This window comes from Cherax quadricarinatus, chromosome 85, assembly GCF_038502225.1.
Source record: "Cherax quadricarinatus isolate ZL_2023a chromosome 85, ASM3850222v1, whole genome shotgun sequence".
Classification (NCBI taxonomy): Eukaryota; Metazoa; Arthropoda; class Malacostraca; order Decapoda; family Parastacidae; genus Cherax; species Cherax quadricarinatus.
The window spans coordinates 5,652,849-5,724,937 of NC_091376.1; the positions used below are offsets into that span (position 1 = coordinate 5,652,849).

Genomic DNA, 72,089 nt, shown 5'->3' on the forward strand with positions numbered 1-72,089 from the left:
CTGGCTATCAAGGAAATTTTTTAACACAGTGAACATAACCATCAGGTTTAAAAAATTTTTAACCTTGTAAACTACACTTATATCTCACTATGACAGACATTCTCGTGAAACATAGCGTACCATCCATACCAAACTGTTACTACCTTCCTCTTACACACCACAAACTCCATAGGGAAACAAAAAAAAATCCCCATAAGGAGACCACCCCTTTGTCCATCCTCAGGGACCCCGACAAAGGGATCCCACAGTGAGGTTCCTATAACCTTCCGGGAAACTTTTTTCCCAGGACGCCCCATAAACCAGCATATTCCTACACTTCGTCCTATAGAATCTAGCCGCCAATGCTTTAATCCTCGTTTCACCCCTTAATCCCCTCATTCCCCATGAGATATCCAGATAATCTACTATGATATACATTATAGCCCTTCCCACATCCCTAGGCACTCCCTTTACATCTAGTAATAAAGCCCTTAAAAGCGGCAAACGACCCCCCCCAACAGTCTGATAACCCCACCCATCCACGATCTTACCCCCTCCAAGGAGGTACAAAAGAAGACCACATGAAACGCCGTTTCAACATCACCACAAAACTGACAAAAAGCCTCTTCCACAAACCCCATACAACGTAACACCTCCTTGGAGGCCAGAAACCCCATGATGAAACGGTATACTAATTCTCTTACTCTAGCTGGTATCCTAAGCTTACTAAAATCTTTCCAAATAACCCCCCAATCATACGTTGGATACACGGCTACCCCTTGCATAATTCCCTGACCTCTCACTACCCTCACCAACCTTTTCACCTTGATGTTATCCACCTGTTGCACTGTCAATAAAAATCTCAACATCTTCACAAACCCTCAATTCCTTCCCACTCCACCATGTACGTGCCTCCTCCATAACTCTTCCTACTTTTGCTCCCCTCACACCCCCTTCCCTAATAAACCTCCTCTTGATATATATAGCCATTACTCTCAGTCCTAAAGGCAACAAACCTAAACCCCCTCTTCGAACATCCGTCATACCCACCTCCTTACTTAACCATGCCCTCCCAAATCCCCACACAAACTTTAGTACCCTCCTCTGCATTTCCACAATGTCCTGTACCTCTAAGGGAAAAACCTCTGCCACCCCCCATACCTTGCTATAGACAAGTGAATTTACCACCACTACCCTCTGATGTAAAGCTAGGTCCCTCGCACTTAAACCTCCTAGTCTACCTAAAACCTTACCCGTGACAGACTCCGAGTTTACCCTTCTGCATGCCTGCACCTCCGCCATATACCATTTCCCACATACCCTGATTCTATCAACCACTGTCCATCCTAACCCCATCCCCAAGCCCCTCCTATCCAATTACCCACCTCTAGTAACCTTGATTTCACCGTATTAACCTGCATCCCTGTATTCATCCCAAACATCTGAATCACTCTACCCACCCTCCTTAACTCTTCCTTACCCTGTAGCAAAACAGTAGTATCATCCACATACCCTACGATGCCCCCTTTGCACCCCCCTCCATCTCCTGTTTGTTCATCACCCTCTCAACAGACTCATAAAAAGGATTCTGCACACACGCAAAGAGCAGCTGCGACAGCGGGCAACCCTGCCTCAAACCTCTCTCCATCGGTACACTTTCACCCAACCTCCCATTGACCTCTACTCTCACCTCCGCCTCAGCATACAGAGTGTTCACCCACCTCACTACCCCCTCCCGAAACCCCAACCTCTCTAAGCAAACCCCTAAGAAATCTCTATCCACACGATCATATGCGTTCTCCCAATCTAAACCTAGTATTCCCCCTCCCATACAACTCTCTAGAAAATCTTTAATAAAACCATGTCCATCCCTCGTCCTTCTCCCCGGAATTCCCAATTGCCCCCTGTGTAACACTAAACCCAACACTTTCCTCATTCTGTTGCCCAAAATCTTAGCAAAAATCTTGTAATCCGAGCACATTAACGTAATCGCACGATAATCATTCAAAACTCGGCATTCCTTCTTTTTGGGCACTAAAACCATGACACCCGTTCTTTGTGATTTCCCCATCCTCCCACTACTTAACATACAATTTAAAACCCCCACCATACAATGTCGTACACTCCCCCAATGACACCTATAAAAATCATTTGGTATGCCGTCTATGCCTGGGGTTTTACCCTGGCACAGCCCAAAAACTGCCTCCTCCACCTCTTCACTAATACTACTCTCGAGTCTGTCACTGTCCTGCTCACTTAATACCCTATTAAACCCTTCATCCCCAAAACGTCCCCCACCAACCCTCCTCCATTTCTCCTTAAACCAAAAATCGGCATACAAACTAATATTTTCCGTGGTGGATAGGCCTTGACCCTCCTCAAACCCCCATCCCTGTACCTGCCTCAATATACGCCAAGGTAGTTTTCGCCTGTGGTTCCTTAAACTTCCTTAATACAAAACCCGATGGCCTATTCCCCCTTAAAACATCCTCCAACCCCGCCCTAACTCTGCCTCAAACTTTTCATTGTGAATTTCCGCCAACCTATTTCGCAAACGTTCCATGTTCTCACTCCGCCCCACTCGTTCCTCTGCATAACAGTCATTTAACTGACCTTCAAGATAATTTTGTAGACCATAGTTCCACCTCGCCATCTCCTTACCCCGTACTTTAAAAAAAACCGCGATTCCAACTTTAGCCCTCATTTCCCACCAATCCAGCAAATCCATCTCCATATTCCTAGTCTCCCAAAAGGATCTCCACCAATCTTCAAATCCTGTAGTATCACCCTCGTCCTTAAGTAGCCTCACATTCAATTTCCAGTATCCTGCATAAACTCTCACTATACCATCTACCCTCAAATCTGCTATAACAGCATGATAATCAGAAAAACCCACATCTATAGTCCTCACCCTCTCCACACCTATTCCCTGCCTAACATAAATCCTATCTAACCATGTCTCATATCCCCTACGAATAAAAGTGTGCTCCACTCCATATCCCCTACTCCCCACCACATCTACCACTCCTACATCTCGCAAAACATCTCTCAGAACCCCCAAAACACAACCTGCCCCCCTCGGAACCACATCACCGTTCCTAATTACGCAATTCCAATCCCCACCAATCACCGTAAAAGCAGGTAAACCTCTAAGTGATATACCAAAACATCGCGTACAAAATCCACTTTCACTCTAGCGTTACTAGTTGCTGGCCTGTACACACCTACAAAACAAATCCTCCCGGCCCTCCAAAACCCATCCACCCTGACAACCCTCCCCCCCCTCCTCCCAACCCAGCCACAACCACACCTTTCAACCTCAAAGCATCACTTGTAAACAACCTATAACCTTTCAACAACAACTCACATCCTAACCTATGGTTATGTTCCTGCAAAAAACAGACATCAATACTAAATCTCCTCAAAACCCACTCTAACCATACCCTCCTGACCTCGGTTTTAAGACCGTTTACATTGAAAGTTACACACCTGAATTTTACTAGCAAGGCGGCTTACCCCTATGCCGCTGAGGCTTACTTGGTCCTCCTTTCATAGGTCTCGGTCCATCTCTATCAATCCCTCATTCCTGCCCTCCAACCCCTCCCTGTCCCTTCCCGCCGGTCTTCCCATTCCCCCCCCCCCTCCTCCCGGTCTCACCGTTTCCACCACAGTTGCCCAAATCTTTTTCCCAGGCCTCTGCGCTGGTGTAAGGACCTCGTCCATGTCTGATGCCCCCGCTGATCTCTTGCAGGAGCTACCCTCTACACACATCTCTTCTTCAACTACATCTTCTTGATGGACCTCCACCACCACATTGCTCTCCATTCGAACCTCACTCAAGTATTCCTTACCCCGTTTCTGGTCGTCCACCACCTTGACATCACCTAACCTTACATCACCTTCCACACCATGCTCCGACTCTTCCAAGAAATCCTTCAGCACAGTCTCCAGCATCCCTTCTTGGGCTGAATCTGTAGTATCTAACGGTCTTTCTGACAGCGATATTCCCACCCCCCGTTTCCACTGGTAGTGTAACACATGTCTCCAAAACCACCTCTGCTCTTTCGACCTCCTCACTCCACAGGCCCTTACCCCGGCTTTCCACTCCACCCGTCACAATGCCCAAGGCTTCTGTGTGTCTTCAGAAGCTTTCTCTTGACCCCTAGGACCCTGTCTCCTGGGGCATTGTGCCGCCATGTGCTCATAAGTCACATAAACGGCATGTCTTCCTCTGCCCCGCATAGTGTACAAAAACCTGAGTTCTATGGTTTTGCAATGTAACATATGATGGTATCGGCCTCCTCAGGGTCATTTTCAGTGTGAAGGATCCTTCCGGCATCCCCTCGTAGGGGCCGTCCCTCCACATTCCCATGCTCGCCGAGTGTACAGTCCCATAACCACTGAACACATCTTGTAGGCTGTATGCTGTTGCTTCAAAAGGTACATTCCTTACCTTTACCCAAGTAAAATACTTAGACACATCATGCAAGCATACTTCCACTGCTAAACTGATACTCATCCTCCTTTCTTGAAATTCGTCGACTATGGTAGAGTAGAAGTCAGCCCTCATGAACTTCACAAAGGCCCTTGGCATACCATTCAGTGCCACCCCATACAACTCTTCATTTGGGATTCCATAACCGTCCCTGATAATGCATGGCAAGGGAACGTTCATCGTGGCGCTGCTTAAAGATCCTCTAACCAGCCCAATGCAGACAGTATTTATGCGCCGGTACAGTCGGTCCGCCATCTTGGTGCTAATGCTATTTTCCTCACCAGGTGGCGTGCAAGAGAAACTGTAGAAGCGTCCTCTCTCCCCGCAGGTCGAGAGACGAATGCGTTCTATATGATAGTTACACAGTGGTAACACCAGCAGTGTGTTGCTACATTATTCTGTATGATAGTTACACAGTGGGAACACCAGCAGTGTGTTGCTACATTATTCTGTATGATAGTTACACAGTGGTAACACCAGCAGTGTGTTGCTACACTATTCTACATGATAGTTACACAGTGGTAACACCAACAGTGTGTTGCTACATTATTCTACATGATAATTACACAGTGGTAACACCAGCAGTGTGTTGCTACACTATTCTACATGATAGTTACACAGTGGTAACACCAGCAGTGTGTTGCTACACTATTCTACATGATAGTTACACAGTGGTAACACCAACAGTGTGTTGCTACACTATTCTACATGATAGTTACACAGTGGTAACACCAACAGTGTGTTGCTACACTATTCTACATGATAGTTACACAGTGGTAACACCAACAGTGTGTTGCTACACTATTCTACATGATAGTTACACAGTGGTAACACCAACAGTGTGTTGCTACACTATTCTACATGATAGTTACACAGTGGTAACACCAGCAGTGTGTTGCTACATTATTCTGTATGATAGTTACACAGTGGGAACACCAGCAGTGTGTTGCTACATTATTCTGTATGATAGTTACACAGTGGTAACACCAGCAGTGTGTTGCTACACTATTCTACATGATAGTTACACAGTGGTAACACCAACAGTGTGTTGCTACACTATTCTACATGATAATTACACAGTGGTAACACCAGCAGTGTGTTGCTACACTATTCTACATGATAGTTACACAGTGGTAACACCAGCAGTGTGTTGCTACACTATTCTACATGATAGTTACACAGTGGTAACACCAGCAGTGTGTTGCTACACTATTCTACATGATAGTTACACAGTGGTAACACCAGCAGTGTGTTGCTACACTATTCTACATGATAGTTACACAGTGGTAACACCAACAGTGTGTTGCTACACTATTCTACATGATAGTTACACAGTGGTAACACCAGCAGTGTGTTGCTACACTATTCTACATGATAGTTACACAGTGGTAACACCAACAGTGTGTTGCTACACTATTCTACATGATAGTTACACAGTGGTAACACCAACAGTGTGTTGCTACACTATTCTACATGATAGTTACACAGTGGTAACACTAGCAGTGTGTTGCTACACTATTCTACATGATAGTTACACAGTGGTAACACCAACAGTGTGTTGCTACACTATTCTACATGATAGTTACACAGTGGTAACACCAACAGTGTGTTGCTACACTATTCTACATGATAGTTACACAGTGGTAACACCAACAGTGTGTTGCTACACTATTCTACATGATAGTTACACAGTGGTAACACCAGCAGTGTGTTGCTACACTATTCTACATGATAGTTACACAGTGGTAACACCAACAGTGTGTTGCTACACTATTCTACATGATAGTTACACAGTGGTAACACCAACAGTGTGTTGCTACACTATTCTACATGATAGTTACACAGTGGTAACACCAACAGTGTGTTGCTACACTATTCTACATGATAGTTACACAGTGGGAACACCAACAGTGTGTTGCTACACTATTCTACATGATAGTTACACAGTGGTAACACCAACAGTGTGTTGCTACACTATTCTACATGATAGTTACACAGTGGTAACACCAACAGTGTGTTGCTACACTATTCTACATGATAGTTACACAGTGGGAACACCAACAGCGTGTTGCTACACTATTCTACATGATAGTTACACAGTGGGAACACCAACAGTGTGTTGCTACACTATTCTACATGATAGTTACACAGTGGTAACACCAACAGTGTGTTGCTACACTATTCTACATGATAGTTACACAGTGGTAACACCAGCAGTGTGTTGCTACACTATTCTACATGATAGTTACACAGTGGTAACACCAGCAGTGTGTTGCTACACTATTCTACATGATAGTTACACAGTGGTAACTCCAGCAGTGTGTTGCTACACTATTCTACATGATAGTTATACAGTGGTAACACCAACAGTGTGTTGCTACACTATTCTACATGATAGTTACACAGTGGTAACACCAACAGTGTGTTGCTACACTATTCTACATGATAGTTACACAGTGGTAACACCAAAAGTGTGTTGCTACACTATTCTACATGATAGTTACACAGTGGTAACACCAACAGTGTGTTGCTACACTATTCTACATGATAGTTACACAGTGGTAACACCAGCAGTGTGTTGCTACACTATTCTACATGATAGTTACACAGTGGTAACACCAACAGTGTGTTGCTACACTATTCTACATGATAGTTACACAGTGGTAACACCAACAGTGTGTTGCTACACTATTCTACATGATAGTTACACAGTGGTAACACCAACAGTGTGTTGCTACACTATTCTACATGATAGTTACACAGTGATAACACCAACAGTGTGTTGCTACACTATTCTACATGATAGTTACACAGTGGTAACACCAGCAGTGTGTTGCTACACTATTCTACATGATAGTTACACAGTGGTAACACCAACAGTGTGTTGCTACACTATTCTACATGATAGTTACACAGTGGTAACACCAACAGTGTGTTGCTACACTATTCTACATGATAGTTACACAGTGGTAACACCAACAGTGTGTTGCTACACTATTCTACATGATAGTTACACAGTGGTAACACCAGCAGTGTGTTGCTACACTATTCTATATGATAGTTACACAGTGGTAACACCAGCAGTGTGTTGCTACACTATTCTATATGATAGTTACACAGTGGTAACACCAGCAGTGTGTTGCTACACTATTCTATATGATAGTTACACAGTGGTAACACCAGCAGTGTGTTGCTACACTATTCTACATGATAGTTACACAGTGGTAACACCAGCAGTGTGTTGCTACACTATTCTACATGATAGTTACACAGTGGTAACACCAGCAGTGTGTTGCTACACTATTCTACATGATAGTTACACAGTGGTAACACCAGCAGTGTGTTGCTACACTATTCTACATGATAGTTACACAGTGGTAACACCAGCAGTGTGTTGCTACACTATTCTACATGATAGTTACACAGTGGTAACACCAGCAGTGTGTTGCTACACTATTCTACATGATAGTTACACAGTGGTAACACCAACAGTGTGTTGCTACACTATTCTACATGATAGTTACACAGTGGTAACACCAGCAGTGTGTTGCTACATTATTCTGTATGATAGTTACACAGTGGTAACACCAACAGTGTACATGGAATTTTATTAAAGTTATAAATACAGCAATGGTTCTCGTGAAGTCAGAATGTATCAGCCAGTTGTGCTGTACTAACACCTTCTTTAACATCTGACCCATAATCATTAAGTCAGGTATTTTATGTAAACAGACAAAACATATGTGAGGATGATTGATGACAACACATTACAACTTTTTGTTCACAGAAGAGTCAACAACTGCTAGTTGAAATATATTTTTCATTTCTTTTTTATATAAATCTTCAGCTAAATCCGTATCAGAAAATAAACTAGTAATACAAATACCTATTTTCTCTTTTAATAGAATAATAGTTAATATAAATTGTAGGCCACAAGTGGCCATAACTAGAATGGGTGGACACACACACCTGGTGATGTGTCTCACAAGTGGCCATAACTAGACTGGGTGGACACACACACCTGGTGATGTGTCTCACAAGTGGCCATAACTAGACTGGGTGGACACACACACCTGGTGATGTGTCTCACAACAAGTGGCTATCACAACACCAGGGAGCTACCACAACACCAGGGAGCTATCACAACACCAGGGAGCTATCACAACACCAGGGAGCTATCACAACACCAGGGAGCTATCACAACACCAGGGAGCTATCACAACACCAGGGAGCTATCACAACACCAGGGAGCTACCACAACACCAGGGAGCTACCACAACACCAGGGAGCTACCACAACACCAGGGAGCTATCACAACACCAGGGAGCTATCACAACACCAGGGAGCTACCACAACACCAGGGAGCTATCACAACACCAGGGAGCTACCACAACACCAGGGAGCTACCATAACTCCAGAGAGCTACCACAACACCAGGGAGCTATCACAACACCAGAGAGCTACCACAACACCAGAGAGCTACCACAACACCAGAGAGCTATCACAACACCAGAGAGCTACCACAACACCAGGGAGCTATCACAACACCAGAGAGCTACCACAACACCAGAGAGCTACCACAACACCAGGGAGCTATCACAACACCAGGGAGATATCACAACACCAGAGAGCTACCACAACACCAGGGAGCTATCACAACACCAGGGAGCTACCACAACACCAGGGAGCTATCACAACACCAGGGAGCTATCACAACACCAGAGAGCTACCACAACACCAGGGAGCTACCACAACACCAGGGAGCTACCACAACACCAGGGAGCTATCACAACACCAGGGAGCTACCACAACACCAGGGAGCTACCACAACACCAGGGAGCTACCACAACACCAGGGAGCTACCACAACACCAGGGAGCTATCACAACACCAGAGAGCTACCACAACACCAGGGAGCTACCACAGCACCAGGGAGCTACCACAACACCAGGGAGCTACCACAACACCAGGGAGCTATCACAACACCAGGGAGCTATCACAACACCAGGGAGCTACCACAACACCAGGGACCTACCACAACACCAGAGAGGTATAACATTAGGCAGCTACCACAACACCAGGGAGCTATAACAACACCAGGGTGATACCACAACACCAGGGAGCTATAACAACACAAGGGAGCTACCACAACACCAGGGAGCTACCACAACACCAGGGAGCTACCACAACACCAGGGAGCTATCACAACACCAGGGAGATACCACAACACCAGGGAGCTACCACAACACCAGGGAGCTACCACAACACCAGGGAGCTACCACAACACCAGGGAGCTATCACAACACCAGGGAGCTATCACAACACCAGAGAGCTACCAAAACACCAGGGAGCTACCACAGCACCAGGGAGCTACCACAACACCAGGGAGCTACCACAACACCAGGGAGCTATAACAACACCAGGGTGATACCACAACACCAAGGAGCTATAACAACACAAGGGAGCTACCACAACACCAGGGAGCTACCACAACACCAGGGAGCTATAACAACACCAGGGTGGTACCACAACACCAGGGAGCTATAACAACACAAGGGAGCTACCACAACACCAGGGAGCTACCAAAACACCAGGGAGCTATAACAACACTAGGGAGCTACCACAACACTAGGGAGCTATAACAACACCAGGGAGCTACCACAGCACCAGGGACCTATAACAACACCAGGGAGTTATAACAACACCAGGGAGCTACCACAACACCAGGGAGCTATAACAACACCAAGGAGCTACCACAACACCAGGGAGCTATAACAACACCATTTAACTATAACAATACCAGGGAGTTATCACAACGCTAGGGAGATATCACAACAACAGGGAGCTATAACAACACCAGGGAGCTGTAACAACACCAGTGAGCTGTAACAACGCTAGGGAGATATCACAACAACAGGGAGCTATAACAACACCAGGGAGCTGTAACAACACCAGTGAGCTGTAACAACACCAGGGAGCTACCACAACACCAGGGAGGTATAACAACACCAGGGACCTACCACAACACCGGGGAGCTATAACAATACCAGGGGGCTACCACAACACCAGGGAGCTATAACAACACCAGGGAGTTATAACAACACTAGGGAGCTATAACAAGACCAGGGACCTATAACAAGACCAGGGAGCTATAACAACACCAGGAAGCTACCACAACACCAGGGAGGTATAACAACACCAGGCAGCTACCACAACACCAGGGAGCTATAACAACACCAGGGAGCTATAACAACACCAGGGAGCTATAACAACAAGAGGGAGCTATAACAACACCAGGGAGCTACCACAACACCGGGGAGCTGCCACAACACCTGGGAGCTATAACAACACCAGGGAGCTACCACAACACCAGGGAGTTACAGCAACACCAGGGAGCTATAACAACACCAGGGAGCTATAACAACACCAGGGAGCTACAGCAACACCAGGGAGCTATAACAACACCTGGGAGCTATAACAACACCAGGGAGCTATAACAACACACGGGAGCTATAACAACAAGAGGGAGCTATAACAACACCAGGGAGCTACAACAACTCCAGGGAACTATAACAACACCAGGGAGCAACAGCAAGACCAGGAAGCTATCACAACACCAGGGAGCTACCACAACATCAGAGAGCTATAATAACGCCAGGGAGCAATACCAGCACCAGGGAACAACCACAACACCAGGGAACTATAAGAAAACCAGGGAGCTATCACAACACCAGGGAGGTATAGCAACACCAGGGAGCTACCACAACACCAGGGAGCTATAGGAACCCCAGGGAGCTACCACAGCACCAGGGCGCTACCACAACACCAGGGAGCTACAATAACACCAGGGAGGTATAACAACACCAGGGAGCTACCACAACACCAGGGAGCTATAGGAACCCCAGGGAGCTACCACAGCACCAGGGAGCTATCACAACACCAGGGAGCTATCGCAACACCAATGAACTTCTACAACTCCAGAGAGCTATAACAACACCAGTGAGCTGTAACAACGCTAGGGAGATATCACAACAACAGGGAGCTATAACAACACCAGGGAGCTGTAACAACACCAGTGAGCTGTAACAACACCAGGGAGCTACCACAACACCAGGGAGGTATAACAACACCAGGGACCTACCACAACACCGGGGAGCTATAACAATACCAGGGGGCTACCACAACACCAGGGAGCTATAACAACACCAGGGAGTTATAACAACACTAGGGAGCTATAACAAGACCAGGGACCTATAACAAGACCAGGGAGCTATAACAACACCAGGAAGCTACCACAACACCAGGGAGGTATAACAACACCAGGCAGCTACCACAACACCAGGGAGCTATAACAACACCAGGGAGCTATAACAACACCAGGGAGCTATAACAACAAGAGGGAGCTATAACAACACCAGGGAGCTACCACAACACCGGGGAGCTGCCACAACACCTGGGAGCTATAACAACACCAGGGAGCTACCACAACACCAGGGAGTTACAGCAACACCAGGGAGCTATAACAACACCAGGGAGCTATAACAACACCAGGGAGCTACAGCAACACCAGGGAGCTATAACAACACCTGGGAGCTATAACAACACCAGGGAGCTATAACAACACACGGGAGCTATAACAACAAGAGGGAGCTATAACAACACCAGGGAGCTACAACAACTCCAGGGAACTATAACAACACCAGGGAGCAACAGCAAGACCAGGAAGCTATCACAACACCAGGGAGCTACCACAACATCAGAGAGCTATAATAACGCCAGGGAGCAATACCAGCACCAGGGAACAACCACAACACCAGGGAACTATAAGAAAACCAGGGAGCTATCACAACACCAGGGAGGTATAGCAACACCAGGGAGCTACCACAACACCAGGGAGCTATAGGAACCCCAGGGAGCTACCACAGCACCAGGGCGCTACCACAACACCAGGGAGCTACAATAACACCAGGGAGGTATAACAACACCAGGGAGCTACCACAACACCAGGGAGCTATAGGAACCCCAGGGAGCTACCACAGCACCAGGGAGCTATCACAACACCAGGGAGCTATCGCAACACCAATGAACTTCTACAACTCCAGAGAGCTATAACAACACCAGGGAGCTATAACAACACCAGGGAGCTATAACAACAACAGGGAGCTATAACAACACCAGAGACCTACAACAACACCAGGGAGCTATCACAACGCCAGTGAGATATCACAGCACCAGGGAGCTGCCACAACACCAGGGAGCTATAACAACACCAGGGAGCTATAACAACACCAGGGAGCTATGACAACACCAGGGAGTTGCCACAACACCAGGGACTTATAACAACACCAGGGAGCTATAACAACACCAGGGAGCTATGACAACACCAGGGAGTTGCCACAACACCAGGGACTTATAACAACACCAGGGAGCTATGACAACACCAGGGAGCTATGACAACACCAGGGAGCTATAACAACACCAGGGAGTTGCCACAACACCAGGGACTTATAACAACACCAGGGAGCTATAACAACACCAGGGAGCTATGACAACACCAGGGATCTATAACAACACCAGGGAGCTATGACAACACCAGGGAGTTGCCACAACACCAGGGAGCTATAACAACACCAGGGAGCTATAACAACACCAGGGAGCTATAACAACACCAGGGAGCTATGACAACACCAGGGAGCTATAACAACACCAGGGAGCTATAACAACACCAGGGAGCTATGACAACACCAGGGAGCTATAACAACACCAGGGAGCTATGACAACACCAGGGAGCTATGACAACACCAGGGAGCTATGACAACACCAGGGAGCTATAACAACACCAGGGAGCTGTGACAACACCAGGGAGCTATGACAACACCAGGGAGCTATAACAACACCAGGGAGCTATGACAACACCAGGGAGCTATAACAACACAAGGGAGCTACCACAACAGCAGGAAGCTATAACAACACCAGGGAGCTATAACAACACCAGGGAGCTATAACAACACCAGGGAGCTATGACAACACCAGGGAGTTGCCACAACACCAGGGAGCTATAACAACACCAGGGAGCTATAACAACACCAGGGAGCTATAACAACACCAGGGAGCTATGACAACACCAGGGAGCTATAACAACACCAGGGAGCTATAACAACACCAGGGAGCTATGACAACACCAGGGAGCTATAACAACACCAGGGAGCTATGACAACACCAGGGAGCTATGACAACACCAGGGAGCTATGACAACACCAGGGAGCTATAACAACACCAGGGAGCTGTGACAACACCAGGGAGCTATGACAACACCAGGGAGCTATAACAACACCAGGGAGCTATGACAACACCAGGGAGCTATAACAACACAAGGGAGCTACCACAACAGCAGGAAGCTATAACAACACCAGGGAGCTATAACAACACCAGGGAGCTATAACAACACCAGGGAGCTATAACAACACCAGGGTGGTACCACAACACCAGGGAGCTATAACAACACCAGGGAGATATAGCAACACCAGGGAGCTATAACAACACCAGGGTGGTATCACAACACCAGGGAGCTATAACAACACCATGGAGATATAGCAACACCAGGGAGTTATAACAACACCAGGGTGGTACCACAACACCAGGGAGCTATAACAACACCAGGGAGCTATAATAACGCGAGGGAGCAATAACAACACCAATGAGCAACCACAACACCAGGGAGCTATAACAACACCAGGCAGCTACCACAACACCAGGGAGCTATAACAACACCAGGGTGGTACCACAACACCAGGGAGCTATCACAACACCAGGGAGCTACCACAACACCAATGAACTTCCACAACTCCAGAGAGCTATAACAACACCAGGGAGCTATAACAGCACCAGGGAGCTATAACAACACCAGGGAGCTATAACAACACCAGGGAGCTATAACAACACCAGAGAGCTATCACAACACCAGGGAGCTATAACAACACCAGGGAGCTATAACAACACCAGGGAGCTATAACAACACCAGGGAGCTATAACAACACCAGGGAGCTACCACAACACCAGGGAGCTATAACAACACCAGGGAGCTATAACAACACCAGGGAGCTTTAACAACACCAGGTAGCTATAACAACACCAGGGAGCTATAACAACACCAGGGAGCTATAACAACACCAGGGAGCTATAACAACACCAGGGAGCTATAACAACACCAGGGAGCTATAACAACACCAGGGAGCTATAACAACACCAGGGAGCTATAACAACACCAGGGAGCTATAACAACACCAGGGAGCTATAACAACACCAGGGAGCTATAACAACACCAGGGAGCTATAACAACACCAGGGAGCTATAACAACACCAGGGAGCTATAACAACACCAGGGAGATGTAACACCACCAGGGAGCTATAACGACACCAGGGAGCTATAACAACACCAGGGAGCTACCACAACACCAGGGAGCTATAACAACACCAGGAAGCTATAACAACACCAGGGAGCTATAACAACACCAGGGAGCTATAACAACACCAGGGAGCTATAACAACACCAGGGAGCTATAACAACACCAGGGAGCTATAACAACACCAGGGAGCTATAACAACACCAGGGAGCTATAACAACACCAGGGAGCTATAACAACACCAGGGAGCTATAACAACACCAGGGAGCTGTAACAACACCAGGGAGCTATAACAACACCAGGGAGCTGTAACAACACCAGGGAGCTATAACAACACCAGGGAGCTACCACAACACCAGGGAGCTATAACAACACCAGGGAGCTATAACAACACCAGGGAGCTATAACAACACCAGGGAGCTATAACAACACCAGGGAGCTATGACAACACCAGGGAGCTATAACAACACCAGGGAGCTATAACAACACCAGGGAGCTATAACAACACCAGGGAGCTATAACAACACCAGGGAGCTATAACAACACCAGGGAGCTATAACAACACCAGGGTGGTACCACAACACCAGGGAGCTATAACAACACCAGGGAGCTATAACAACACCAGGGAGCTATAACAACACCAGGGAGCTATAACAACACCAGGGAGCTATAACAACACCAGGGAGCTATAACAACACCAGGGAGCTATGACAACACCAGGGAGCTAAAACAACACCAGGGAGCTATAACAACACCAGGGAGCTATAACAACACCAGGGAGCTATAACAACACCAGGGAGCTATAACAACACCAGGGAGCTATAACAACACCAGGGAGCTATAACAACACCAGGGAGCTATAACAACACCAGGGAGCTATAACAACACCAGGGAGCTATAACAACACCAGGGAGCTATAACAACACCAGGGAGCTATAACAACACCAGGGAGCTATAACAACACCAGGGAGCTATAACAATACCAGGGAGCTATAACAACACCAGGGAGCTATAACAACACCAGGGAGCTATGACAACACCAGGGAGCTATGACAACACCAGGGAGCTATAACAACACCAGGGAGCTATAACAACACCAGGGAGCTATAACAACACCAGGGAGCTATAACAACACCAGGGAGCTATAACAACACCAGGGAGCTATAACAACACCAGGGAGCTATGACAACACCAGGGAGCTATGACAACACCAGGGAGCTATAACAACACCAGGGAGCTATAACAACACCAGGGAGCTATAACAACACCAGGGAGCTATAACAACACCAGGGAGCTATAACAACACCAGGGAGCTATAACAACACAAGGGAGCTATAACAACACCAGGGAGCTATAACAACACCAGGGAGCTATAACAACACCAGGGAGCTATAACAACACCAGGGAGCTATAACAACACCAGGGAGCTATAATGTCTGGTAAACCACTACTGATTAAGTCTTGTCTGTTCCATATTGTAAAATGTGTATCATTAATTTATGTTCCAGAAATTAATATAGAATGTTGATGGTTCCCACAAAAATGTTGATTGATCTTCCTTAAATGTCTTTAGAGTTTGCAAGTGTGTGTTGTCACCTAATTGTGGTTGCAGGGGTCCAGACTCAGCTCCTGGCCCCGCCTCTTCACTGATCGCTACTAGGTCCTCTCTCTCTGCTCCCTGAGCTTTGTCATTCCTTGTCTTAAAGCTATGTATGGTTCCTGCCTCCACTACATCACTTGCTAGACTATTCCACTTCCTGACGACTCTGTGACTGAAGAAATACTTCCTAACATCCCTGTGACTCGTCTGAGACTTCAACTTCCAATTGTGACCCCTTGTTTCTGTGTCATATTTCTGGAACATCCTGTCTCTGTCCACCATATCCATTCCACGCAGTATTTTGTATGTCGTTATCATGTCTCACCTGACCCTCCTGTCCTCCAGTGTCGTCAGGCCGATTTCCCTCAACCTTCATAGGACATTCCCCTGAGCTCCGGAACTAGCCTTGTTGCAAACCTTTGCACTTTCTCTAATTTCTTGACATGCTTGACCAGGTGTGGGTTCCAAACTGGTGTTGCATACTCCAGTATGCAACACTAAGGTATCGGAACGCTATTCTCAGGTTTGCCAGACGCCCGTATGTGTATGTGAGAGATAATAATTAAGAATAATACTGGGATAAGAATGAGTATTACCTTCTAATAATATTTACTACTTCAGACAACTTCATAAACACCTTTACAAATATTTATCAAAAAAATCTTTCCCATGAAATACGTTACAGTACAGAAGGATGGTTGGTTAATTGAGTTTAAAATTTATCTACTACACTAGGATCATTAAAGCTACACGTAACCTTTTGATAGCCACACAAGAATACTCCAATACTTCAAATATACATTAAACTATCAGTATACATACACTGAGAGACATACACCTCTCACTATGTATATCCTGTGGGTGCGCCGCCCGGGAATACAGAATATATACACAAATTATGCAGATATCGCGAACAAGCGATACAAGAAGCAGAACAACCACGGGGAGAGTTGATGCTAGCTCTACCTGACCAGCCGGGCTGTGGCTCGTACGTTGGATTGCGTGCAGCCAGCAGTAACAGCCTAGTTGATCAGGCTCTGATCCACCAGGAGGCCTGGTCACAGACCGGGCGGCGGGGGCGTTGACCCCCGGAACTCTCTCCAGGTAAACTCCAGGCCTTTGGTGTTGCACTCAACAAATTAAGAGGTTTTAATGTTGCAGAAAAGAGGAGTGAGAGGCTCAAGGACATACATCAGAGGGGACGCCCTCAAGGACATACATCAGAGGGGACGCCCTCAAGGACATACATCAGAGGGGACGCCCTCAAGGACATACATCAGAGGGGACGCCCTCAAAGACATACATCAGAGGGGACGCCCTCAAGGACATACATCAGAGGGGACGCCCTCAAGGACATACATCAGAGGGGACGCCCTCAAGGACATACATCAGAGGGGACGCCCTCAAGGACATACATCAGAGGGGACGCCTTTGCTGGAAATATTCCCTGTGATCGTACCTGCTACCACCGCCTCTTCTGCAACATTGCAAGCTCCTGATAATGAGTTGATTGCAACACGAAAGGCCTAGAGCTATCATTCAACTCCCCTGTGGTTGTTTTGCATATACACGAACTTATTAATACTATATGTAAATAATATACTGAAAAAAATATACTACATATAAAAAATATGCTAAATTATTCTACATACTAAATGTCACTAAATCTACAGTGCCGGTGAGAGGCTCTTGATCCAAGGAAGCGGACGTATCCTCTCCTCTAGATTAAACCCCCCTCAAGGAAGGTTCCTTGATGTTGGTGAGGGGCTCTTGATTTAGGGAATTGGATCTGTGCTCCAGTTCCCCAAATTAAGCCTGAATGCCTTCCACAAACCCCCCCAGGCGCTGTATAATCCTCCGGGTTTAGCGCTTCCCCCTTGATTGTAATAATAATAATCTAGATTAAACCTTATTACCTCCCATTCGTCCATGCGCTGTGTGACCTATATGGGTTTAGCGCTTCTTCCACAAAAACTACTCTCAACTTGAGGTCAATTTCTATTCACAATTTCTGATAGAAAAATCAGTAATTTTATTTTCAAATTAGTAATAAAATTAGTTTTTAGTTCTGATGAAAAAATTGTTGTGAGATATTTTTGGTTATGCTTAAAGATATTTATATACAAGACTGGTGAACTGTAGGAAAGTTTCTAGTGTTACTAGAACGTTACTAGAGTATCTAGATTATGCTAGAGACTTTAGAGTTATAGTCTCCTAGAACCATACTAGAGACGACAGCTGGATTAGAGTCCTTGAGCTAAAGTTAGATTCTCTAACAAAAGTTAGAGAAAAGATAGATCCTCTTACTGACAAGGAGAATGAAATGTGTTCCATTTTCAATAATTATTTTCTCTCAGTTTTCCCACAGGAAGACACTAATAATATCACAATTATTATTTTTATAGTGTCCCTGAAGAAGACAAATTAAGTAGTATGAGTCACTAAGGTAATGATTATGACACAAATAGACTGACTGAAACAAAATAAGTCGCCGGGTCCTGATGAGTTTTTTTCAAGGGTTCTAAAGGAATGCAAAATGGAACTCTGTGAACCATTAAGTAATATTTTTAATTTATCTCTTCAAACAGGTGTAGTGTCTGATATGTGGAAGATGGCTAATGTAATTCCTATTTTTTGAATCAGGGAACAAGTCGTTACCGTCAAATTACCGCCCAATAAGCCTGACCTCAATTGTAGGCAAATTGCTAGAGTCAATTATAGCTGATAATTATAAGAAGTCATCTTGATAACCATAATTTGATTAATGATACTCAACATGGATTCACGAGGGGCCGTTCCTGTCTAACTAATTAACTTTCTTCAATAAAGCTTTTGAGGCTGTTGATCATGATAAAGAATTCGATATTGTTTATTTGGATTTTATTAAGGCTTTTGATAGAGTACCGCACCAAAGACTATTAAAGAAAGTGGCGAAACTTCTCCTCAGTAAAGATACGCAAGTGTTGTACATGTGTCTAATTTATCAACTTGTTGGTTCTCTGAACCATTTATCAACATTACTGTCAGACACAGCAACATCTTAGGATCTTCATACAGGGAATTCTTCACTTGCCTAACCTATAGTCATGACCTTCCACATGTGGATTTGTCCACTGTGACACCGCCTACGACTGCTTCACCTCACCTGTCTACAGCATATAAGCTACTTCGTGCATATGCTGTATTCTTTTCAAGATTGATGGACTGATTACATCGACTCCAGGCTGAGGGACTGATTACCTCAAACTACTCCTGATCTTCACCATTCCTCGTATAGGACTGATAAAGCAACAGTGTGGCGAAACGTTACTCATGAAAGATACCCAAGTGCTACGCATGTGTCTGATTTATCTACTGGTCCATGCTAGGCACATTCAAGTCACACCCGCTGAAGAAGGAAGGAGCGCTGCAGCCGGCCTACTGGCTTAAGCTGGTCACCCACATCTACTTATAACCACAACAATTTTATTTCTTTGTGCAATATACAAAAAATATTTTACACATAATAAAATATTGTTAGGCACAAAATAAAGCAACTAACATGCTGGGCATTTCTGGCAGAGTAATCCTGATGCTTACACAATACTTAAGACTAGATATAATGTATATATTTGGTAGAATTACCGACAATATTTAAAGTGATGTAGATGTCCTCTGAACCAAGATGCCATGATGTTGCAGTGCCATGATGTTGCAGTGCCATGATGTTGCAGTGCCATGATGTTGCAGTGCCATGATGTTGCAGTGCCATGATGGTGCAGTGCCATGATGTTGCAGTGCCATGATGTTGCAGTGCCATGATGTTGCAGTGCCATGATGTTGCAGTGCCATGATGTTGTCAGGCACTGCAACATCATGGAATATTTAAAGTAAAAGGACAGAAGTGCAACTAATGTGATATTTATTGTGGCAACGTCCATGTACTGTTTGTAACGGCTTGACAAAGCTCCTGGAGATCGAAACGTTGCCGCAATAAAATGTCACATTAATTGCACTTGTGTCCTATTACTTTACATACAAGACTAGACAAGTATTTTATCTAACCTAGTTTTAAAACTACACAAAGTTTTAACTTCAATGACGTTACTCGGGGGTTTGTTCCACTCATCCACAACTCTGCTACCAAACCAGTGCTTTCCTATATCCTTTCTAAATCTATTTTTTCTAACTTGAACTCACTACTGCAAGTCCTGTCTTGGTTAGATATTTTAACATGTTATTTGCATCTGTATTTATTCCTGTTTTCCATTTATACACCTCAATCATATCCCCACTAATTCTACGCCTTTCTACAGAGCAGATTCAAGGCCTTAAGTCTATCCTTCTAAGATAGACTGAGTTTGTATATGGACTTCAGTAAGGTCTTTGACAAAGCTACACACAGGAGATTAATTAAGAAAGTAGAGGGCTGAGCTTGCTACCATCTGCAGCTCATAAGACTGCCATCCCCACGAGCCCCTTTGAGGCGGGGTAGATGGCAGACCAGAGGCCTAGCTTCTCCCTACGAGCCCCGTGAGGGCGGGGAATGTGGCTGGGCCTGGGGACACTTGGTCCCAAAGATGAGGAGGTACTGTACCTTCTCCCATGGGAGACTTAAGTCTCGAGACACTCCCCAGATAGGGAGCCAAGGCCGGGTCACCACTACTTGGAAAAGACCCGGGCCGGGAGAATACCGGCGAATAAAAAAAAAAAAAAAAAAGAAGAAAGTAGTTGCACATGACATAAGACGAGAAATTCTATCCTCGGTCGAGGCATGGATAAATAAAAATCAGCTTTCTGTAATCCAGGGAGGATGGGTTGGCTAAGATGATGTTCTGTAGTTCCTTATAGCGCAGACTGTATCTGCCAGGTAGCTGATGGAAGCCAGGATGCAGAAGCTGCCTAGGGTCACGCCATTTGCCTTTCCGCTTTTGGAGAGCTTGATTCCAGTCCAGAAGTGGATGGCCACGCTCCCCGCAGCCACCAAGAAGATGAACATCAGTAGGTTGAACACAATCTCCTGTTGAGTGAAGGCACACGTTACTAGCATCCACACAGTGTATTGTCAAACGTGAGGAAATATACAGGTTGCTGCATCACCAGCTTTTAGTTATATATGAATAGTATATAACTGTGAAGGAAAAGCCCTTAAAAAGTGGGAGTTATGGTTGTTTAGACATCCAGGAACCATTAGCGTGTTACTGCTCACACTACCATCTAGCGAGCTGAGGCTAAACTTCACCTCCAATCTTCTCCTGATCAGCTGTGCTGCTGGCCTGGTCAACCAGGGTAGACGCTACTTAATTGGAGTAAGATCCCTGTCTACAGGACATAGTGGGACATTACGACTCCTCACCTCTGAAATCTGAATTGTGGTGCTACGACCAACAATATGAACAACACACTTCTCATACCAACAATAACTAAACCAACCAGGCTCACTGAGATAAGTGCAACCATAATAGACCACATATGGACCAATATACTAGCCCCCTTTAAATCAGGGATAATCACAGATAGCACTACAGACCACTACCCTACCTTCCTCCTGACAAACATTAGTAAACCACCACTTGAATACAACAAAGTCTCATTTAGACTCCATGATGAGGCTTCAATAAGGAAGTTCACAGCTGACCTTGAGACTGTTGACTGGCCTACAGAATTCTCCAAGGCCAATGATATTGATGACTGGACAGACATTTTTCTTAACAAATTACTTAGACTATACAACAAACATTGTCCTATAAAAACGAAACAGATCACAAACAAACGGCTTGGTTGCCCATGGCTAACTAGCACCATTCTGAAATCCATTGACAAGAAACACCAATATGAAAAGCAATACAGACAGGGCTTAATACACAAAGATATTCTTAAACACTATTCATCAGTTCTCACCAAAGTAATAAAGAAGGCCAAACAACTATACTACTCCAGCAGATTCACAGACACTAGAGGAGATATGAAAAAGACCTGGAAAACACTCTCTCAGTACACACACTCTCAGATTCTAGGGACCCACAAACTGAAAAAAAAACAAGAATATTGTCCTAACTAAACCTAATGAAACACCACAACATCCCACTGACACAGCTAACAAGATAAACGACTTCTTCTCAACCATAGGATCTAATCTCGCCAATAAAATCCCACATACCAATGCCCATGCCGGGGACTACCTAGATGGGAATTTCCCAAATTCTTTCTATCTTGCACCAACTGAGCCCACGGAAGTCACCGAGAATATAAAGTCACTTAAAAATAACTCAGGGAATCTGTCTCATGTCCCACCATTACTGTACAAGCGAGCGGCCCATGTCCTTTTGCATCCTATTTCATTACCTTTTAACAAGTCACTAGAAACTAGCACCTTCCCGAAACTACTCAAGATGGCAAGGGTTACACCAATACGTAAAGGTGGTGACCCTACAGACTTAAACAACTATAGGCCAATATCAAACTTACCATTGCTATCCAAAATCTTTGAGAAACTCGTGCACAGGAGACTGTATTCATTTATAATGGCACAAAACATACTCAACCCCTGCCAATTTGGATTCAGGAAAAATAAAAGCACTAATGATGCAATCTTAAAAATGCTAGATCTGCTTTACACAGCACTGGAAAATAAGGAATATCCGCTAGGAATTTTTATTGACCTAAGAAAAGCTTTTGACACAGTAGACCATGACATCCTACTCCACAAACTTGACCATTGCGGTATAAGAGGCCATGCGCTTGCTTATTTCAAATCTTACCTTACTAATAGGTATCAGTATGTTACCATTAAAGACACAGCATCAACAACACGGCCACTTGATACTGGAGTTCCGCAGGGAAGTGTCCTTGGTCCCCTGCTCTTCCTCATATACATCAATGATCTTCCAAACGTATCCCAACACCTGAAACCCATTCTCTTTGCTGACGACACGACTTATGTCATCTCTCACCCTAATCTTGCCACCCTCAACAGCATTGTTAATGAGGAGCTGATCAAAATATCGACTTGGATAACAGCCAATAAACTTACGCTTAACACTGACAAAACCTAATATATTATGTTTGGTAGCAGAGCAGGAGATGCACAAATTAACATTAAGATCAACAACACTCTAATTACCAGACATAATGAGGGCAAATTCCTAGGCCTATACCTTGACAACAACCTGAATTTCAGCACCCATATCCAACACATAACCAAAAAAGTATCCAAAACGGTTGGGATCCTCTCCAAGATACGATACTACGTGTCACAAAATGCCCTTCTCACACTATACCACTCACTTATTTATCCATACCTCACCTATGCTATTTGTGCTTGGAGATCAACTGCAGCAACACACCTAAAGCCAATAATAACCCAACAAAAAGCTGCAGTAAGAATAATCACTAAATCCCATCCCTGGCAGCACACCCCCCCACTCTTCATAGATCTAAATTTACTCCCTGTTCAGTACATCCACACTTACTACTGTGCAGTCTACATCTACAGGACCTTAAACTCCAATATCTGTCAAGTGGGTTTTCGATAATGTGGATGGGGTAAGAATACTCACGTAGGCTGGTAGTACGTATAATATAACGGAAAGTATGGGAAAGCACCAACAGCCAACCTGCCTCTCTCTGCTGCCTATCTTCAACTGACTCACAAGTGTCTACAGGGTGAGGGTGTTTGAAATCCTGCTATGGTCAGCAGCAATATGAATACAGTCAATGATTCACACAGATGGTTGGTAGTGAGTCATCTACTGGTACACTGGTTACTGGTAACTGGTTACTAGGAACTGGTACTACTACTGAGAGCTCGGCGACGTTAACGTATGTCGTCCCGACATACAAATAATACAAACTAGAGACAGCAGGTGTACAGCTTGGGCTGATTCTATACAGTGTCAAAGTACACAACAATTGAACATTATAACATACATAAGTAGAATATTGGAATGGAAGCTTACGTAACTGAAACTGTAATGAAACTGTAATGCAATACAAGGTATAATATAGCACAACTCATTGAATGAAACTCAACATTGGGATTACACAATAGAAGTGATAAAAAAAAATTTGATCGATCGATCTGTATTCATGTGATCTACGGATTCTGAGGAAGGAATATATACAAAGAAAGTGTTTAACAGAAAGGCGGATTCGGTGCACTCAAATCTAGACTGTTAATTCTCAGAATTCGGAGAGAACGTGAACACCAAAAAAAAATTCTTGAATACTGATAAGTTGATACTGTAATTATTCATCTATACAGGTTATTTACATTTAACCCCAACTCTGCTAGGGTGAGATTGATATATGCAGAATGGGTGTCATCTCTGGGAGGATCAAACTCTGTTGCACTGGCTAACTCATGCTGTATTTGAGGCAAATCTGAATTGGAAGTAACAAATGATACTCGAGGATTTCTCAATACCTGTCGTGTACGTAGGGAATAACGACATTCAGGTTGATCGTCTGACTGAGTATCAGAGGTAGAGAGTACAGGATCAGGAGGATTGTCAGAGTCTGTCACATTAGTCTGGGTTGGAACATCATTATCATCACATACTAACTTCATATGATCTAAATGCGATTCTTTATACTGACCAGTACTAATTTCTCTAACCTTATACTTATTACCAGTGATATGTTCAACTACTCGATAAGGACCAACAAACTTTTGATCAAGCTTAGGCATTGCAGACGTTTTGTTAAAGTTAGTCAGTATAACTCTCGAACCTACTTTGATTTTGGATGGCTTTGCTCGAGTGTTTGCGACTCTTGTAAATTCTGCTGTTGATTTATGAAGTGTTTCACGGATTCTTCTAAAAACACTTTGAGCTAAGCTGGTACGAGTTGCTATGAAATCATCAGGGTTGTAATTTGGTTTCGGATTAGAATATAGCAACTCATAAGGCAAACGTTTATCTACACCATACAATACATAATGTGGAGTGTCACCTATAGAAACATTGTAAGCAGAATTTATAGCACACTGCACATCAGGTATAACTTCATCCCAAGTTTCACTGTTGGGATTGATAGTGGCTCTCAAGACAACAAGTACTTTCTTATTGGTACGTTCCGCTAACCCATTGCTGGCAGGATGATGAGGAACAATGGTGGATTTAGAGATCTTGTACAAGGTACACAAATTTTCAAGAATCTCATTACAGAATTCACCTCCATTATCTGTTACTAGGGACTTAGGGGTGGTATGCCTGCAGATAATGCGTTCTTTAAACGCTATAGCTACTGTCTCGGCAGTCTTATCTGCAATAGGAACTAACTCACAATATCTGGTGAAATGATCTACCATAACACATAGATGTTTGTTGCCCTGGAGGGAACATTGGAAATTAGTTAACAGATCTATCGCAACTCTTTCCCATGGTTCACTAGTGGTTGGATACACTTGGATTGGATTAGGACCATTAGCATTACATTTATGTTGCATGCAGACACTACATTTCTTAACATACTCAGAAATATCAGTTGCCATACGAGGCCAAAAGTATTTCAATCTGGCTTGTTTTACTGAACGATCCATATCAGGGTGCGCAACACCTGGTACATCGTGAACTAGCTGTAAGGCTACATTCACTAGTGACTGTGGAATTACTAACTGGTAAACTCTTCTGCTAGGAGTACCCAACTCGGCTGTTCGATACAGTAATTCTTGGTTCATGACAAAGTCACTGATGGGTGCTGGTGGCTTCACAGTCAGAATAAGATCTTCCTGGAGCAGGAATCGAATCACACCAGACCACATGGGATCTGTTCGTTGAGCATTCTTTACCTCTTCAGCACTAAATGGAGGGTCTGCAGTTACTATACTAACATGTCGCGATAAGGCATCTGCGACTACATTTGACTTGCCAGGTAAGTGTTCAAAGGTGGGATTGAACTCTTGGATAGTCAAGGTCCATCTGGCTAACCTTCCAGTAGGTTGTTTGTTCTGGAATAAAGGTATCAGTGGAGCGTGGTCTGTCAAGACATGAACAGAGTACTGATAAATAATGTCTCGGAAGTGCTTTAAAGACCATACTATTGCTAAAGCTTCTTGCTCAGTTACTGTATAATTACATTCAGCCTTCGTAAGGACTCGGCTAGCAAATGCAACTGCGTTGTACTTGCCATCAGTCTTCTGAGCTAGTACGGCACCTATGCCAATAGAACTAGCATGTTGATAAATTAGACACATGTGCAACTCTTGGGTATCTTTATTGAGGAAACGTTTCGCCACACAGTGGCTTCATCAGTCCATACGTAGGAGAAACTTGAAGAACAGGAAGAGAATGAGGTAATCAGTCCCTTAACCTTGAGTCGAGGTGTTCAGTCCATCAATCTTGAATAGAATACGGCATATGAGCGGAGAAGCAGCTTATAAACCGTATGGCAGGAGAGGTGCAGCAGTCATAGGTGGTGTCACATTTGTTCATTGTGGAAGTAGGTCGTGCCCAAGAATTAGGCAAGCGAAGAATTCCTAAGTATTAAGATCCCAAGAAGTTGCAGTGTCTGACAGGTTTGTAGATGAATGGTTCAGAGAACCGACATGTTGATAAATTAGACACATGTGCAACTCTTGGGTATCTTTATTGAGGAAACGTTTCGCCACACAGTGGCTTCATCAGTCCATACAAAGGAGAAACGTGAAGAACAGGGACTGTTCGTTATACCCATCTTCTCACCTGGTAAGGCAATGGCTTTACGACGTTTGTTCAACAGAGTCAACAAACGCTTGACTTCATCTGGGAAGTCAGTGGGAGCTAAGTCTTTCTCCTCAACTGGTAGAACAGATTGATCCAGTGAAGTGGATGAGGTCTCCCCGGTAGAAATAGCACCGACCCACTGGTCAGGTGACAACTCATCCTCTACCTGAACAGGGTAAGGATAGTGAACAAGGTCAACAAGATTGGTATTTGCTCTGAGACGAACACTGTGACCAGAAGTGTTAGCTAGGAAGAAATGGATCTTACTATCTCTTACAACATGTAAGGATGGTTCAACAAATAGACCTTTTACTTTGCAGGAATCACTGTCAACTAGGACGTTATCACCATCTGGAACACTAGGAACAACAACAGACACTCTAGTGAGGGCACTAGCCGCGACAGAAACGTCTTTCTGCAGACGGCATGTGACATCAACAAGAGATGGCATTACTAGTTGCAAGTAATCGTTTTCTGACAAGGCGTCCCCTGTGGAGAAACTACTACTTGAACTAGCAGACATTGCAGGGATAGGCTCAGCACTCAAGGTAGTCAGAGCGTCCTCGGACACTTGAGGTAACTGGACACTATCTTGCAAGCCTGAAGTTGCAGGAACACAGACAGGAGTGACAGGATCACCAGTGCCTGACCGCTTGGGTACGCTACTGGAAAATGCACTGGCCTGTAAGGACTTAATTCGAATGTCGTACTCTGCGGCAGTATGGCAGATCTCGGATCCAAGCTGGTAACCCCAAAATGGTACGATCAAGTCATCAATTTGGGCATGCCATCGATAAGGGTCGAGCACAATGCGTAAGTCTCGCATGGAAGCAAATCCCAGTAGAAGGTCACCAGGGAAAGTAATCTGGTCGACAACAAGGAAGGAAGCAGTGAAGTCTCTACCTTGGATAGAAAAAGTGAGGGAAGTCCGACCTCGGACACGCAGGTGAGAACCAGCTACTCCACTAAGGGAGGACACATGAGTCGGTTCTACGAGAAGGACATGTAACTGCTTATCCCTAAACAAACTAGACCTGATAATATTGACTTGCGCACCAGAGTCCATGAACAAATGAACGGGCGCATTATGAACAGATGCTTGCACTATAGGGCCTATGGTTGCATTGGAAGTTATGTGCAAACAAAAAGGTGGATTGTCATCAGCAAAGATTTGTTCCACTTCATCCCCAAAATCATCTACGTCAGAGACATGTGAAGCAACATCATCAGCAGGATTGTCATTATCGAGACTGCTAAAGGCTTCAAAGGAATTGTGAACGGGGATGGTGTACTCATTATCACCTACTGTCACCATGGGACGGTTTGACTGGGGCGCTCAAATTCCCCCGAATTGGAAGAATGAGCCTGGTTCTGGTTATTTTGAGAACCACGATGTCTGTTTCCTCCACGGGTTCTGCGGTTGGAACGGCCACGGAAAGACCTAGAGTACTGAAGGTTGTAGAGAGCATTGCACTCAGATGTGTCATGTCCATGTATTCTATGATAAGTACAGTAGGGAAGATCTGACTGGTACTCATCATCAGTACGACGCCTCTTAGGGTAACTATCAGGACAATTAATTGCAATATGACCACGGAAACCACAGTTGTAACAAGTCCGCTGACTATGGTTACTGAATGTACTATGAATACTACGAGGTTTATAATGACTCTGTACACTGGTCCTTGGTGATCGCTGCGATGGTTGACGACCACGATTTGTCTCTGTGGCGCAAACAAGAGGTGGTGCAGACTGAGGCATAGGTGTGAAATTACTTTTGATACATGGGAAAGTACCCTGGGGACACAAGGAACGTACATGATTTAGGGCTGTAAGGGGTTCCATCGTCACAGTTGGGGGATTAGCCTCATAAGCACACACGGAAGCAGGCGGCATGAGTTCTTTGATTGCTCCAAAAGCTGCTATTTTAGCAAAGGACGCTGTGGATGGTTTATCCTCGTCAGGGACAAAAGCTGAGGACTGGACAGCATTGATAAATGATGATAAAAGTTTGTCTAATCTAACAGCAAATGCACTCAACGATTCATTAGTCATGGGTGTAGCATTCACTAGTTCCCTAAGAACGACATATGGATCAGCTGTTTTTACTGGTACGAGGAAAGAACGAATCAGTTCCTCATATTGTGACCACTTAGTAAGATTCCTGAAGTCTCGCATATCAAGGAGATCAACAACGTGAACAGCAGCAGGGGATCGATGAAGAGCTTCTTTCGCAAGTCTGATAAGACTTTCCTCTGAAGGAGGACCTTCAACTAGAGCATTAACACGAGAACGAATGGCAGTAAACCATTCTTCAAGACTATGTACATGGCCATTGAATAAAGGTAACGCATCAAGGGAATCACGAGTAAAACTGTAGTGTCTCAGTGTCTGGGTCGGTCTGTCAGTCGCTAAGGAACTGTGAGGACTGATGACAGGGGCAACAGTAACCTGAGAGGTCTGAGTGTCGACATTCACTAAAGTATCACTTGACGGTATGTGAGACATAATGGCAAAGTAGCACGAGAACAAATAAGGCAAAAATAATGAACAATAAAAATGATATAAAATGCTAAAATTGAAATAAAAGAGATGCAACTAATTCTGCAGAAGTAATAAAAAAATGTCTAAGATAGACTGCAAGAGGAAGAACAACTCAATGTAAAGGACTGCTGGACAAGATAAAAAAAAGTACATTGGAATTTACAAGTAAAAACATTACTGGAGACTGAATTAAATGCAAAATGAGCTGTCTGTACTCTTGCTAATAAAGAAATTAACTAATAAAATTGTAAATCAATGTAAAAAGTATAAAATAAAATTACTAAATTGTATGCAACGAGAGAGACAACTGGGAAATTTAAATATTTTCTAAGAATGTATAAACAAAATTAAAATGTAATACAAAGACAACATCAGGAAAAATAATAAAATGAAAAACAGGACTCAATAATGAACTGAGAATAATAATGTATAAAAATATCAATAAAAGAAAATAATTCACTGCAGAACAAGTTCAACAAAATAATTCACTGCAGAACAAGTACAACAAAATAATTCACTGCAGAACAAGTTCAACAAAATAATTCACTGCAGAACAAGTACAACAAAATAATTCACTGCAGAACAAGTTCAACAAAATAATTCACTGCAGAACAAGTACAACAAAATAATTCACTGCAGAACAAGTTCAACAAAATAATTCACTGCAGAACAAGTACAACAAAATAATTCACTGCAGAACAAGTTCAACAAAATAATTCACTGCAGAACAAGTACAACAAAATAATTCACTGCAGAACAAGTGCAACAAAATAATTCACTGCAGAACAAGTACAACAAAATAATTCACTGCAGAACAAGTGCAACAAAATAATTCACTGCAGAACAAGTGCAACAAAATAATTCACTACAGAACACGTGCAACAAAATAATTCACTGCAGAACAAGTGCAACAAAATAATTCACTGCAGAACAAGTGCAACAAAATAATTCACTGCAGAACAAGTGCAACAAAATAATTCACTGCATAACAAGTGCAACAAAATAATTCACTACAGAACAAGTGCAACAAAATAATTCACTGCAGAACAAGTGCAACAAAATAATTCACTGCAGAACAAGTGCAACAAAATAATTCACTGCATAACAAGTGCAACAAAATAATTCACTGCAGCAATAAAGTGTCACTGGGAAAATGTTGGTTAAATAATAAAATAAAAATCTGAAGAAAAACTGACTGAACACTTTAACTCTTAATTGTAAATTAGACAAAACAATTTACTCAGAGTAAATAAAACATTTTACGTTAAAAAGAAATTGAAATTACACTAAGAGTGAATTTGTTCAAAGAAATATGAACAATATGAATAAAAATAAAACAAGAAACAAACGGGAAGTGTAACACTTACAAGTGGCGGGGCACACAACACTTATAAGTGGCGGGGCACACAACACTTATAAGTGGCGGGGCACACAACACTTACAAGTGGCAGGGCACACAACACTTACAAGTGGCGGGGCACACAACACTTATAAGTGGCGGGGCACACAACACTTACAAGTGGCAGGGCACACAACACTTACAAGTGGCGGGGCACACAACACTTATAAGTGGCGGGGCACACAACACTTACAAGTGGCAGGGCACACAACACTTACAAGTGGCGGGGCACACAACACTTATAAGTGGCGGGGCACACAACACTTACAAGTGGCGGGGCACACAACACTTACAAGTGGCGGGGCACACAACACTTATAAGTGGCGGGGCACACAACACTTACAAGTGGCGGGGCACACAACACTTACAAGTGGCGGGGCACACAACACTTACAAGTGGCGGGGCACACAACACTTATAAGTGGCGGGGCACACAACACTTACAACTGGCAGGGCACACAACACTTACAAGTGGCGGGGCACACAACACTTACAACTGGCAGGGCACACAACACTTACAAGTGGCGGGGCACACAACACTTATAAGTGGCGGGGCACACAACACTTACAAGTGGCAGGGCACACAACACTTACAAGTGGCGGGGCACACAACACTTACAAGTGGCGGGGCACACAACACTTATAAGTGGCGGGGCACACAACACTTACAAGTGGCAGGGCACACAACACTTACAAGTGGCGGGGCACACAACACGTACAAGTGGCGGTGCACACAACACTTACAAGTGGCGGGGCACACAACACTTACAAGTGGCGGGGCACACAACACTTACAAGTGGCGGGGCACACAACACTTACAAGTGGCGGGGCACACAACACTTACAAGTGGCGGGGCACACAACACTTACAAGTGGCGGAGCACACAACACTTACAAGTGGCGGGGCACACAACACTTACAAGTGGCGGGGCACACAACACTTACAAGTGGCGGTGCACACAACACTTACAAGTGGCGGTGCACACAACACTTACAAGTGGCGGGGCACACAACACTTACAAGTGGCGGGGCACACAACACTTACAAGTGGCGGGGCACACAACACTTACAAGTGGCGGGGCACACAACACTTACAAGTGGCGGGGCACACAACACTTACAAGTGGCGGGGCACACAACACGTACAAGTGGCGGTGCACACAACACTTACAAGTGGCGGGGCACACAACACTTACAAGTGGCGGGGCACACAACACTTACAAGTGGCGGGGCACACAACACTTACAAGTGGCGGAGCACACAACACTTACAAGTGGCGGGGCACACAACACTTACAAGTGGCGGGGCACACAACACTTACAAGTGGCGGGGCACACAACACTTACAAGTGGCGGTGCACACAACACTTACAAGTGGCGGGGCACACAACACTTACAAGTGGCGGGGCACACAACACTTACAAGTGGCAGAGCACACAACACTTACAAGTGGCGGGGCACACAACACTTACAAGTGGCGGGGCACACAACACTTACAAGTGGCAGAGCACACAACACTTACAAGTGGCGGGGCACACAACACTTACAAGTGGCGGGGCACACAACACTTACAAGTGGCGGGGCACACAACACTTACAAGTGGCGGGGCACACAACACTTACAAGTGGCGGGGCACACAACACTTACAAGTGGCGGGGCACACAACACATACAAGTGGTGGGGCACACAACACTTACAAGTGGCGGGGCACACAACACTTACAAGTGGCGGGGCACACAACACTTACAAGTGGCGGGGCACACAACACTTACAAGTGGCGGGGCACACAACACTTACAAGTGGCGGTGCACACAACACTTACAAGTGGCGGGGCACACAACACTTACAAGTGGCGGGGCACACAACACTTACAAGTGGCGGGGCACACAACACTTACAAGTGGCGGGGCACACAACACTTACAAGTGGCGGGGCACACAACACTTACAAGTGGCGGGGCACACAACACTTACAAGTGGCGGGGCACACAACACTTACAAGTGGCGGGGCACACAACACTTACAAGTGGCGGGGCACACAACACTTACAAGTGGCGGTGCACACAACACTTACAAGTGGCGGGGCACACAACACTTACAAGTGGCGGGGCACACAACACTTACAAGTGGTGGGGCACACAACACTTACAAGTGGCGGGGCACACAACACTTACAAGTGGCGGGGCACACAACACTTACAAGTGGCGGGGCACACAACACTTACAAGTGGCGGGGCACACAACACTTACAAGTGGCAGGGCACACAACACTTACAAGTGGCGGGGCACACAACACTTACAAGTGGCAGGGCACACAACACGTACAAGTGGCGGGGCACACAACACTTACAAGTGGCGGGGCACACAACACTTACAAGTCGCAGGGCACACAACACGTACAAGTGGCGGGGCACACAACACATACAAGTGGCAGGGCACACAACACGTACAAGTGGCGGGGCACACAACACTTACAAGTGGCAGGGCACACAACACTTACAAGTGGCAGGGCACACAACACGTACAAGTGGCGGGGCACACAACACTTACAAGTGGCGGGGCACACAACACTTACAAGTGGCGGGGCACACAACACTTACAAGTGGCGGGGCACACAACACTTACAAGTGGCGGGGCACACAACACTTACAAGTGGCGGGGCACACAACACTTACAAGTGGCGGGGCACACAACACTTACAAGTGGCGGGGCACACAACACTTACAAGTGGCGGTGCACACAACACTTACAAGTGGCGGGGCACACAACACTTACAAGTGGCGGGGCACACAACACAAGTGACGGGGCACACAACACTTACAAGTGGCGGGGCACACAACACTTACAAGTGGCGGGGCACACAACACTTACAAGTGGCGGGGCACACAACACTTACAAGTGGCGGGGCACACAACACTTACAAGTGGCGGGGCACACAACACTTACAAGTGGCGGTGCACACAACACTTACAAGTGGCGGAGCACACAACACTTACAAGTGGCGGGGCACACAACACAAGTGGCGGGGCACACAACACTTACAAGTGGCGGGGCACACAACACTTACAAGTGGCGGGGCACACAACACTTACAAGTGGCGGGGCACACAACACTTACAAGTGGCGGGGCACACAACACTTACAAGTGGCCGGGCACACAACACTTACAAGTGGCAGGGCACACAACACTTACAAGTGGCGGGGCACACAACACTTACAAGTGGCGGGGCACACAACACTTACAAGTGGCGGGGCACACAACACTTACAAGTGGCGGGGCACACAACACTTACAAGTGGCGGGGCACACAACACTTACAAGTGGCGGGGCACACAACACTTACAAGTGGCGGGGCACACAACACTTACAAGTGGCGGGGCACACAACACTTACAAGTGGCGGGGCACACAACACTTACAAGTGGCGGGGCACACAACACTTACAAGTGGCGGGGCACACAACACTTACAAGTGGCGGGGCACACAACACGTACAAGTGGCGGGGCACACAACACTTACAAGTGGCGGGGCACACAACACTTACAAGTGGCAGGGCACACAACACTTACAAGTGGCGGGGCACACAACACTTACAAGTGGCGGGGCACACAACACTTACAAGTGGCGGGGCACACAACACTTACAAGTGGCAGGGCACACAACACTTACAAGTGGCGGGGCACACAACACTTACAAGTGGCAGGGCACACAACACGTACAAGTGGCGGGGCACACAACACTTACAAGTGGCGGGGCACACAACACTTACAAGTGGCAGGGCACACAACACTTACAAGTGGCGGGGCACACAACACATACAAGTGGCAGGGCACACAACACTTACAAGTGGCGGGGCACACAACACTTACAAGTGGCGGGGCACACAACACTTACAAGTGGCGGGGCACACAACACTTACAAGTGGCAGGGCACACAACACTTACAAGTGGCGGGGCACACAACACTTACAAGTGGCGGGGCACACAACACTTACAAGTGGCAGGGCACACAACACTTACAAGTGGCGGGGCACACAACACTTACAAGTGGCTGGGCACACAACACTTACAAGTGGCGGGGCACACAACACTTACAAGTGGCAGGGCACACAACACTTACAAGTGGCGGGGCACACAACACTTACAAGTGGCGGGGCACACAACACTTACAAGTGGCAGGGCACACAACACTTACAAGTGGCGGGGCACACAACACTTACAAGTGGCGGGGCACACAACACTTACAAGTGGCGGGGCACACAACACTTACAAGTGGCGGGGCACACAACACTTACAAGTGGCGGTGCACACAACACTTACAAGTGGTGGGGCACACAACACTTACAAGTGGCGGGGCACACAACACTTACAAGTGGCGGGGCACACAACACTTACAAGTGGCGGGGCACACAACACTTACAAGTGGCGGGGCACACAACACTTACAAGTGGCGGGGCACACAACACTTACAAGTGGCGGGGCACACAACACTTACAAGTGGCGGGGCACACAACACTTACAAGTGGCGGGGCACACAACACTTACAAGTGGCGGGGCACACAACACTTACAAGTGGCGGGGCACACAACACTTACAAGTGGCGGGGCACACAACACTTACAAGTGGCGGGGCACACAACACTTACAAGTGGCGGGGCACACAACACTTACAAGTGGCGGGGCACACAACACTTACAAGTGGCGGGGCACACAACACTTACAAGTGGCGGGGCACACAACACTTACAAGTGGCGGGGCACACAACACTTACAAGTGGCGGGGCACACAACACTTACAAGTGGCGGGGCACACAACACTTACAAGTGGCGGGGCACACAACACTTACAAGTGGCAGGGCACACAACACTTACAAGTGGCGGGGCACACAACACTTACAAGTGGCGGGGCACACAACACTTACAAGTGGCGGGGCACACAACACTTACAAGTGGCGGGGCACACAACACTTACAAGTGGCGGGGCACACAACACTTACAAGTGGCGGGGCACACAACACTTACAAGTGGCGGGGCACACAACACTTACAAGTGGCGGGGCACACAACACTTACAAGTGGCGGGGCACACAACACTTACAAGTGGCGGGGCACACAACACTTACAAGTGGCGGGGCACACAACACTTACAAGTGGCAGGGCACACAACACTTACAAGTGGCGGGGCACACAACACTTACAAGTGGTGGGGCACACAACACTTACAAGTGGCGGGGCACACAACACTTACAAGTGGCGGGGCACACAACACTTACAAGTGGCGGGGCACACAACACTTACAAGTGGCGGGGCACACAACACTTACAAGTGGCGGGGCACACAACACTTACAAGTGGCGGGGCACACAACACTTACAAGTGGCGGGGCACACAACACTTACAAGTGGCGGGGCACACAACACTTACAAGTGGCGGGGCACACAACACTTACAAGTGGCGGTGCACACAACACTTACAAGTGGCGGGGCACACAACACTTACAAGTGGCGGGGCACACAACACTTACAAGTGGCGGGGCACACAACACTTACAAGTGGCGGGGCACACAACACTTACAAGTGGCGGGGCACACAACACTTACAAGTGGCGGGGCACACAACACTTACAAGTGGCGGGGCACAGAACACTTACAAGTGGCGGGGCACACAACACTTACAAGTGGCGGGGCACACAACACTTACAAGTGGCGGGGCACACAACACTTACAAGTGGCGGGGCACACAACACTTACAAGTGGCGGGGCACACAACACTTACAAGTGGCGGGGCACACAACACTTACAAGTGGCGGGGCACACAACACTTACAAGTGGCGGGGCACACAACACTTACAAGTGGCGGGGCACACAACACTTACAAGTGGCGGGGCACACAACACTTACAAGTGGCGGGGCACACAACACTTACAAGTGGCGGGGCACACAACACTTACAAGTGGCGGGGCACACAACACTTACAAGTGGCGGGGCACACAACACTTACAAGTGGCGGGGCACACAACACTTACAAGTGGCGGGGCACACAACACTTACAAGTGGCGGGGCACACAACACTTACAAGTGGCGGGGCACACAACACTTACAAGTGGCGGGGCACACAACACTTACAAGTGGCGGGGCACACAACACTTACAAGTGGCGGGGCACACAACACGTACAAGTGGCGGGGCACACAACACTTACAAGTGGTGGGGCACACAACACTTACAAGTGGCGGGGCACACAACACTTACAAGTGGCGGGGCACACAACACTTACAAGTGGCGGGGCACACAACACTTACAAGTGGCGGGGCACACAACACTTACAAGTGGCGGGGCACACAACACTTACAAGTGGCGGGGCACACAACACTTACAAGTGGCGGGGCACACAACACTTACAAGTGGCGGGGCACACAACACTTACAAGTGGCGGGGCACACAACACTTACAAGTGGCGGGGCACACAACACGTACAAGTGGCGGGGCACACAACACATACAAGTGGCGGGGCACACAACACTTACAAGTGGCGGGGCACACAACACTTACAAGTGGCGGGGCACACAACACTTACAAGTGGCGGGGCACACAACACTTACAAGTGGCGGGGCACACAACACTTACAAGTGGCGGGGCACACAACACTTACAAGTGGCGGGGCACACAACACTTACAAGTGGCGGGGCACACAACACTTACAAGTGGCGGGGCACACAACACTTACAAGTGGCGGGGCACACAACACTTACAAGTGGCGGGGCACACAACACTTACAAGTGGCGGGGCACACAACACTTACAAGTGGCGGGGCACACAACACTTACAAGTGGCGGGGCACACAACACTTACAAGTGGCGGGGCACACAACATGTACAAGTGGCGGGGCACACAACACATACAAGTGGCGGGGCACACAACACTTACAAGTGGCGGGGCACACAACACTTACAAGTGGCGGGGCACACAACACTTACAAGTGGCGGGGCACACAACACTTACAAGTGGCGGGGCACACAACACTTACAAGTGGCGGGGCACACAACACTTACAAGTGGCGGGGCACACAACACTTACAAGTGGCGGGGCACACAACACTTACAAGTGGCGGGGCACACAACACTTACAAGTGGCGGGGCACACAACACTTACAAGTGGCGGGGCACACAACACTTACAAGTGGCGGGGCACACAACACTTACAAGTGGCGGGGCACACAACACTTACAAGTGGCGGGGCACACAACACTTACAAGTGGCGGGGCACACAACACTTACAAGTGGCGGGGCACACAACACTTACAAGTGGCGGGGCACACAACACTTACAAGTGGCGGGGCACACAACACTTACAAGTGGCGGGGCACACACAACATATTCACTTATTCATTTTTTTAGTATATTCTTACAACAAAATCTTGCTGTGACTGATACGACAAAAATTGCTGGCAAAAATAATGGTACACAAGTCTGCGAAAAGATCAGGGAATGAGACACTGCTGGTGTACGGAAAAAAGACACATAGAAATAAATGGATAATTTGGTATACGACAAATACTGGAGAATACAATGCTGAAAGAATACAAGATAAAATAAAAAAAAAATTGAATTATTTCACACGGAGTGACTGACTGGTACACTACACAATAATACTTACTACAGACAGAGAGTAGCATAAAAAAAAACACAGATAAAAATTATAAAAACGAAACTCAAGAGATGAGCGACAACACTGAAAAATATTGCAAAAATAATGAGTCCAAGAAACACTGAGTCTACACTGAAAACACAAGGCTTAGAGTACACAAGAAATTCACTGTAAATGTCTCACACACACGCAAATGTCTTTAAATGCAGGAAAATGTCTCTAAACAGAAAATTATCACTGAAGTCTGGAGTAGTAGACGGAGTGACTAGTGATGAGGGGAAGGTTGTCCTGCGGGTGATTACGCCTCCTACACTCACACTGTTCTCGTAGAAATGCGCTTTCTAGGTGAACTCACATAACTGGCTTTATCGTTGGCACCAGCTACAATCTCTTGACCAATTATGTGAGCCAAAACAGTATTAGGACCAGGTACAAGGGTGGAAAAAAAACACAGGTAGATGAGTAGAGTGGGTGAGTGTGGCGGGTGGTGGTGGTGGGAGCATGTCTCACTCACTGGTGCTCACTCTTACCACTCACGAAGGTGGCTTGTAAGCCACTCTATGCCACAGGGATGGTGAAAATCACTCTTAGCAGCATCCAACTGGCGATATAGGAAACAATACTTCAGAGGAACTTGCGTGGCTTACTTCTCTCTCTCAGCTGGGTTAGGAAGCTGGGCTGGCTGACTGGCTTAACCCACGAGAATGGCTGACTGGAAGACGTGTAACGATGCACACAGCATGAAGGAGCAGGTGGATGACAGGAGACAGGCTGGATGGTAGGCTGAGGCAGGCTGACTAGCATTCACTTCCACAGTCTGGCTTATTGGCTGGCTTAATTGCAAAATCCGGGTCAACCCCTCGGAGATTGAAGCAATTAGCACACGAACTAAGCCAGGAAGCTTGAAAAGCGGCTGCAACAGGCTTGCAGGCTGGAGTACACAGGGTGGTGTGGTGAGGGTAAGCTGCTAGCTGGAGGTGGCTGAGACGGTTCACCTCTGACCTGCCGGGACCCCACAAACAGTCTTCTAACGTCTGAAATACCCTTAAATCCACGCCCACACCGGTGCCACCATTTGTCAAGTGGGTTTTCGATAACGTGGATGGGGTAAGAATACTCATGTAGGCTGGTAGTACGTATAATATAATGGAAAGTATGGGAAAGCACCAACAGCCGACCTGCCTCTCTCTGCTGCCTATCTTCGACTGACTCACAAGTGTCTACAGGGTGAGGGTGTTTGAAATCCTGCTATGGTCAGCAGCAATATGAATACAGTCAATGATTCACACAGATGGTTGGTAGTGAGTCATCTACTAGTACACTGGTTACTGGTAACTGGTTACTAGGAACTGGTACTACTACTGAGATATCAACCTTGACCTAAAACGTTTTCTTGATAGTTGTGACAGAACCCACAGGCATAACACCAGACACAAACATCTCTACGACATTCCTCGTGTCCGACTAAACCTTTACAAAAATTCAATGTATGTCAAAGGCCCTAAAATCTGGAACACCCTACCTGAGAACTCTAGAACTGCAGACACATTCATCACCTTCAAAACTACCATTAGAAAACATCTTATCTCCCTGATACACCCCGTCAACTAACTACACGAATACCACCTGGTGGTTCACACTTACACTCACTCACCCATTTGACCATAAACAGAAATATTAATCTTAATCTTAAAATAATGAATCCTGTGATACTCCAATACTGAAACTATGTATTGTGCCAAAACAAAAGCATTCACATTGCTAAACTCACAAACTAGTATTTAGTCACTTAGCCATAATACCAACTTACCTCATAATTTGTAATATTTTAAAATTAAGAATTAAACTAAGTCTGCCCGAAATGCCTAGCCATGCTAGGCGTTCTAGTGGTACACTCTGTAATCATTATTTTACTACATGTAAACCACACAACAACCAAATTCTGTAAACTCAGCATTGTAATCTTTATAGAGAATAAACTTTGAATTGAATTGAAGTAGTGACAGGAAATCCAGAACATCGGACGAACACCGCCACCCAGGATATTAACACCGTTTCTTCTAAAACATCATCAGAAGACCATCCCGGGCATAAGATAATCAAATCAAATCAACATCCTACTGGAACCACAGCGGCCAATTTTTATTTTATTTATTTTTAATTAAAATCCTTTGAAAATTATTTTCGTTATTATTCCTCAAGTCTTTCATTTATTTATTTTTCCATTCTTTTGTTCAGGCGGAAGGCATTTCCCTGACAATAATACCGACAAGATGAAGTTTTTGATATATGTGCAGCATCTGGGTATCTTGTAGACGTTTCGCCATCCAGTGGTTTTGTCAGTATAAATTCAAGGATATAGTTCTAAAGTCTTCCCATTATGTCCTTTCATCACCCTCCATCAAGGTTAAATTAGACCTCCTTAAGGATTATTACTAAGTTCTTTTAACTGACAGGGTGAAGAAAATTTCTGCCTTTGTGACTTCAGGAGGTCGTCACTAGTATACAGTGACCTTGTTTAGCATGAGAGACAAGTACAGTACCTGGAGGTTGTTCCGAGTGTCAACGCCCCCGCGACCCGGTCCTTGACCAGGCCTCGCGGTGGCTCAGCACCTGATCAAATTAGCCGCCGGCCAGGTTCCAAAAACTGATCCATCTCGTTATAAAAAGGATAGTAGACAATGAAAGTTTCCTGGATAATTTAGTGTTTCTAACACCTGGGACCACCATATTTTCCGACTCAAAGATCTTTCATTAGGTTTACAATATAAATTAACCTCAGTAATTCCTCCTCTGGCCAATCTTCAATCATTTTTTCAGGTCATGAAGTCGGGAAGGAAAGGTAGCACCTAAGACCACTAACATTTTGGCCATCCAAAAATTATCTAGCCCCTAGAATAAAAAAAAAATCCCTCTAAAGATTTTTATGGATGATAGGCTATTATAGGACGTTCTGCCATAACTTCCCTGATATTGTGGTCCCTTAACCTCCCTTACCACCAACAAAGACAAACTGAAACACTCTGTACAATCTTGACTCACGAAATCGTAACAGCACGCCTTGGGTTCAAGCTCCACCCGTTACCTGGTTTGGTCTGCACATTGCCAAGAAGTTTTTAAAAAATAACAATTTTGTGTGCAGCTCTTGTATTGTTATCATCAGATTATTCGAGCCCATTATTTTTACAGGTAGATGTCTGTGATGAGGAGGCTGGAGCAACTGGACTTCAAGCATGTCCCGTAGCTCGATCACCCAGTTCGAATCTCCGGTACGGCTGGAAAACATTAGACACCTGCTGTTCCTGTTCACCCATCAGTATAAAATGGGTACCTGGGTGTTAGTGGACTGGTGTGGGTCGCATCCTGGGACAAAACTGACCTAATTTGCCCGAAATGCTGAGCATAACAAGCGGCTTTCTATATAGTCATTGATGTCAGCTAGGACTGTATACTTTGTACATATACTTGTAGTAAATAAAGATATTATATTATTATTATTATTATTATTATTATTATTATTATTATTATTATTATTATTATTATTATTATTATTATTATTTATTGACTGATTCGCCAGGAACTGCATCCTTAAGATGACCCGTCTGAGGATCTCGGAGATGTCCATATAATTCAGCTGTTCTGTGGCCGCGATCAGGGTCGTATTGTAGTCCCTGTGTGTTCCATGGCATTTTTTTTAATTCACAACGAGCTGAGGCCATCAGGCCTCCCATCAATGTCTCTGGGCCCCTGTGTTGGGTGATCGGGTAAATTTGCTAGTAAACGCATGGACTCTGTTTTGTCCATCTTGCATATGTTCACCAAGGTCTTCACAACAGTTCTGAATGTATCTTTGCTTTCTTTTAAGTCATTCAGATCGCATATGATATAGGTGAAACGTGTGATTGCAGAAAACATTTGACAGCTCACGGGTAATAGGGGATGTCCTTCTGTTCTCTCTTGGACTCCAGTGCTCCTCACTGGTAACTCTTGTGATGCTAGAGTTGACGCGTTGGTTGTAGTCTGCTCCTGCAGCATGGGGCCCGTTGGTTGCTGCTGTCGGGTGGGAATTTGAGCAAGGGTATCGGAAGCTGGCTGAGCAAGGGCGCGACCCAGTCACTGATGCTTCCTCAGCTTTCTTCGTCGCTGTGGCTGGGAGAGTGGCCTTAGATTCAGTGTTACTGTAGCCTCCACTGGATGAGGATGCTGCTCGGTGATAAAGACACTATTTGGTGTTGAAGGCTGGACAACCGGGGTTTTCCATGCTGCCCTGACACAGCAGAGCCTCTCAGGGCATTGCAGGTTCCAGGTATGATGCTTCTTCTCACAGTTAAGACATCGAGGTTCCGTAGCTTCACCTTTCTTCAGTTTACTCAAGCAGTCCTTGGTCGGATGAGACCCACTACTGATGCCTCTTGTTTCCTTAAACTGGCATCGAGAACTGAGGTGATTATACTTCTGGCACCTAAAGCACCTCAAAGGTTCTGGATTGTACGTCCTAACCTGGTATTTTCCCCAGCAACCGAGATCCAGTTGAGCTGGGAGAGGTCCGGTGGTCTGGTGGCTAAAGCTCCCGCTTCACACACGGAGGGCCCGGGTTCGATTCCCGGTGGGTGGAAACATTTCGACACGTTTCTTTACACCTGTTGTCCTGTTCACCTAGCAGCAAATAGGTACCTAGGTGTTAGTCGACTGGTGTGGGTCGCATCCTGGGGGACAAGATTAAGGACCCCAATGGAAATAAGTTAGACAGTCCTCGATGACGCACTGACTTTCTTGGGTTATCCTGGGTGGCTAACCCTCCTGGATTAAAAATCCGAACGAAATCTTATCTTATATTATCTTGTCCTCTATGCTGGATCAAGACCTGCCTCTAAGGTACGTTGGCATCATTTTTGACTCGGAGCCGTTCAACTTTCAGGATGTTTTTGTTACTATGGCTTGCATCGAGAGTCATGTCTAATGGATAGCACAGTAGTACACCTTTTGTTACCCGCTCTATGGATTTTAGTTCTGTTAGGACAAGTGATTCGGGGAAATCGCCACTTGGGGACACTGATATTTTAAGGTCATATTTCCTCTCGAGGTGAATTATAGCAGAATACAGGGTGTCGTGGTATCTTTTGTTTATCATCCTGAATTTGTTGTCTGCAGATGACTTGGCCTGCCCGATATGAGGCAAGGAAACATTGTCTTCCCTCTGGGACTTTGGGACTCCTGCTGCCTGCCAACCTTCTCTATCTAGTATATCTGGGGATGGGATGAGCATTTCTTGATCCATCATTATCACTATCGCTGTCCAAGATCCTAGGGAGTCCAGTGAATGCATATCAAAATGGTATACAATACCGACAGGCTGGTAAGTAAAACACACAGGCAGATACCTAACTGTTCCCTGTGTGTCTTACTTACCAGGACAGTGAGTGGTCTCGAACATCGTGACCTCTTCCTCTCGGAAGAAGCCATCTGCATCCGTGTGCCTGCCTAGAGTTGGTGAAGAGCACCGTAGTCTTGAAGAATCCGGTGTCCTGGTGTGTCTGAGAGAGAGGGGGAGCCAGTATATATAAGCGATCTGGATAGGGACGGAACCAAGAGAGGAAGGAAAACAAGTAATGGTAGTGGTAAGACTGGCAGTGAAATAGTAGTGGTAGTAGAAAGTAGTGAGAGTAGTTTTAGTGGGACAAGAGATAGAAAGGGTAGTAAAGGGTGAAGGGAGGCAAAAGTAAATTGACTGGCTGATTCGTCAGGAACAGCGTCCTGACACTGGTCTTAATCCTAAGATGACCCGTCTGAGGATCTCTAATAATAATAATATATCTTTATTTCTACAAGTACATGTACAATGTATACAGACCATAGTTGACATCAGTGACATACTACCATGAAGTCTGGTCACAGACCGGGCCGCGGGGGCGTTGACCCCCGGAACTCTCTCTAGGTAAACTCCAGGTAATATAGCAAGCCGCTTGTTATGCAGAGCATTTCCCGCAAATTAGGTCAGTTTTGTCCCAGGATGTGACCCACACCAGTCGACTAACACCCAGGTACCCATTTTACTGATGGGTGAACATAAACAACCGGTGTAAAGAAACACGCCCAATGTTTCTACCCTCGCTGGGAATAGAACCCAGACCCTCGCCGTGTGAAGCGAGAGCTTTACCTGCCAGGCCACGGAGCACCGTGGCCGTCGATCTAATTCAACTGTTCTGTAGCTTCAGCCAGTGTCTTGCTGTAGTCCCCATGTGTTCCACTGCAAAATATTTTATGTACAACAACGGGCTGAGGCCATCAGACCCCCATCATTGTTGATAAATTACACATATGCAACACTTGGGTATTTTCTTGAGGAAAGGTTTCGCCACACAGTGGCTTCATCAGTCCTATACAAAGAAGAATGGTGAAGATCAGAAGAAGATTGAGGTAATCAGTCCCTCAGCCTGGAGTCGATATAATCAGTCCATCAATCTTGAATAGAATCCAGAAAATGAGCGAAGAAGTGGCTTATATACTGTAGACAGGTGAGGTGAAGCAGTAGTAGGTGGTGTCACAGTGGACAAAGCCACATTTGGAAGTAGGTCATGACTATAGGTTAGGCAAGTGAAGAATTCCCTGTATCAAGATCCTAAGATGTTGCTGTGTCTGACACACCAACATCTTGGTGTGTGTGTTAGTTAGTTACCATTTTGTCCTAGGCACATGTCGATCAAACACTAGGCCTGCTGTATATGTGTGTGTGAGTGAGTGTGAGTGTGAGTGTGTGTGTGAGAGTGTGAGTGTGTGTGTGAGTGAGAGTGTGAGTGTGAGAACGTGAGAGTGTAAGTGAGAGTGTGTGAGAGAGTGTGTGTGTGTGTGTGTGTGTGAGTGTGAGTGTGTGTGTGTGAGAGAGTGTGAGTGAGAGTGTGAGTATGTGTGTGAGAATGTGAGTGAGAATGTGAGTGTGTGTGTGTGTGTTCGTGTGCGTTTATATATATATATATATATATATATATATATATATATATATATATATATACATAAACACTGATCTCTGGCTGAAGGAGACTCGAACCTACGAACCTTGGAACAAGGTACGCAGTGCTATACCAAACTCACCACGCTGGACCAATACCTTGGCGTCCAGCTTGCGCTAGACTTTGATCCAAGGCAGCCAGCTTTCAGGGAGAAGGCTTACAGCTTTTCATCTCATCCCCTGCATGCATCAGCCTTACTAGAGATTTTAACAATGCAAGGAATTCGCGAGAGCAGGCGAAATATACACAAACACTGATGTGGCTAGTTTAAATATATATATATATATTATATATATATATATATATATATATATATATATATATATATATATATATATATATATATATATATATATATATATATATATATATATATATATATATATATACGTGAATATTTCTCATTCATTAAGATAATAAAAAGTGAGGAGAGATAGTGAGTGGGAGAGGTGAAGAGAGACGGGTGTGAAGAGAGGGATTTGGAGATCACCGATCTCCCTGGGAGATCGGTGGATCGAGCCTGTAGCGTTTCACAACTAGATAATACTAGAGGGAGTGGAGTTACTTACAAAGATTGTCTTCTGGATCTCGAGTCTTCCCATGAGATAACAGACGAGGAGGAGAGGTGTGACGATCATGGCTGTCACCAGCACTCCTCCACCGAAGTAGTTAGCGTCGGAGTTAGAAAAGCTTGCATTCGCTCCTCGGAACACACCGAATGCCACTATGACAAAGATCTTCAGAGGGAAGAGAAAAACTGTGTCTCAGGCATTACAAAATAAAAAGAAGTGCGTTGTAAGGAATGAGAAATATAATGCTTACAACTGATGTGATTCAAAGGTAGAGTTAAAATAATGGTTATAATTAAAAGGCAGAGTTTATGATGACTTAAGAACAATATTTATATTAGCATTGACTCAAGAACAGTGTGTATATTACTATTGACTCAAGAACAGTGTGTATATTACTATTGACTCAAGAACAGTGTTTATATTACTATTGACTCAAGAACAGTGTTTATATTACTATTGACTCAAGAACAGTGTGTATATTACTATTGACTCAAGAGCAGTGTGTATATTACTATTGACTCAAGAACAGTGTGTATATTACTATTGACTCAAGAACAGTGTGTATATTACTATTGACTCAAGAACAGTGTGTATATTACTATTGACTCAAGAACAGTGTGTATATTACTATTGACTCAAGAACAGTGTGTATATTACTATTGACTCAAGAACAGTGTGTATATTACTACTGACTCAAGAACAGTGTGTATATTACTACTGACTCAAGAACAGTGTGTATATTACTATTGACTCAGAAACAATATGATAATGGTTATGGCCAAAGTTAAATGTTGATATTAGCGATTAGATTTAGTTAGTTTTTTCTTTTACCGCTGATGTGGCTAGTTTATTGTGCAGTTACATTCATCCTCAGGACGGTAGAACAATAGCATATGGATAAAGAAAAGGCCTAGGAACTAGGCCACAGAAACATTAACAGAAATACTTCTAGGTATATACTTAGACTTTATGTTTCACCTCTTGCAAGCAAATTTTGAATATTTACTTAAAAGACTGATATCTTATTTCCATTAATAATATACACTGACATGTCACACAGGTTATTATACTGACTACATTTCTCAGTAAGTGGACAATCAAGCACAAAGTGTTCAAGATTGACCACAGTTAGGTTATGTCTTCACCTGTGTGTCAGTTAAACTATCTTAAAATCAAGCTTAAGTCTGGTTACTACAACATCAGTCTGTTGAACATTGTAAGTTGTCCCGTAAACGTGCTAATCTTCCTTCATGGAACAGACTTCTTCAGTCATTGTAGATAAATGTCTCAGGAAACCCACAGTTTGGTGAATTACACACTCGTGTAACATTTGGGTGTCTTTATTGTGGAAATCTTTCGCCAACCAGTTGTTTTATTAGTCCAATACAGAGGAGATGAAGATCAGAAGGAGTGTGAGGTAATCAGTCCCTCAACCTGGAGTTGATGTGTTTAGTCCACCAATCTTGATAAGACTAATGAACTAATTACATCTCCTCCAGGCTGAGGGACTGATTACCTCAAGCTCCTGATCGTCGTCTTCTCTGTATTGGACTGATAAAACCACTGCTTGGCGAAACGTTTCCACAATAAAGAAACCCAAATGTTGCACAAGTGTCTAATTCTTCAGTCAGCGATATACTGTATCGTAACCATACAAATGTGTCCATTTCTGTAAACAGTGTCATAATACATGTATCATTCACTGTCAAACCTGATGTTGTACAATAAAGAATATTTACTATTTCCAGCAGCTTGAGTATACCAGACGGCGTCTTGAAATATTTCATGTAGAGTCCCATCGTCTCAGCTCACTAGCACTACTCGGCTCACTAGCACTGCTCGGCTCACTAGCACTGCTCGGCTCACTAGCACTACTCGGCTCACTAGCACTGCTCGGCTCACTAGCACTGCTCGGCTCACTAGCACTGCTCGGCTCACTAGCACTGCTCTCACAACTCTCTTCCTCAACGAAAAAGTATTATCAGAGAAAATAAAAGTATTAATTAATGAAAAGGACAGAGAAAATACAAAAAAATAAAGAAAATTTCCTTGAAAAATTAAAGACAAGAGTAAGCCAAGAAGGAAGACAAGAGGAAAGACAACAGACATCAGAGTCAAATATCTCACTGTGGTATGCGTCTCATCCTGGAGGTGACAGTAAACAAGAGTTGGCAGTTTGGTGTTTTGTTCCTCAGGAAACAAGGACTGGACGTCTCCTGACTCACCTAGTTCTCACCTAGTTGTGGTTGCAGGGGTTGATTCACAGCTCCTGGCCCCGCCTCTTCACTGGCCGCTACTAGGTCACTTCCTGCTCCATGAGCTTTATCATACCTCTGCGTGTGGTGATGACTCGTTCACTGATTAATGCAGTTACTGACATACCAATGTGGGGTATCAGTAATTAAGCAACCGTACTGATACTGGGTATCTGAGTAAGCAACCGCACTGATACTGGGTATCTGTGAGTAAACAACCGCACTGATACTGGGTATCTGAGTAAGCAACCGCACTGATACTGGGTATCTGAGTAAGCAACCGCACTGATACTGGGTATCTGTGAGTAAACAATCGCACTAATACTGGGCATCTGAGTAAGCAACCGCACTGATACTGGGTATCTGTGAGTAAACAACCGCACTGATACTGGGTATCTGTGAGTAAACAACCGCACTGATACTGGGTATCTGTGAGTACGCAACCACTGAATTACTGGGACCTATTTAAAAACCATGACGTTAAAAAATTAAATAACAGATAACATTTTAATGTACCAGTATATATAAACTAGCTGGTTAGTTGGTTTGGTAGGTTTAAAACCTATCTACTCCATGAAGGTCATTTAGGATCCATGTCACCTGTGTAGGGCTATATCTTAATTCTTGATATAGGGATAAAAATTAAATGCGCATATACGCTAGGAGATATACACTTTTTTGTATATGTGCAGAGATCCACACATGTTGGTGTATAGACTCTGAGAGATACACTCTTCTCTGTGTATATACAGGCCGGTAGCCTGGTGGCTAAAGCTCCCGCTTCACACACGGAGGGCCCGGGTTCGATTCCCGGAGGGTGGAAACATTCCGACACATTTCCTTACACCTGTCCTGTTCACCTAGCAGCAAATAGGTACCTGGGTGTTAGTCGACTGGTGAGGGTCGCATCCTGGGTGACAAGATTAAGGACCACAATGGAAATAAGTTAGACAGTCCTCGATGACGCACTGAAGTCTTCTTGGGTTATCCTGGGTGGCTAACCCTCCGGGGTTAAAAATCCGAACGAAATCTTATCTCGGTGTATATCTCTTAGTGTATCTGAGGCGCATCTCTCAGTATCTGAGGTGGAGAAATATTCTAATAAACTTCCACAACACTGGCAGAGTGCGGCTGTCAGCCTGGTAAACTGGAGGTAAATGAGTTCACTCTATGAAAAGAAGGAACAGATCTAGCTTCTCGGATCAAGAGCCCTTGTGATCAAGACACCTCTACCTTTGAAACATATTCTAATTTTGTAATTGACGATTAATTTCTAATAAAAATGATAAGATAACTTGTCGTATCTGGAACAATCACTCCTCAAGGAGGTCCCTGGAGGCCGGTGAGGGGGCTCTTGATCCAAGGAATTAGACCTGTGTTCTCCTTTCTCGGACTGAGCCTAAATGCCTCCCAGTTTCCCCAGGCGCTGTATGACCCCCTGCGGGTTTACCGCTGTCTCCATGAATAATATGAGCAGACATGAGATGTGTGCAGTCAGTCCCTGAGGGACTGACTGCACACTATCAATTGCATTTCCAAAAAAAAAAAAATCATTATAGAGGAGGTTTATAGGAGAGCTTACTACATTTAAGTTTTTTACACGTTGCTTATAATAATAATAATAATAATTAGTTTTGATTATAATAATTATGTCTTCTTTACTGATCATCATCCATGACTGGAAGACATTTGTCTTCTTTCCTAACGAACAAATTATCAATCATCTCCTTTTCGTTTTTATTCTTTGTGGTATTTATTGGTATTATGTGATATAACTGGTCAAATATGGGTATTTCTTACCTGGTTAAGAATATTTTAGTGCTGGAGAAGCTCCCAGACACTAGAGCAAGTCAATACCTCCAGCAACACCTTAGTAATGTTTCTTGACGTAGTCGAGGAAGTGTGAATGATGAGACGGTAGCAGCAGGTAGTGTGTATAGCAGTAGGTACTGTGTAGCAGGTACTGTGTAGCAGATAGGTACTGTGTAGCAGGTAGGTACTGTGAGTGTGTGTAGCAGCAGGTACTGTGACTGTGTAGCAGCAGGTACTGTGACAGTGTGTGTAGCAGCAGGTACTGTGACAGTGTGTGTAGCAGCAGGTACTGTGACAGTGTGTGTAGCAGCAGGTACTGTGACAGTGTGTGTAGCAGCAGGTACTGTGACAGTGTGTGTAGCAGCAGGTACTGTGACAGTGTGTGTAGCAGCAGGTACTGTGACAGTGTGTGTAGCAGCAGGTACTGTGACAGTGTGTGTAGCAGCAGGTACTGTGACAGTGTGTGTATATATATCAGCAGCAACAACAGCAGCAGCATATGATAATAATTATCTTATCAGTAGTAGACTCTTGCTACATCTCATGTCTGCTCATATTATTCATGGAGACAGCGGTAAACCCGCAGGGGGTCATACAGCACCTGGGGAAAATGGAAGGCATTTAGGCTCAGTCCGAGAAAGGAGAACACAGGTCTAATTCCTTGGATCAAGAGCCCCCTCACCGGCCTCCAGGGACCTCCTTGAGGAGTGATTGTTCCAGATACGACAAATTATCTTATCATTTTTATTAGAAATTAATTATCAATTACAAAATTAGAATATGTTTCAAAGGTAGAGGTGTCTTGATCACAAGGGCTCTTGATCCGAGAAGCTAGATCTGTTCCTTCTTTTCATAGAGTGAACTCATTTACCTCCAGTTTACCAGGCTGACAGCCGCACTCTGCCAGTGTTGTGGAAGTTTATTAGAATATTTCTGCACACCTGAATTTTAAAAGAGCAGGACACTATAACACGAATATAATATTACATTGTTTATGCAGGTGTTTGATGGAGCAAGATGACTTGTGCTCCCGTGGTCATAGTCCAAGTTCTCTTGTCTTCGTAAACTTAGTTGAGATTTTGTCTTTGTGGCATCAATTGGAGGATCCAGTAACAGACAAATGTGTTCCACTTTGTGTTCAGAGTGCATCAACTGGAGCATCCAGTAACAGACAAATGTGTTCCACTTTGTGTTCAGAGTGCATCAACTGGAGCATCCAGTAGCAGCTAGATGTGTTCCACTCTGTATTCAGAGTGAGAATGTGTGAATTCAACTATTTGTGGTTGCAGGAGCCGAGCGTCAGGTCCTGGTCCTGCCCCTCTACTGTCCACTGTTGAGTCTCCTCTCTCTCTCTCTCTCTCTCTCTCTCTCTCTCTTTCTCTCTCCTGGCTGCGTGAGCTCCATCATACTTATTCTTAAAGCTATGTATGCATCCTGCCTCTACCACTTCCCTGTCTAAGTCGATCTACTTCCTTACCATTCTAAGACTTATAAAATATTTCCTAACATCTCCGTGACACATCGGTATTCTTAACTTCTAGTTGTGCCATCGTGTACCTGATTTCATTCTTTTGAATATATGCCTTCCTCACCCCGTCATTTCTGATCGGTATTTTGTACATCATAATCATATCACCTCTGGTCCTTTTATATATATCTTCTGTCATTAAAAGAGAGAGAGAGAGAGAGAGAGAGAGAGAGAGAGAGAGAGAGAGAGAGAGAGATTAAGAGAGAGAGAGAGAGAGAGAGAGAGAGATAGAGAGAGAGAGAGAGAGAAAAGAGAGAGAGAGAGAGAGAGAGAGAGAGAGAGAGAGAGAGAGAGAGAGAGAGAGAGAGAGAGAGAGAGAGAGAGAGAGAGAGAGAGAGAGAGAGAGAGAGAGAGAGAGAGACAGAGACAGAGACAGAGAGAGAGAGACAGACTGGAATGCTCTTCTACAAGGGGATGTTGACAACCAAGTGAAAGCCTTCACTGGACACATCCTTAATCTACAACAAGAACACATTCCTCACCGGCAATATGTGACGAAGCCTACGGATCAGCCTTGGTTTGGCTTTCGTTGTAGAGAGGCTGCTACTGCTATGTACAAAGCATGGCGAAGGTATAAGAGACATCCTACCACCTATAACAGGAACTTGAGCACGCAAGCCTGTAGGCATATGGGTGATGTTCAAAAGTGGGCCATTGCTAAATGGGAAGTGGACACTAAAAGAAAGCTAGCATCAGGTAGGGTAGGCTCCAAAACCTGGTGGTTCCTGGTCAAGGACAGACAAGGTTATCTGCCTGATGAACTCATTCCACCTCTAAATCGACAGGATGGGACCACCTCTACTAGTAGTCAAGAGAAGGTGGACCTCTTTGCTGAACACTTTGCTACCAAAATGCAAGTTCCTGATCCAGCAAGGGACCCTCCTTGGCTAGCTGCAAGAACTGTGTCAAAACTGTCAGTGGTGACAATAAGGCAGGAGGAGGTGCATTTCCTTCTTAAATCGCTTGACCAAGAAAAGGCTGTGGGCCCAGACAAGTTGAGCCCAAGATTGTTGAGAAGATGTGCAGACCAGCTAGCAGCACCTCCAACTCGCATCTTTCAGCACTGCCTAGTACAGTGTAAATGGCCCTCTCTATGGAAAGAGGCAAATGTAGTCCCTGTTCACAAAAAGAAGAGCAGAGCAGAAATCAGCAACTACAGACCAGTGTCACTCCTGTCAATCACTGGTAAGATCCTTGAGACAATAATCTCAAGACAAATGACAGAGTTTTTTGACTATCACTCACTACTTTGTGATCGTCAATATGGCTTCAGGAAAGGTTACTCTGCTGCTGATCTGTTGTTAAACCTCTCTACTAAGTGGCACCAGTCACTGGATGAATCCAAAGTCAGCTGTGTGGTAGCACTGGACATTGCTGGCGCTTTCGATCGGGTGTGGCACCAGGGCCTCTTAGCAAAGCTTCAAGCACTGGGAATTGCAGGCTTTACGCTATGTCTCCTCAGTGATTACCTTCATGGTAGATCTCTAAGTGTAGTTCTCAATGGAACGGAATCAGCAAGACATCCTATTGGGGCAAGTGTTCCACAAGGAAGCGTGCTGGGGCCATTGTTATGGAATGTCTACTTCAACGACCTTCTTCATCTCATCCCAGAATCACATGCATATGCAGACGACTGCACAATGACATTCACTTATCCAAGAGAAGAAATGCCAGCTGCTCTAAGCTACATCAATCACCAGCTGAGAGCTATATCAGCTTGGGGGAATAGATGGCAAGTAACATTTGCTCCTGAGAAAACGCAAATGATGATCATCTCTAGGCACCATGATGGTAATGCTGGTGCAGTAGTAAGGATGAATGGGAGGGTGTTGGCACCTGGAGAAGAAGTTGATATCCTTGGGGTGAAATTTGACTCCAAACTAACCATGAAGAACCATGTTGTAAATCTTACAAACAAGGCAGCCAGGAAGCTTACAGCACTTCGCCGTATCTCGCATCTACTTGACAGTAGGGGTTGCGAGATTCTGTACGAGGCACAAGTACGCTCGCACGTTGAGTATGCTCCACTTTCTTGGTTTGCCTGCCCCCCTCTCATCTGCGACTGCTTGACAGAGTAGAGAACACAGCAAGACGTCTCATCTCTCGCCTGGACCCATCCTGGATAGATCTGTCATTTCAGCAGGGCCTTCAACATAGGAGGGATGTGGGTGGCCTTACTGTTATGTACAAGGCCAATATTGTCAAAATACCACACTTGGATCCACTTCGAGGACAGCGTGAAACAAGCTTTTATGCCACAAGACGGGCAGAAAGCAGCAACTTCACTCTGGCTGTACCCTTCTCCAGAACATCACTCCATCTGAGATCATACATACCCAGGATGACTCGAGTATGGAACACATTCGTACAGCATAATGATGTCAACGAGATAAAGTCAGTTGATCAAATGAAAATGCTGGCCCACAGATGGCTCCAACTTCATCCTGTTCCCTACTTGTATGTCTCATAACAATAAAAATGCTTTCAAATGAGCTGATGTAGGTAACAGCTCTTAGCTTGTCAATAAAGCTAGGAATCCTTAACCTTGTCAAACCCTGTGTAAAAAAAAAAAAAAAAAAAAAAAAAAAAAAGAAAGAGAGAGAGAGAAAGAAAGAGAGAGAGCGTGTGTGTACTCACGTATATGTGGTTGCGTGGTTGCTGGGGTAGATTTGCAGCTCCTGGCCCTGCCTCTCAACTCTCAGTTTGCCACTTGCCATATTCATTTTTTCCTAGCCTTATGGGACCTGTCGTACCTATTCTTAAAATTATGTATAGAGGCTGTCCCCGTCAGTTCGTCGAGGTCACTCCACTTCCCGACCACCCTGAGACTGAAGAAATACTTCCTGACATGCTTGCAACTCATCAGTGTCGTTAAAAATTCCAGTTGTGCCCTTGACTACCTATTTTGCTCCTCTCATACAGCCTGTCTCTGTCTGCCCTATCAATTTCTCTGAGCATTTTGTATGTTATGTCTCCAAAAGTCTTTCTGTCATCCAGCGTCATTGATTCAATTCCTTCACCTTATCTTCGTAGTTCATACCCCATGGCTCTGGAACTATAGCCTTGTTACATACTTCTGCATTTTCTCCAGTTTCTTAACTTGCTTCCTCAGTGTGGGTTCCCTGCTGGTGATGCAGTAGTACCAAATGTGTACACGAAAATCACTCCCTATAAAAGTAAAAAACCCGGCAGACGGTGCAACATCTGCCCAATGAAAAGCAGGGGCGCCACGAGTACGCTGAGAGATAACACAGTAAGTGTCCAGGGCCCAAGACTATCCATGTGCCTCCCAGTATACATTAGGGGGATTACCAATAGACCCCTGGCTATAAACAGGCACCTAAAGTCGGTACCTGACCAGCCGGGCTGTGGTTCGTACGTCGGGTTACGTGCGGCCAGCAGTAACAGCCTGGTTAATCAGGCCCTGATCCGCGACGAGGCCTGGTCACAGACCTGGCCGTGGGGCGTTGACCTCCAACCCCTCTCCAGGTACATTCCAAGAGAAGCCTGATATAAATAAAGTGCCCAGAATGACTTTGTTGAGATTTCTGAAGGTCACTCTTAGATTTGCCAGTGTGTGTACTCACATATACATAGCTGCAGGGGTCGATTCACAGCTTCTGGCCCCTGTATGTGTGTATGTGTTTGTGTGTGGCATGCACTATGTTACATTTTATTTGATGTTTGTCACACAACCATTTTTCATGCCCTCTCGACCAGTGACCTGGTAATTCAGAGTGTAGCAGTTCTTGGGTCCCACTTCTGCACTAACTGTCCACTTTAAAACACCAGTCGACACCATGCCTAGCCCATCTAAGGCAGGGTAGGTGCCTGAGGCAGAGCTTCCAGCTCACAAGACTGTCATTCCCATTAGTGCCCTTGGGGCGGGGATGGGGGACCAGAGAGGCCTAGCTTCTCCCTACGAGAAGCTAGGCTTGGGGACATTTGGTCCCAAAGATACTTGTGCCTCCTCCCATGGCAGACTTAGGTCTGAGACACTCCCTAGACAGAGAGCCAAGGCCGGGCCACCACTTGGAAAAGGCCCGGGCCGGGAAAATACCGGCGAATCTTTAATAATAATAATAATAATAAACCACCAGTCACGTTGAAACCAGCTATTTCATCCAAGGTGACGTCACACCTGCCCACCTGGCTGGGTGACAGACTTCCTCCAACACTGGTTATGTCCACTCGTGCCTTGAATGTTTCGGTTGCACTATAATTGCTCTGATATCTCAATGTTAACATTGTTTATATTGTAAACAAGTATTGAAGGAATACATGGGTAAAGATCTACCTCTGCTGTGTTTGTCTTGCCCTTGTTCTGTCCTGCTGATTACGTTGTTTTGCTGACTTACTTTGATGACCAGATGCTACAGGCCTTGAAACGACCACCTATACTCACCTAATTGTGGCTGCAGGGGTCGATTCACAGCTCCTGCCCCTGTCTCTTTGCTGTGTGTGTGTACACTCACCTATTTGTACATACCTATTTGTGGTTACAAGGGTCGATACATAGCTCCTGGCCCTCTCTGCTGTGTGTGCATGTACTCGCCTAACTGTGGTTCCAGGGGTCGAGTCATAGCTCCTAGCCCCGCCTCTCACTGGTAGCTACTGTGTTCGTGGTAGTCTGTATGTATTGTCTCTAAGAGAATGAGAGAGAGACCTGGAGAGGGTTTCAGGGGTCAACGCCCCCAGGGCCAGGGCTGTGACCAGGCCTCATGGTGGATCAGGGCCTGAATGAATTTGTAAACAGTTAACTACATAAAACAAAATGAGTTGTATTAATCAAGCAGAAAATCATTAAGTATAACCTTTATTGTGTAAACCAACTGGTCCTCAGTATGACTAGGCTGCCAGGGAGGTAGGTCCGTACTAGGCCTACCATTTACTCACCTTAGTGAAGATTGTTTCAATATGCTTAATGAATATCAAAATATTTTTGCTTATTAACTTTAAATATCGTTTCAATATTTTCAATAAAATATATAATTTCCTCTCCATGTCTTTAATACCTCCAATTGACAATTGTATATTATTTATTATTCACAGGAAAGCTCTAAACTTGTTGGGGTCATATAGTGCCTGGGGAAGGCATTCAGGTTCAGTCCAAGGAATGGTAGAGTAAGTCCAGTTCCTTGGATCAAGATCCCCCCTCACCAGCATCAAGACGGTGAAGAGGTGGGATCAGGAGCTGTGAATCAATCCCTGCAACCACGTATACTTGGAACGTTGGAAAACAAAAAACTAACTAACACATCAGTTTGTGAAGCAGCAATGTTGAGTATTCATTGTGTTCTTGTTTAGTATTATTATGGGGTTATATGACCCAAAATGTATTTATGTAACTAAGTAGCAGTTAAAGACATTATTTGAAGTACCTCACTTAATGGTTATAATTCTGACCATAATTTTTAAATGGGTGGAGGGGTAAACCAGCGAAAGGCCTTGGTCAGATGACCAAAAGCTCCAACGGCGGGTCATCTAACTTAAACAGGGGCCCAGTGGCCTGGTTGGCAAAGCTCTCGTTTCACACACTGAGTGTATGGGTTCAGTTCCCAGCAGGGGTGGAAGCACTGGATGCTTTTCCCTACATCTGTTGTCCTGTTCACCTAGCAAGTAGTACAAGATGATGGTAAGACCTTTGCTTGAATATCCTTGCGTGCCCGTGTCGCTAATAACAAAATCCAACATGTTAAGGTTACAAAGAGTCCAGAACAGAGCTCTCTGCTTTATTATGGGCACCAGACTGAAAGACAGAATCAGGATGGAAGAGCTACACATCCAACAGGGGATCGATGCAATAAATATCAGGCTACATAAACTAAAAAAGCGACAACTATACATGCAGGAACAGTGGCGGCTCGTCCATAGGAGCTGCAGTCCCCCCAGATGCTCACTGCCAGATGTATGACTTTATCAACCTTACGTTAAAATAATTTGCAACTGACAAATATATTACAGGAGAAATCTGTTGTATATTGTTTTCAATGTATTTATAAGCAAATTTTTATTTTTTTGTTGAAACAAGATAAAAAAAATGATTAAAAATAGATGTTTGATGCAGTAGGATAACATAGGTATCACTGGCATTACATCTGGCAGTGAGGAGCTGTATTCGATGCAGCACACACCCAGTTGCAATTGGTCTGTTTACGTTGTATGCATTTATTATGCTGTTCTGAGGCTTGCAGTTCCCCCATTCTATTTTTTGATGAGCTGCCACTGTGCAGGAACTCTATATACCTGACAGAGAAAACCCTCCTCAACCAACAAACACCAACTATATCATCAATGCACCTCCCCACAGACTCCAAAGGATGACCCATCAACAAAGAGTCAGGTGCTTCATCCACAAGGAGAACTTCCCAAGACCAATGATCCTGAGTGATCTCCCTAAAGAGATAGAATATTGGATAACACCTGAACCATTCTATGTCCACCAAGGATAATAATACCCCAATTTATGGAGATTTTACTTCAGTCTACAGCTTCCAACTAACCTTGTATCATCTGCAAACATCCTATGCAGGACACCACCTCAGAAATGGCTAACCCAACCAACAACTCTCCAGGAAAGCAGCCAAGCTCCATCAAGTGCCCTACAACCACCATCTACAGCAAATGCCCTATTACCAACCTCTTGCACCAAAAAAAAAAAAAGACAATTACAAGAAGTATACCTCCTTCCAACTCAGTAGCATGCAAATATACAACTGGTATAACTGTGTGCAGCTGATGGATAGTGGGGTATACCCCATCATATGAATTTTATGTATTCAAGAAGAACACTACACACACACACCTGTATTAAAATGCTCCGAAGTGGTTAGGCCACTTACCTTTATCCCACCTCCACTACCCCCACTCACCCTTTTCCTATATTTCCATCTTTACCCATCCTTCCTTTCCCATCTTACCAAAGCTCTGGTAATTCAAGCTCAAGCTCAACCTGGGTGCTAGTCAACTGGGGTGGGTCATATCCTGTGGGACAAGATGAGGACCACAATGTAAATGTCCTTGATGATGCACTGCCTTTCTTGGGTTATCCTTGGTGGCTAACCCTCTGGGATTAAAAATACCAACAAAATCTTATTTATTATTATTATCACACTGGCCGATTCCCACCAAGGCAGGGTGGCCCGAAAAAGAAAAACTTTCACCATCATTCACTCCATCACTGTCTTGCCAGAAGGGTGCTTTACACTACAGTTTTTAAACTGCAACATTAACACCCCTCCTTCAGAGTGCAGGCACTGTACTTCCCATCTCCAGGACTCAAGTCCGGCCTGCCGGTTTCCCTGAACCCCTTCATAAATGTTACTTTGCTCACACTCCAACAGCACGTCAAGTATTAAAAACCATTTGTCTCCATTCACTCCTATCAAACACGCTCACGCATGCCTGCTGGAAGTCCAAGCCCCTCGCACACAAAACCTCCTTTACCCCCTCTCTCCAACCTTTCCTAGGCCGACCCCTACCCCGCCTTCCTTCCACTACAGACTGATACACTCTTGAAGTCATTCTGTTTCGCTCCATTCTCTCTACATGTCCGAACCACCTCAACAACCCTTCCTCAGCCCTCTGGACAACAGTTTTGGTAATCCCGCACCTCCTCCTAACTTCCAAACTACGAATTCTCTGCATTATATTCACACCACACATTGCTCTCAGACATGACATCTCCACTGCCTCCAGCCTTCTCCTCGCTGCAACATTCATCACCCATGCTTCACACCCATATAAGAGCGTTGGTAAAACTATACTCTCATACATTCCCCTCTTTGCCTCCAAGGACAAAGTTCTTTGTCTCCACAGACTCCTAAGTGCACCACTCACTCTTTTCCCCTCATCAATTCTATGATTCACCTCATCTTTCATAGACCCATCCGCTGACACGTCCACTCCCAAATATCTGAATACATTCACCTCCTCCATACTCTCTCCCTCCAATCTGATATTCAATCTTTCATCACCTAATCTTTTTGTTATCCTCATAACCTTACTCTTTCCTGTATTCACCTTTAATTTTCTTCTTTTGCACACCCTACCAAATTCATCCACCAATCTCTGCAACTTCTCTTCAGAATCTCCCAAGAGCACAGTGTCATCAGCAAAGAGCAGCTGTGACAACTCCCACTTTGTGTGTGATGCTTTATCTTTTAACTCCACACCTCTTGCCAAGACCCTCGCATTTACTTCTCTTACAACCCCATCTATAAATATATTAAACAACCACGGTGACATCACACATCCTTGTCTAAGGCCTACTTTTACTGGGAAAAAATTTCCCTCTTTCCTACATACTCTAACTTGAGCCTCACTATCCTCGTAAAAACTCTTCACTGCTTTCAGTAACCTACCTTCTACACCATACACTTGCAACATCTGCCACATTGCCCCCCTATCCACCCTGTCATACGCCTTTTCCAAATCCATAAATGCCACAAAGACCTCTTTAACCTTATCTAAATACTGTTCACTTATATGTTTCACTGTAAACACCTGGTCCACACACCCCCTACCTTTCCTAAAGCCTCCTTGTTCATCTGCTATCCTATTCTCCGTCTTACTTTTAATTCTTTCAATAATAACTCTACCATACACTTTACCAGGTATACTCAGCAGACTTATCCCCCTATAATTTTTGCACTCTCTTTTATCCCCTTTGCCTTTATACAAAGGAACTATGCATGCTCTCTGCCAATCCCTAGGTACCTTACCCTCTTCCATACATTTATTAAATAATTGCACCAACCACTCCAAAACTATATCCCCACCTGCTTTTAACATTTCTATCTTTATCCCATCAATCCCGGCTGCCTTACCCCCTTTCATTTTACCTACTGCCTCACGAACTTCCCCCACACTCACAACTGGCTCTTCCTCACTCCTACAAGATGTTATTCCTCCTTGTCCTATACACGAAATCACAGCTTCCCTATCTTCATCAACATTTAACAATTCCTCAAAATATTCCCTCCATCTTCCCAATACCTCTAACTCTCCATTTAATAACTCTCCTCTCCTATTTTTAACTGACAAATCCATTTGTTCTCTAGGCTTTCTTAACTTGTTAATCTCACTCCAAAACTTTTTCTTATTTTCAACAAAATTTGTTGATAACATCTCACCCACTCTCTCATTTGCTCTCTTTTTACATTGCTTCACCACTCTCTTAACCTCTCTCTTTTTCTCCATATACTCTTCCCTCCTTGCATCACTTCTACTTTGTAAAAACTTCTCATATGCTAACTTTTTCTCCCTTACTACTCTCTTTACATCATCATTCCACCAATTGCTCCTCTTCCCTCCCGCACCCACTTTCCTGTAACCACAAACTTCTGCTGAACACTCTAACACTACATTTTTAAACCTACCCCATACCTGTTCGACCCCATTGCCTATGCTCTCATTAGCCCATCTATCCTCTAATAGCTGTTTATATCTTACCCTAACTGCCTCCTCTTTTAGTTTATAAACCTTCACCTCTCTCTTCCCTGATACTTCTATTCTCCTTGTATCCCATCTACCTTTTACTCTCAGTGTAGCTACAACTAGAAAGTGATCTGATATATCTGTGGCCCCTCTATAAACATGTACATCCTGAAGTCTACTCAACAGTCTTTTATCTACCAACACATAATCCAACAAATTACTGTCATTTTGCCCTACATCATATCTTGTATACTTATTTATCCTCTTTTTCTTAAAATATGTATTACCTATAACTAAACCCCTTTCTATACAAAGTTCAATCAAAGGGCTCCCATTATCATTTACACCTGGCACCCCAAACTTACCTACCACACCCTCTCTAAAAGTTTCTCCTACTTTAGCATTCAGGTCCCCTACCACAATTACTCTCTCACTTACCTTATCTTACCTAATTATATTAAACTGCTAGGGGCACAACTGCCTTAATTCAGTCATGAGAACTGATCACTCTTATGAAGAGAGGCCAGATGAGTCAACCCTGTATTTCAATATAAATACGTTCTGTTGTAAAAAACACATAATTAAAAAGACAGTACGTATTTTAAAAGTAATACAGTATAAGGTATGGTACCGGAAGAAAAACTAAATTATGGTAGTAGTTAAGGAATTGTGTATGGTGATGTTCTGTTGTTGTGGGTATAAAAGCAAGAGACAGCTTTACTCAGTTCTCCTTTTGTTGTGTATCCAGACTGGAAGGAACTATCCCACTCTACTTCTGGGCAAAATGTGAGTTGCCCAGAAAGTAAGATTTATAAGTACTTAACTAATGTTGTAACATTAAGACCCAAAGTAGCTACAGGGTCTCAAAACATTAGGTTAAGGCCACCAGGGAGAGAGGAGTAATAATAGTTTCAGATGAGACCATGTGGCTAGGTACCATGTGGTGTACTGGTTAGGCTCAGACTAGGGTATGTATCCATTGCTATGGATGGAAAGACTGAGCCAGAATGCTTAACATGTATATGCTGCAAATACCTATCCATAGAATATATTACTATTTTTGCAATAGTAGTTTATTTGTCTGCGATGATGGGTGAATAAGTTTTTAGAGAATGAGGACTAATCATGAATGTAAGTATTCCCTTAGACTTTATAAGGCATTAATGAGCTACCCTACATACACCAGATCATATACGGAGAACCGTACCATCAAAGTAAAAATGGACAACAATGTAACATTATTATTATTTGGGAAGTGCTGAGCCCATATAAGTTATACAGAGCCTGGGGAATGAGAGGCACTCAAGATTCAATCCAAGGAAGAGGAGGATAAGTCCACTCATTGTTAATTATACATCAAGAGCACATCATACAGTATTATGAAGAAAACTGTCTTCAGAGAAAATTCTTTACAATATGACTGTAAATGTGTTTAAATTAAATCCAAATTAATTGAGGTAACTGGTTAACATACTCTGGGGGTCCAGATTATTATAACCATTATTATTATTATTACTTCAGTCATGGGGAAATGATTAACCCATAGGTATTATATAGTACATAGGGAATGGGAATCAATCAGATTTGATTTGAAGTAGGGAAGGTTAAATACACTTCTTTGGATCCTCTAAGGAACTGGATCTGTGCTCCAATTCCCTGAATTAAGCCCGAATGCCTTCCATCCCTCCCACAGGTGCTGTATAATCCCTATGGGTTTAGCACTCCCCCATAATAATAATTCCTTGGATCAAGAGCCAAGTAACCCTGAAGTTCTAGAAGAGCAATTTGTAACCCTCCATTGTGTTGTAATCAATGACAGGATCACAGACAAAAATGAGACACTGCAGTGTGTGTAGAAAACAGCCCAGGAGCTGTGACTCAGCCCTTTTCAACCATATACAGGAGTACAGCTGCTGGTATTATTGTGCCCTCCAGGGTAAATCTAAATAATATAGTATTTCATTAGACCCTTCAAGGGAGATGCATTGATGCCAGTAAGGCATTCTAATTTGATTTTTTATTTTTTAATGTACTGTACAAAGATAATGTAGTTTACATGTAATAAAATATTGTTAGGCACAAATGAAACCGGGCAGTGGAGGTGTTGATCCCCAAAACCCTCTCCAGGTATATTAGTATATAGTAGATGCATTTTGGGCAAATGTTCTGCTTTCCTTGGCGCCAGGCACTATATAACCCCTACAGGTTTACCATTCATGAATGTTATAATAAAAATAATAGTAATAAAACACTAGAAAAATGTTGGCAGGGGATCCACAACAGAAGACAAGAATGACTCAAGAAATCGTAATGACACGATTGCAAACAAACCATACCCCCGGCCGGGATTGAACCCGCGGTCGTGTCATTACGATTTCTTGAGTCATGTTGACGGCAGTGAAGGGACTTGAGCTAGAGTTCGTCACGGCCACGCTAGCTGGAGATTCGTCTGTAAAAACTTGCATTTGTGGTCACAGTGGTGCCTGTGCTAACCTTCCTATGGTGTAGAAATATACCTAGTTGGATGAATCTTATTGTGGCTAGCTGGTCTAGTGGCTAACGCGACGGGCTGGAGTTTTGAGACTCTATGACCGCGGGTTCAATCCCGGCCAGGGGTATGGTTTAGAAGACAAGAATGTTTTTAAGTAAAATTTCACCTCCAGTTTGCTATGAACCCACAAAAATTAAAACCTTTAGCCCTAAGAGTAATGGAGAGAGATATGTAAAAAGTATATGAATAACACCACAAGATTTGGCAATAAAGTTCATTTGATTTTATGCAGGGTAAACACTAAACTTGTAAGGGTTATATAGCACCTGGGGAATGCAGGAATGCAGGCACTGAGGTTTGATCCCAGAAAGTGGAAGTTAAGTCCCATTTTTCAGATCAAGAGCCTCTCACCAACATAAAGGCACCTCCACTGAGAGATGCAGTAAAGGTGAGACTCGGAAAGGCAAGCAGATACTGTAAACATGTCAGGACACTGAAAGAAACAGAAGTAAAATTGACATGTTATCTGATGAAAAGAACAATCTGCATATAGTGAATCCTGTGTATTATTCTCATAATAATTGTGAGAACAGGCAGACAATTTCTGCAGTGCCATAAAGCACCTCTTCATGAGACAACAAGTGAGTTGTTAAACACAGTCCTCAGAGAATCACTTCTCAATACCGAGATAAAGATGGAAGGCCAGAAGGTGGTCTGTTTCAAATATTTGTAATAAATTCATTTAATCCAAATACCAAAGAATATAAAAAAAAAATAAAAAATACCAGTTAAATATTTTTTATGAATATAAATTCTGCCAAAACATAGGTTTATTAATTTTCCAATGTGCACAAATATATGAATTGTATTGTAATAAAAAATTATCTATCAGAGTATTATGTGATGAAAGAAACTTTAAGTAATCTTGTGTTAACCCTCTGTTAGTAATATATATTTAACTTATTACTTAAGATTTAGGGAGTTGTATAGTGAACTTAAAGAACAATATTTAAAAATTTATTGAATGTGATGACAAAAAAATAATTCATGATTAGTACTGTGCTAACCATGAGAATGTATTCATGAACATATGACTAGAGATATCCTGCAGATTCCTGTATAGTACAGAATAAGAATTTCCACATAACTAACATGATTTCATATTTTATTCCAGAACAAAAACAAGCTAAGTATTGTCATGAAAGCATTAAGTAAGCTATCCTCAGCACTCATGGCAGAACTGTAATGAAAATCAATTTGAAATTAGTACCTTCTGTTAAGGAAGATTTTTGTATGAACTACATACTCTACAACCCTCAATGATTATGAGACATTCTTAATACAAATACAGTGGACCCCCGCTTAACGATCACCTCCAAATGCGACCAATTATGTAAGTGTATTTATGTAAGTGCGTTTGTACGTGTATGTTTGGGGGTCTGAAATGGACTAATCTACTTCACAATATTCCTTATGGGAAAAAATTCGGTCAGTACTGGCACCTGAACATACTACTGGAATGAAAAAAGTTCGTTAACCGGGGGTCCACTGTATATCTTACTCATCCTCTATTCTCACTGTTTCTCCTCTTTAGGAGGTTCCATTGATGCTGCTGAAGGGATCTTGATCCAAGGAATTGGACCTAAACCTCCCCTTCCCTGGGTTGAACCTTACTGCCTGCCATTCCCCTGAGCACTGTAAGACACCTTAGTGCTCTCTCCAAGAATGTAATATCAGTTGTTTCTCTTTCCACTCTTCCATCATCTGTTACTGTATTGTAAATACTGTACACAATACACATATACAATCTAAATAAAGTACTACAAGTACATCAAGAGAAAATGGAAAAAGTTAACACTATTATTAATTAATGAATTCATGGTGAAGTGTTAAACCTGTAGGGGGTCAACAGTGCTTCGGGGAATAGGAGGCAATAAGGCTTGATCCAGAGAAAAGGAGGACAGGTTCACTTCTTTGGATCATCAGCATTTAGGTCTCTCCCTTAAGGAATTAACATTGCATTAAAATTACCTCACGACTAACTACAAGAAAGAGTGAAAAGAAATGTAAAATACAATATTGTAATTTAACAGCATAAAGTCAATTCTTTTACTGGTACAAAATGTAAGGTCACAAAAAAAGGCTCACACAAAAATGTTGTATTGACAAAATAAAAAACTGTTCTACAAAAGATAATAAACTTTGAAGTGCAACAACACTTTGACTTATGTCCGTACAACTACATTCATCGTCATTCATTCAAACACCATCTTTCCAGAATTATGTTGACATCACAATCCAGATTACACTCCAACTGCAACAGTCTCACTCCTCCTGAACCTCTTAACTGTGTCCATCGTACTAGAATGCAGGTGATGTACATGTGTCCAGCATTACTAGTGTGCACAATTTTATGTACCTACAAATCTGCCACCTGCCAATATTTTTGACCTCAGCACAACCCTTTGGGTCTTCTACAATCTCTTCATACCCCTGAGAAAAATCTAAGGCCAGGAGGCTCCACACAGTGTATCATGGTTAACTACACAGGTGATGACTATGTTCAACATACTAGTATGCCTAACAAGCATAGGTAAACAATGAAATCATGAACTGTTGTTCTATTACCAGCTTCCCTACCAGCAAACAGTGTGATGACATCCATTCCAAATTTATTAGTTTCATGATACTAAGAGTGGAATTCATCCACAAAGCACAAAGCATCTCCACCTTGACTACCTCGCATTAGTATTAAGATAAAATAAAATTTGATGAGGGAAAAAGTGTGAGTGGTGCACTTAGGAGTCTGTGGAGACAAAGAACTTTGTCCTTGGAGGCAAAGAGGGGAATGTATGAGAGTATAGTTTTACCAACGCTCTTATATGGGTGTGAAGCATGGGTGATGAATGTTGCAGCGAGAAGGCTGGAGGCAGTGGAGATGTCATGTCTGAGGGCAATGTGTGGTGTGAATATAATGCAGAGAATTCGTAGTTTGGAAGTTAGGAGGAGGTGCGGGATTACCAAAACTGTTGTCCAGAGGGCTGAGGAAGGGTTGTTGAGGTGGTTCGGACATGTAGAGAGAATGGAGCGAAACAGAATGACTTCAAGAGTGTATCAGTCTGTAGTGGAAGGAAGGCGGGGTAGGGGTCGGCCTAGGAAAGGTTGGAGAGAGGGGGTAAAGGAGGTTTTGTGTGCGAGGGGCTTGGACTTCCAGCAGGTATGCGTGAGCGTGTTTGATAGGAGTGAATGGAGACAAATGGTTTTTAATACTTGACGTGCTGTTGGAGTGTGAGCAAAGTAACATTTATGAAGGGGTTCAGGGAAACCGGCAGGCCGGACTTGAGTCCTGGAGATGGGAAGTACAGTGCCTGCACTCTGAAGGAGGGGTGTTAATGTTGCAGTTTAAAAACTGTAGTGTAAAGCACCCTTCTGGCAAGACAGTGATGGAGTGAATGATGGTGAAAGTTTTTCTTTTTCGGGCCACCCTGCCTTGGTGGGAATCGGCCAGTGTGATAATATAAAAAAATAAAAAATTTTAATCAAGTTAACCACTATTATCTTGTCTAGTTTTAAGTAGTTACTGTATACTATTATCTTATCTAGTTTTTAGTAGTTACTGCGTACTAGGATTAGTCTGCCCGAAATGCCACAGCATGATAGTGGTCTTCTTTGTACTTAGCAAACCACAATTGTAATTACACATTGTAACCTTTACAAAGAAATAAATCTTTCTTTATCTTCAAGTATATTTAACCCAGGATAACCCAATAAAGCCAAACATGACTTATTTCCATGTTCTGAGGATATGTATTACAACATGTAGCAATTGTAATATTATTATAATTCAAGTGGAACAATATTAGGCTAAGCATTTCACCATGTTTGAAGTGCTAGAACACTTTGAAGCACATCTGATACCTAAAGAAAATGGTGTACATAGTCTGAAACATCAAAATAAATTGTAAAACATAAATACTCCCGGTGCATTTACATTGACGATTTATAATTTTTTCCAGCTTCAACATATAAAATCATAAGTTTTTATCACATTCCACTCATTTTAGTCTTATCCAATTCATAAAAAAGGACTCGTTCATTCTGAAATAATAAATAAAAAAATCTTGCCATACATGCAAGATTTTTTTTCTGGGTATGCCACGGTTAGGAGGTTAAGAGTAAAAGCACTGCCCCTCCCACCTCCAGGAATCAAATCTAGCTAACCAGTTAAGTTAGGTAAGATTCATCAGGAAACAAGACAAGTATTTCCTGATGCTGGGCTGTGTTATGTCATGACCCAACACTGGAGCTTTTGGTCATCTGATCAAGGCCTTCCACTGGCTTACCAGTCCACCACTTTAAAAATTAAGGTTAAATCTAGCTAACCAGTTTCTGTAAATTATTTTATATATTACCTTGCTAACACTCCAACATGTCCATTAAAAGCCAGTAGTCTACATTCATTCCCATCTACAACACATACAAGCCTCCTGGATGCTCAAACCCTTAAAATTCAAAGCCCATTATGTTTCAAAAATATATTAAATTCACGAAAGACATAAGTTATACATGTATGAGTATTTGATTACAAATAGCAAATATACACTCTGTATTCTAACTTACTTTTTTTTATTAGGAACTATATTTAGGCTCATTAAATGTGATGACAAGGTAAAATATCATAACTAGTACTGTGCTAGTCAAGGGTAATTATCCCTCCATCAATAATGACTAGACATACCCCTGAAGATTTCTGTATAGTACAAGCAACATATTCTCATTTTCAAAGTACTGTATTACTGTTGTCTGCTATTAACAAGTTGAAATTTAACTTATACCTACAGGAATGTGTAGGTAATAGTATTGTATATAAGATAACTTCAGGTAACTGTAAAGTGAAATTAAAATTTTACTCAGGTTAAATATGCATATACGTATATATATATATATACATACATACATACATATATACATACATACATACATACATACAAAGTAACATTTATGAAGGGATTCAGGGAAACCGGCAGGCCGGACTTGAGTCCTGGAGATGGGAAGTACAGTGCCTGCACTCTGAAGGAGGGGTGTTAATGTTGCAGTTTAAAAACTGTAGTGTAAAGCACCCTTCTGGCAAGACAGTGATGGAGTGAATGATGGTGAAAGTTTTTCTTTTTCGGGCCACCCTGCCTTGGTGGGAATCGGCCAGTGTGATAATAAAAAAATAATAAAACATATCCTAGGTAGTAGGTTGGTAGACAGCAACCGCCCAGGGAGGTACTACCATCCTGCCAAGTGAGCGTAAAACGGAAGCCTGTAATTGTTTTACACTTGCAAGATTTCAGGTACATCTTGCTACTTCTACTTACACTTAGGTCACACTACACATACATGTACAAGCATATATATATACACACCCCTCTGGGTTTTCTTCTATTTTCTTTCTAGTTCTTGTTCTTGTTTATTTCCTCTTATCTCCATGGGGAAGTGGAACAGAAATCTTCCTCCGTAAGCCATGCGTGTTGTAAGAGGCAACTAAAATGGCGGGAGCAAGGGGCTAGTAACCCCTTCTCCTGTATATATTACTAAATGTAAAAGGAGAAACTTTTGTTTTTCCTTTTGGGCCACCCCGCCTCGGTGGGATATGGCCGGTGTGTTGAAAGAAAGAAGAAAGTATATGAACATGTGTATATATATTATTGTGCCCACGAACAAGTGGTATTGATCAATAACAACGGCTAGTCGCAATATTGTTAATGTGTATGTATATGAAGGAGGTGGTGGGGATATTTGCAGTTTGGAGGGATATCTTAAGTGTAGTATTGGCATGCCTCTGGCAAGACAGTGATAGTGAAAAATGTTTCTTCTTTTTCAGTTCACCCTACCTAGGAAAGAGACAGCCAGTGTGTTATAAAAAATTAACATATTACCATACTTACATGTTTTGTAGTCATAAGTTACATTTCAACTTGTTGATATTAACTAACAATATCACTTTTAGAAACAAGGATAAAATGTACACAAGAGATATTTCACACAATAGAAAAAATATGAAAATATTTGATAAAAATAACTATATCAGTAAAATTACAACTGCTTCAAGTACTGTCATAAAAGGTCAGCTGACTTACATACCCATTAAAGATCTCAAATAAAAACCATATACTATATGAAATTAGCTTCAACCATGAATGTTTTCTTGTTGTGTGTGTAGCAACACACACTGGCAATTAATGGCGAGGATGCATATCCTCAATTACAAAGATATTTTTCCCAGTCTTTATCTCACTCTTTGTCTACTTTTCCTAGTCTTTTTTAAATTCCAATACTGTCCTACCTATAGATACTCAATGCTGATCCTTTTCAAGCATTCTTTTTCCTTACTTAATATAAGAAGAAACTGTCATCATTATAATCACTGGAAGTGTTAAATCCATAAGGGCACATGTGCCATGTAGAGTAGAGCAACAATGCAAAACTTATCACAACCATTATACACAATGAATATCCCGCTGTAAGAAGGATAACTACTCATCTACGTAGCCTCTTCTTATTCTTTTTAGTAATACGAGGAAATATTTCATCATCACTACTGCTCAAATAACATATGTCTCTCTTTCTGAAGAATCTTAGCACACTTTCATGGGAACAACTATTATCCTTATTAATGTTGCCACAATGACACTTTCGACTTTTCACAATACGTTTGGTCATGTCTCGTCGCTCAGCTGACGATTCATTTGTTTTTGAGTCTGCAAAACGAATAACTTTCGGCATCTTGTGTTTATTACACCGTCTTCTCTGTTCTGCCCGAGTATAAGGTTTCATTTGGTGATCTGCGAAGAACCATGGGTAGAGCACTTTGCAAGTCTTCATAAGTCCAGGTGGGAGCAGCAACCTGGGTGTGATAATGAGGTTTGGAATTTTAGCATATTCTTAAAAAATTCTATATTGTTTACAATGCAGCACTCCCACAATTATACAGGTAGTATTCAAGCTTTAATAAACTGGTTTTTTCCCTTACCATATATTTCAGAAAAACTATAAACAAATCAATAAAAACCTGTTTGAGCACATCTGATTAATAATACAAAAATCAGGGACCAGGTGAGGTTTGAACCCATGGCAAGGGAGTCCTAAAACTCACAGGCCAGTGTGTTAACCACCTGTGAGTGATAACACATAATATGTAATCTATACTCTAACTTTAATCTCCACCAATACTATACTTACTTATCAATAGATACTGTGCCACACCACTGCAAACAAGTCCCATCAGGAAACTTAGGAACTCTACTTTGTATCTTTGGTGCTCTGGCCTTGCAACGAGCAATTATGTGTGTCACCAGAGACATCAAGTGCAGTGAGGACTCACACATGTATGCAGAAACTAGCCTTAATACACACCGTCCAGCCACACCCACCACAGGATAAAGATCAACACCATGTGGTAGATTTTGATATTGCAAACCTGGAAAATACATTAATGAAGTGGTAAGAATACATTAATGATTTACTGAAGATGGGGCTGAATATTTTGAAGATAAAAATTAATAAACAGACATGCTAGAAATTTACAAAACTATAACAAGAGGCAGTGATCTACATACCAGTATATGAGAAAAAATGGGGTTTTAGAAGATATATTTATTATTATTATTATTATTATTATTATTATTATTATTATTATTATTATTACTGCATTATTAATCAGAAAAATTAACAGACACAGTGATACTAGTGATGTTCAAAAACAGAATAGGAGTAAGCATGTAAAACAGAATGATAGTAAGCATGTAAAACAGAATGATAGTAAGCATGTAAAACAGAATGAGAGTAAGCACATAAAACAGAATGAGAGTAAGCATGTAAAACAGAATGATAGTAAGCATGTAAAACAGAATGATAGTAAGCATGTAAAACAGAATGATAGTAAGCACATAAAACAGAATGAGAGTAAGCATGTAAAACAGAATGATAGTAAGCATGTAAAACAGAATGATAGTAAGCATGTAAAACAGAATGATAGTAAGCACATAAAACAGAATGAGAGTAAGCATGTAAAACAGAATGATAGTAAGCATGTAAAACAGAATGATAGTAAGCACATAAAACAGAATGATAGTAAGCATGTAAAACAGAATGATAGTAAGCACATAAAACAGAATGATAGTAAGCATGTAAAACAGAATGATAGTAAGCATGTAAAACAGAATGATAGTAAGCATGTAAAACAGAATGATAGTAAGCATGTAAAACAG

The 72,089-nt window shown here is 43.8% G+C and overlaps 2 protein-coding genes across 21 annotated transcripts in view; both read right to left on the bottom strand.

The window, feature by feature from the left end:
• Positions 1-17,068: 17,068 nt before the first annotated feature.
• Positions 17,069-50,858, bottom strand: Ssk (smooth septate junction protein snakeskin). 15 transcript variants are annotated; one of them, XM_070103252.1, is made up of 5 exons: positions 50,366-50,858; positions 48,207-48,269; positions 48,050-48,116; positions 46,308-46,475; positions 17,069-21,475 (listed from the first exon to the last, which is right to left on the bottom strand). In XM_070103252.1, the coding sequence occupies exons 3-5, from the start codon at positions 48,107-48,109 to the stop codon at positions 21,278-21,280; spliced, it is 426 nt and encodes a 141-aa protein (XP_069959353.1). In that variant the 5' UTR covers positions 48,110-48,116; positions 48,207-48,269; positions 50,366-50,858; the 3' UTR covers positions 17,069-21,277. The 15 variants fall into 15 exon arrangements, with proteins under 15 accessions (XP_069959353.1, XP_069959354.1, XP_069959355.1 ...); XM_070103253.1 differs by having other exon boundaries at positions 48,050-48,130; positions 48,203-48,269; XM_070103254.1 differs by having other exon boundaries at positions 48,189-48,269.
• Positions 50,859-64,835: 13,977 nt separating this feature from the next.
• The window catches only part of LOC128703145 (SPRY domain-containing SOCS box protein 3-like), a 53,335-nt gene continuing 46,081 nt past the window's right edge, over positions 64,836-72,089 (bottom strand). For all 6 annotated transcript variants that reach the window (XM_070103270.1, XM_070103268.1, XM_070103265.1 and 3 more), the window contains 2 exons: positions 71,062-71,299; positions 64,836-70,726 (listed from right to left, as the gene is read on the bottom strand). In XM_070103270.1, the coding sequence (XP_069959371.1) occupies positions 70,360-70,726; positions 71,062-71,299 (605 nt within the window). In that variant the 3' untranslated portion in view covers positions 64,836-70,359. The remainder of the gene's footprint in view (positions 70,727-71,061; positions 71,300-72,089) is intronic.

What these genes read in the sequence shown, in the direction of transcription:
- Ssk (XM_070103252.1), bottom strand. Translation starts at nt 48,109, where the DNA reads ATGGGACTCTACATGAAATATTTCAAGACGCCGTCTGGTATACTCAAG. An exon ending in TACTCAAGCTGCTGGAAATA is followed by an intron (nt 46,476 to 48,049) that starts GTAAATATTCTT and finishes TTCCCTCTGAAG; the next exon opens with ATCTTTGTCATAGTGGCATT. An exon ending in AGATCCAGAAGACAATCTTT is followed by an intron (nt 21,476 to 46,307) that starts GTAAGTAACTCC and finishes TTCACTCAACAG; the next exon opens with GAGATTGTGTTCAACCTACT.